Source organism: Tiliqua scincoides, chromosome 9 (genome assembly GCF_035046505.1).
Source record: "Tiliqua scincoides isolate rTilSci1 chromosome 9, rTilSci1.hap2, whole genome shotgun sequence".
In the NCBI taxonomy this organism is placed as follows: domain Eukaryota; kingdom Metazoa; phylum Chordata; class Lepidosauria; order Squamata; family Scincidae; genus Tiliqua; species Tiliqua scincoides.
Genome location: NC_089829.1, coordinates 22,870,340 through 22,931,287, shown reverse-complemented (window position 1 = coordinate 22,931,287; position 60,948 = coordinate 22,870,340). Strand labels below are relative to the sequence as shown.

The following is a 60,948-nucleotide window of genomic DNA, read 5'->3' as shown; positions in this document are numbered from 1 at the left end:
TTGGCCTCATGTGAGAGCTGGCCCTGTGTCTGTGTAATCTTTGGTGTGATGCAAGGTGTTCTCTTCAGCCTGCTATTGCTGCTAATTATAAGTGTCTGTAATAGGCATGCAAGACCATTCTCTGCTTCCTGGAATGTCTGCTTTGCATACAGGGCAATAGATGAGATACTACTTCCTCCTGCCTGTCAAAAGAGTTTTGGAGCTTATTTAAATATATATTAATCTGCATAAGCATTTCTGTATTTTCCAATACGTTATGATGCTTCTGACTATGATCAATCAGTGTCACTTGTAAACTAGTTTTATAATTTTGCACATCTTTAAAAGGTATGGGCCACATACATGGAGGGCAACCCTGTCAATGAATATGATCATTGTGGCAAGCCTGTATTTAGAAGCAGTCTCCCTCTGAATCCCAATTGTGGGGGGAGACAGTGGCAGGAGAGGGCTGCTGTCTTTATCATCTGCTTGTTAGCTTCCCAGAGGCAGCTGGTGGGTCACTGTGGGCTGGATCCAGCAGCACTCACTTTGTGTTTTGGCATCCTGTGCTCTAATGGTTCCCAAACTGTGGATTGGGACACACCGGTGGGTTATGACCCAAATTTTGGTGGGTCGCAAAGCTGATAAGGAAAATGTATTGAGCTCTATGAAAACCCAAATGGAACAGCATGTGCATGTTTACTTGTGAGTAGGCAGCTGGGTTTCAGTCCACTTTGAAGGGCAGGCTGAGGGGGAACATAATGCCACCAGAATAGTTCCAATCTGATGAAGGCAGGCCCCAAAAAACCAAGAAGGAAATCTCTTCTTCCCCCCCCCCCAGCTGAAAAGGGAAATGTATGGAGCCCTATAGAAAGTGAAACTGAGCCACAGTTGCCTTGGCTCTTATTGAAGACTAGGTGAAGGGGAATGCAAGGCCACCAGAATGGTCCTGATCTGATGGACATGGAGCTCAACAAATGCTCTAGTGCCCCCTCCCCATAGTGAAAAGGATAAAAACAGAGGGTTGAGTGACTGATAATTGAAATTTTTTAAGTCTCATAAACTCAGTGGGCCCCAATAGAACAGAGTTTTGTTTTAAATAGTGGATCCTATTGCTAAAAAGTTTGGGAACCATTGTATTTCTAGAATGCAATTGTTTTTCCTGATTAGGAAGACTAGGTGGGAGCATATTAAGAGATGGTTCTGCTTGTGATCCTTCATGGGCTTACGATCCATTCAACTTATTCTTTGGTTGGCTCTCAAGCCTTAAAAAATCATCTGCTGCTTTTCTGACGTTTAAGCTGGAGCAGGCAAGTAAAGCGCACAATCTTCACAAAACTCACTTTAAAAAAAGTGTGGGGTAGAGGTTGGGATGACAGTGGAAGGCTCCTAAAGTGTTGTGGAGTCTTTGTAGCAGGACTTGCTTGTAGTTTTGCTGTACTTCCTGGTTTTTGTGGGCTGTTCCTGTTCTTAGGCTCTGCCTTTTGGGGGGGGGGGAATGCTTTTCCAAGTGATATGGACTAAGGAAGGAGGGAGTGTACATGTGCACCTCTGTTTGCTCATGCTATCTAAGTCATGGAGGTGCTTGTGACAGTCACGCAACTGCAGTTTATGCACGCTGGCTTGGTATAGGCCTGTCACAAAGTGCTGCCTTCAGTACAAGATAGCAACGGGGATGTTTTAGACCAGGATAGAAACAGAGAATTGTGAGACAGGTGTATTCAGAAAAGGCCAGTGGATCCCTCCAAGAAACTAGTGACCTTGTGCATTTAGGCTCTGTGGGGGAAGAAGTCACCCCAAAAGCTGCTGAGGTTGCTGTAATAGCTTCTCTCCTCCCATGAGTTGGCCCCAACTCAGAGCCCCTTTCCTGAAGGGCTGTTCTTGTGCTGCTTGCAGGTGCTGGATGTAGAAAAAGGCCTTAGCGGAATTCCTTAAAGGGATTAGCTGTGCTGGGATTAAATTGCTGCACTCAGTCAGGGTCCTCTGGGGTTGGTTTTCTATCGTTTGCCTTTGATTGTAGCTCTTTTTTTTTTGTCTCTCATTGTCAAAGTGTCAGCCCCCAGTTGCTGGGAAATTGAAAGTGAAGGGGGGGGGGAAGAAAGGGCATCTGCCTGCAGAAAAGTGGGATGTAATGGCCAGGGGGACAGCTTGGGCGTCTCCAAGGCTTTAAATCTCCTTGGATGGCTGAAGGACAAGATAAATGGCACAAACATTGTCCAGACACAAAAGAAACCTGACCAGTCTCTCAAAGGATAGTTTTGAGACCCCACCCCCTTTTTATTCTCTCTCTCTCTCAGTTTGAGCCAGGGCATGGAATGGTTTAAAACTCTCTTCAGGTATATGTGCAGTATAGTTCTGAGCATGAACAGAGTGCCCCCTCCCTTCTGAGCAGTTGTAACCAACTATCCCACTGGGCACTAAGAGGAGGGAGGGATAAAGTCAGGAAACTTCCCTCCCCCACGTGATGAGCTTGGCACCTCCTGTTTCAGGAACTGCTGGGAGGATTTACTGTACTGTACTCTGGGGTTGATTTCACACCCCCCCTCCCTCTCCTTAGTTTATGGCAGTCCGTTCCTCACAGGGAAACTGGTTAGAATGCAAGTTTTTCCTTTAGCTGGGTTTAAAAAATGCAAAAATATCCTTGTTGGAGCAAACGGAAGGCCTGTCTATTCTTGCAACCCTTAACTTGAAGTGGGGAGCCCTCCAGCAGAGCCTGAAGGCAGCACCCCCTCCCCCACTCCTGCTATCTTTCCTGCAGTGCCGCCCCCCAGCAACTGGTATTCCTTGGGAAATTGCTGCTTGGCAGGCAAGTACCACATTGTGCCATGGCTCATAACAACATGACAGCCCTTCCTTCCATGAATCAGTCTAATTTTTTGCCGTCTGCGCTAGTGGCCGTTGCCACATGTTGTGGCCAGGAATTCCATGAGCTAATGAGGGCATTGTAGTGTTGCTACTCAGTGCTACAGGAAATGCACTCTGCACGTGCCCAGAGGCACTCTGGCTTCCTAATCTGTATATTTCAGGGCTGAGCCCTAGCGTTGGCACTGGGTTCGGACCCTGAGCCTGGTCTGGAAGGAAATCCCTCCTCAGCCGTGGGTGGGTGGTGGAGCTCAGCGCCGGCACGCTTGCTTCCCCCGGGTACGAGGGCCCAATCCTATGCGGTTTTCTACTCAGAAGTCCCACTGAGTTCAGTGGGGCTGACTCCCAGGAAAGCGTGCACAGGATTGCAGCCTGAGCTGCGAGAAGATGACGGCAGGTAGTAGCGGACTGGGGATGGGATGGCTGATGGTGTTCTCTCCTTGCGGGTGATCAGTGGGGTAGCTAAAGGGGGTGCAAAGCACTAAGTTTTGTAGGGAGCCTCACCGCAGCGTGCAAGAGGTCCCTCCCCCCCGTTGGAACCATTCGGGGGGGCAAAACGGAGGCCCCCCCGCCTGGAATGGCTCCGAGGGGGAGGCCCTTTGCACGCTGTGCTGAGGCTCCCTGCAAAACTTAGCGCTTTGCACCCCCTGTAGCTACGCCACTGGGGGTGATGGGCCCCGGTGAGGTGGACGGTCGTTCCGCAGGCTGCCACTGGGGCTGCGGGCTCCCTGCTGGGCAGGGCGGCGGAGGGATGACGCAGCCTGGACGCCCTCCCCTTTCTCCTCCTCCTCCTCCTCCTCCTCGCAGGCTGCCCAGCGCGGCTGTTATGGAAACCGGCGCCACTCGCCGATGATGGAGCAGCGGCCATGGCCCGGGCGGCGGTGGGGGCAGCGGGGGGCGGCGGCGGCGGCGGCTGCGCCTCCTCGCCCGAAGAACGGCCGTCGGGGGGCGCGGAGCCGGCGGAGCTGTCCCTGGAGGAGGTGCTGAAGGCGTACGAGCAGCCCATCAACGAGGAGCAGGCGTGGGCCGTCTGCTTCCAGTGCTGCCGCGGGCTGCTGCCCGAGGAAGGAGCCGTCGAGGGGCCGCCGCGATGGGGACCGGCCGGCCGCATCCGAGACACCGCCGACATCCGCCTGCACAAGGACGGCGCCGTCTCGGCCTGTGGAGAGTACGGCGTGGTCGGTGAGTGAGTCCGGGGGAGCGGCCAGCCGCAGCAGCCTCGCCCCGTCCAGCTGCAGTGGGTGGGGAGGGGAGCGGAGCGGGGAGCGGCTCCGTCCTCTGCAGCCTGCATCTCCCGTCCTTCTTCCCCCCGCCCCCCCTCCAGGGGGAGAGGTTGCCCCCAGGCCCCCCCCTGTCCAGGGGGAGAGAAGTTGTCTGCATTAAGGGGTCTTTCTGCACTCAGTCCAACAGAGCCATGGGGGGGGGGGCAGTTTGCAGGTCCGGAATGGGAAGAGGCAGAAGGAGCCCAGCCCTCTGACCTTCAGATAACGCCCCCTCCCCCAGCTACTGTTGTAAGGGGCCCTCCAAAGACATGATTTGGCTAAAGTGGGGGGCATGCATGGGGCTTTGCAAAGTGTCCTCGGCTTCCCCCCCCCCCCACAGGTAGAGCACTGGCACAGCTTGGCACCTGAGCACCCAGTGCAGGACCGAGGAGTGCATCAACTGCAGTGTGAATGCTCCAGGCCTTCTCCCTGTTCCCTCGGGTTTGTGCTATCAAAGCAGCCAGGTGGGGGACCCTGGGGAAGTGGCCGGGTAGTCAGTGACGTCTTGCTCCAGCAACAGGAGTTGGTGCAGGGAAGGGGCTGCTGCCTCCCTCTCTCCTAATCCGGAGTGCTGTTGCTGCTGCTGGGTTTGTTCTTTGGCAGAATTCCGATTATTTGGGGTTGAAGAAGACTTACCGAGCAGGACGGTCCACATTTCCCCCCAAGGAAAGCAGATAACTGGAGAGCAGCTCTGGCTAGTGCAGAAGCCATGTACTTGTGCCAGCTTAATGCACTCCTGAGAAGGCAAGGCTTGTGCAAAACCAGCATGCAGAGAGTGAATAATGGAAAGGGTTTGCTCCCAGGCAGGTGGGAGAAATCGTAAGGACATAAATCAAGCACAGTGGCACTTGAGGTCATGCTGTTTCCTTGGAGCCGGGCTCTATTCCTGCTTTGCTTGCCCATTCGAACAGAATTTAGTATGGAGAAGATCCGGCTGAGGGGAGCAAGTGAGTGCAGCAAGTGCCCATTCAACTTACGGATTGCCTAAAAGTAGCAGGGGTGTGTGGTCTTGATAAATAAGATGGTTGGGCAGGAATGATGTGGGCATGTCTGGCTGTTAATGGCAGTGGGACGGTCTCCCGGCAGTGAGGTCCAGTCTCTTGTCCCAAGATCTCTTGCCCAACAATCCCCTGCAGAGCAACCCAGTGACCTGCTTGGTTGCTGCTGTTGCCATTGTTGTGAGTGCTGTGTTGTTTGTATAGGGCCATCAGCATATGGGGTGCTTTCGATAGGCATCTAGAACAGACACAAGGGGAAGGGGAGGAGGGTAGTGCCAGGGAGGATGGAGGGGCTGCTGGCTGGCTTAAGCATTACAAGGCTGACAGCCTAGTTGTATTACTGATCTCTGAAGCAACTGCTGCGTTTGTTTTAGAAAATCTTTTTCCTCTCATTCAAGTCCAAAGTCTGAGGCTTCCCTCTCAGATCCAGTGAGCTGGGTGGGGATCTTTGGTGGTGACAAGTCCTGGATTATCTTTATTACAGGAGGGCAGAAGTCAAAGTAACTGCCAAGGACACACTTCACATCCTTTGGTATACGTATGATGCATGCAATTACACTAACTGCCACAGCAAACCTGGTGTGATCTGATCAGTATCTCATGACACCTCCTAAATGCCAGCAATTCCTTGTGCCATGAACCATGCTGGTTTTCAGAGCTTCATGTCTTTGAGAGAGGTGTCAATCTTATATAGGTGTAGACAGTACCTCCATCTGGGATAGGGAAGTGGTACAGCATGAAGCACCTGGAGATGGTGAACCCAGCCTTATGTGGCATTCAGGATGCAGCAGCAACACTGTGGTGCTCAGGAGCTCACATGATCCACCACATGGCAGGTGACAAGAGGCTGGTGCTTGGAGTCCTGTGCTGGTGCCCTGTGCTTCTCATTGTGGCTTTCATGGAAGCCAGCAAGGCTGGAATTCCTAACAAGAAGGCACACATTTTGCTGATGCACTTGTCCACATCTTAAAGGCTCAGGCTGAGAATTTTCAAAGGTCATTCCTGTGGGCTTTGAGTCCATGGTTGACCCAAGTGGGGCCTCTCTCCAGTTTAAGTCCTGCTTTCCTTCATTATTACATCAGGTAGTAAGTTATGTGGTACTTCTCCACCACCCTTCAAGTCCTTAACAAAACTCCAGGATTTGCAACTGAAATAACTTTGGGGAGGGGGGGGATGAAATGCAAGCAGAGGTGTCTTCTCCCTTCTTATCTTCTTCTGAGGAGGGGTGACACGCTGTGTTTACCTCCAACAAGCTAAGGGGTGTGTGTGTGTGTTCCTGGCAGTTTGCCACAGTACCAGACACCAGAATCTCATCCAGATTTCTACTCAAAGGTGAAATTTAGCAAAGCCATGTGGTCCCCACTCGGCTTACGGCTGATGTTCTTTGTCTCGGCTGTGCCAGGAAATGTCAAGCGTTGAGTGGAGATTGGATTCCAGTTCCAGCACTACAGTTATCAGGCACTGTCTTGTGTATTTGTGTTGCAGTTAGTTCTCACCTGATCAATCTGGCTTTGTTCACCAGAGTTCCTATGCGTGCACCTGTGTTTACTTATGCCTACCACCCAACACAGTCCATGCATCTGATGGAAGTATATTGTTCCCTAAAGCTCTTGTCATAATGCTTTATTGATGCCAGTATTACACTTTGTATCATGTCCTGCCTCTAGGGAGTTCAGGATGCCATATGTTCTCTCCCTCCCCCTGCACAGCCTTGTTCGGTTGGTTTTCAACCAAGACACCTCACTTCTAGTCCAGTGCTCCCCCCCCCACTAATCAACAATGCCCAAGATGTACCAGGACTTCTCTTTGAAATAACTAAAGCAACTTTCAGTGAAGGGGGGGGGGAAATGAAGAGACTACTTTGAATAATGAAACCCAGCCTGTCAAATTTCAACCCTGGTTTTCCTAAGCTCCACTTCCTCTTGAAATGATATGGTTCAGTACTAGTTCCAAGATGTGCAGGCACTCATTCAGATGGCAGGAGCATGACTGTCAGTTACCTGTTAATTGGCACATACTGTCTTCAAGAGTGATTTCCAGCTACCTGGGCAGCGAAATGGTCCTTTGGCCTTTGTGCATCATTCCACTGTAATGTGTCAGATGTGACTCTAATTGTATATGGTACAAATAAGGAAGTAGCTTAGGCGTCTTCCTACAGAAGAGGACTTGGGATTTTTTTGGAGTTCGAAAGTCCCTTTCCTCTGACCTAGATACTTTAGGTCAAATTAGATGTGCAGTGAATTGCCTGTTTCAAGAAGTTTGCTAAATACTGAAAGTGCCTCCTTGTTCACTAAAAGCAGACGTTTCCATTGGAGAGCAGAAAGAAATTTTGGACAGTCAAGGCAGTCAAGCAGTAGAACAGATTGCTGATGGATGTGGTAAATTCTTCCTCACTGGAGATCATCAAACAGAGGCTCAACAGACACCTGCTGGAGATGTTCTAGTCTAGGAGGATTTCCTGCTCCAGGCAGGGGGTTGGATTAGATGATCTTATAGGTCCTTTCAAACTCTATGATTCTATGAAAAGAAACTTGATTCAGCTGCCAGAACTGACAAACACTCCAGCTGCTATTTGGTCATGAAGGTGCCTTCAGAGATGAGAATTGTAGTAAAGGGAAACGGGGTCTTAGCACTGGCAGCCCATCTTTGGAATGCTTTCCCTGCAGAGGCTTGTCTGATGCTGTTACTGTTGTACTTCTAGGCAATAAATGAGAACTCTCTTCAGTCCATTGAGTGATCTTTTCCTGCTGGACTTGGCTGTTCGCAGTTGTGGTTTTCTGACTTAATCTGGATTGCGTTTGGCCACATTGACCTTGGTTTGGGGGGGGGTGTATATTTTGAGTAATCTTTCAGTGAAGGCATTTTTATAAAAGCTGCTCAGAGCACTGAGGGCGGAAAGACAATGCTTAAGAAGAAATATTGGAAAGAGACGACAAGGTTGTGCCCTGGTGTCAGATTAAGATCTGGTTCAGTGGGAGGGAGATTTGGGGAACTCCCTGCGGCAGGTATTATGATTTGCAGATGGCCCTTAAATTGGTTGACGATTGAACAAAGACCCACCCAGTAGGAAAATGCACTTGAGCCTGCTGTCTGTGAACACACAGAGGGGGCTGCCCTGTGTGGAGCCAGACCTTCTGTCCTTCCAGCTCAGTGCTGTAGACACTGACTGGTAGTTGCACTCCAGGGTTCTTGGTCAGAGAGGCATCTTTCCCAGCCTGACCTGGAAGTGCTGCCAGGGGTGGAATTGGGGAGGGCCTTCCGCATGCAAAGCAGCATCTTGGTTGCTGGGCTACAATCTGTGGTGCCACGGCTTGCCAGGCCACCCACTGAGATGGACGCTCTCCACTATTTTGACCCTTGTGGCTGGTCTCGGGCCTGAGAGGCACAGTCTCTTCCCAGCAACCTCGCCCGCCATGCCATGTGCAGTGTTCCATAGAGGCACTGTCTGTGGCTGCTTCCCTTTGCTTCTGGGCAAGGTGGCAGCAGGCTAAGCCAGGTGCTCTTTGTGTATGGCTGAGTCATAAAACCCACTGCACCCTGGGCCCTTCCTCCCACAGCCTCTTGAGGGAATGAATGGCTTTACTCCTGGCAGCTTGGGCTGGGCAGTGAATTATGATGCAGATATTCTCCTAGTCTACAGAGCTGCTGACTTCCCCCTGCCCCACTGCAAGTAGCTTATATTTAGTCAACTTCTAACATTGTGTCCATCTCAATTGCCACTCTTTTTCTGGATTTCTTAGCACGTAGTACTTCAGGAAACTGGTCCTAGCCTTCCACTGTGTTTCTGTGGCCAAAGGACTAAGTGTCCAGAAACATTAATTGGCCTGCACTCTCTTTCTCCATGATTAAAATGTGACTTTTAATTATTTTCCTGTGTTATGCTTCTGAATTGAAGGCCTGTTTATCTGTCAAGAGACACTAAATTTCTCCTATTTCACAATCCCACTCCTATGACATCTCTCTCTGGTGTCTGCAGGGTGCACTGCTGTCTGTTAATACATTTGGTAATTTATTTTTTTAAGCCAAGCCTCTCCTGCAGATCCCAAGAGAATAAAATACAGAAATAATTCTCCAGGGGAGGCAATTGTGTTTGTGTTGTTTTGACATTCTTATATATGAAAACTCAAATTAGAAATGCACAGAGGGAGAAAGACAGGCAAAAGGTTAAGAACCAGCACAGAAGTAACCCTGTGAAAAAAATTCACTTATGGAAACTTTCTTCCTAGGTGATGTGTTTGCTTGTCTCCTTGCCCAGGATGCAGCCAGATGCACTGGAGTCTTTACCAGGGAAGGTGCTGTTGAGCTGCTTGTACTGATAATATTTACTTAGAAGCACTGCAAAGAGTGCTCTGGAAACTGGTCTACCCAGTCCTATGGCGCACACATAGCCTAGCCTATGGCTGTTGCCATGTGAAGTACACTGCCTCCTTGACCTCTCCAGTCAATCATGCAAAGCGGAGGTGACTGTGTTGGTGCATCTGAATGATTCCAACCTTCAGGCATTGCTGATGTCTTCATGGGGAAGAGGCTGACAGTGAAGTCTGTTTAAAAGTCCCTAAAGGAATGCAAGGATGAACAGGAGCAATATAGCAAGGGACCTTGGCTGCTGCAAAGAAGCACTTCGTTCCTTGGGGTGCTTTCCGACATCAGTAGGATCCCAAGGGTCTTGTTTTCTGTCTTGGTATCCTCCCCACCCCCAGGGCCCAGTGCACGCATGCAACCCCAGCAGGATTTCATTCCAATTGCTGTGTGCAAAGACAGGGGTTTCCCACCAGTCTAACTGCTTGCACCTTGCTTTCCTGTTCTCCTGCTTGACACTTGCATGCTTGCCTTTTGCTGCCTGGAAATATTTTGAAATGGAAGCATACTGGAGTTGAGATCGATCTTGCTATCCATCTTGTGTATGAAGGGCCAGCTGATGTTTCTGCCTGGAGTGCATCAATTCCTTGCATTTCATGGAAGTTGTCTCTGAAGAGACTGGAGTGACATGCTGTGCTTAATACCTAAAAAGGGAGCCCCCCCCCCCACAACCATGCTTGGTAGCTATGCCCTCTGCCCTGGAAACCTGGCTTAATCATCTCCGCTGTGTGAACCCAGGGGATGGAAGAACAACCTTTGCACAGCCACAGAGTCTCCAGTCCATGTTACTTCAGCATGCAGTAGCATCTGAAGCTGTCTGTGACCACTGGTCCATCCAGCCCAGTATTTTTGGTACTAACTGAGGGTAGCACACCAGGGCCTCAGGTAGAGGTCCTTTCCAGTCCTCCTACCTGAAACCCTTTTACTTGCAGATGTCAGTTGAAACGGGGATCCACTGTGTGCAACACAGGTGCTCTGAGACTAAGTTTGGTTCTCCTCAAAGGCTGGGCTTTGGCACTAGAGTCAGAATTTGGGACTGTAAATCACACACACACATGGTCTGCTGAAACACTTTATGTGTATATACATGGCTGGACTGAGTATTTATCTTGCAATGTTTTTCTCTCTGCCTGATGGAGTTCTGTGAATCTCCTAACCTTGTGTATTTCATATGTCAACTGAATTAAAAGGTGTGGTTTTATGATCTCCTCTTTTTTCATAGTTACTGAATTTCCATGCCAGGCCCATTCCAAATTTAGTGAGCCAACTTTCTTCCCACTTTCTCTCTGGACCTGGTTGATGAGGACAGTGGAAGTAGATGAACTTGGTTTTGTTTTTTTCCTAGTTCTGCCTGACTTGTCTTGTGTTGCAGCCGAAGGAGATGATTCTTTGGGGCTTCTGAGAATCTGCTGAGTTTTCAGATTGTGCTCTGCTGATTGTGCTCTGCTGCAGTAACAAGCCCTGTCTCAAACAGCTCTGCTCTGGTGTGCACCTACTTGGTGATGCTGATATATGGAAGCGACGTTTGAGAGCCCTACTCTGCCACAGTGCATTAAGTCGCTCTCTGCTTTCTCCTAAAGGCAGGGCCTCTGGCAGGCAAAACCCTGAGTGAATTGACTGTCATCTGTGTCAGGATCTCCAGAGAAAGATGACTGGTCTGATTCTTTGGTTCACCTGAACTGGGCAATGAGGTGGCATAAGCTACAGGCAGGCCCTCAACTCCGCTTGCCCCTGACAAGTACATTCTGGAGAGATGTTCTAGTTTTTCTCCCAAGCCTGGAGCAGAACGGGGAACCTTTCAGACCTTGCACCAAGCCTCTCTAAGGCCAGAGGAACAATTCTCCCCACTTAGCTGAGTGAAGGGAGGGTGGGTGAATTGCAGCCATGAATTCTGAAAGCAGCCAGAATGTGTGGACTCCTGTTTTGCAAATTCCTTTCTCCGTGGAGAGTAAGCTGTGTGTTTATGAGGGAGTTGTTGTGAGCAAGGGGAAATCACTCCACCCTGGCCTCTGCAAAAATGGTGGTTGGCAACCTTCAGTCTCGAAAGACTATGGTATAAGCCTACAGCACCCAGTATTCCCAGGCGGTCTCCCATCCAAGTACTAACCAGGCCTGACCCTGCTTAGCTTCCAAGATCAGACGAGATTGGGCATGCGCAGGCAAAGGGTTGACAAGAAAATGTTTGTTTTTTGTAGGAACCATAAAGCATCCAGAGTCCTGGAAAGGGCCTCTTGCTCCCATAGTCAGATGTTTCCCCTGGGCAAATGCAACCCAATTCAATCAAGCAGCCTCCTCCTCCAACCTCTTGCCCTCCAGGGCCTTGTGTGCCTCTCTCTCCCCTCTGGAGAGGCTCTTCTGGAACCTGTCACTGCCCAACACACAGGCCACAGTGACGGATGGGCTGACCTCTCTGTGGGGCACCCCTTAAGTGGTTCATCGACTGGATAAATGGCAGCAAATGGAACGGGGGTCCCTTGGGGTGAGCACATCAAGCCAAGTGGCTTTGAAATGGTGGCAGTTACAGCAAGCGCAGCTGGGGTGGCCTCTTTTAACTGCTGCTTTATCCCTGCTCCAGGGCAAAGGGCCTGTCCCATTTATTCCTTTCCCTCAGCAGGCCCTGCATTCTTTATAGCACAGGCTCCAAGATGCCCCCCCCCCCGCGGTGGCAAAGGCCACCTAAGTGCCTAGCAGATTCTTCTGTTTGGCCAAGCTTGTGGGTTTAATGACCTGACCTGCCAGAACTCCTCTCTGTGGAGGATTTACTCAGAAACTTCTGTCATGGAGAACTCTCTGTTTGCCTCTCAGTTAGAGCTATCAACTGCCCAGGGTTGGCCTGAAGTCTCCAGGAATTCACATCCATCTGCAGCTGCCTCCTGAAAGCAAGCCTGGAGGATCTTTTACAGGGCCTTCAGAAATGTCCAACTTCATGTTGGAAAATAATTTCTAGGAAATGTCTGCAGCCAGAGCCGGCAACCCTGCTTTGAGTTGTCCTTGTGCCACCGAAAACTGCTTTCCTCTTTTGTGCTTCCAATCCTCGGCTCTCTCATCTCTTGGCCTGCTCTGTCCATGATGCTTATAGTGCACAGCCTGTCAGCTGCAAAGGCAGCCTGTTTGCTGCTGTTTGTATTCACAGGAGAACTGAGTTTGTTTGACTGAACAGCAAACTTGAGCCTGATCTAGACATGCAACCAACGTTGGAGCAGAACAGGTCCTCAGATGGCTGCTGGAAATGGACAGTGGCAGGTGAAGACTGTTGTCCTGTCTTGTTTGTGAATAAGCTGGATACTTCCAGTAGATTCAATACTGCCAGGTTGGATCAAAAAGTTCAGCATCTTGCTTCCTCCAGAAGCTAGTCAGAGGTACCCAGGAAAACCACAAACAGGACATAAAGGCAAGAGCTCTCTCTTGCTGTTGCTCTCCAGCAACAGGTATTCCAAGGTAGACTGTCCCCACACCTGGAGATTTCATCTAGCAATCTTCCTGAAGAACAGGCAGTGATGGCCCTCTCTTCCTTCTCTGTGAATGTCTCAACCCCCTTCTAAAGCCATCCCAGCCAGTGGCTGCTGCCGCTTCTTTGGGCAATGGAAAAACATAAATTTTATTTTGTGGAATAGAGGACTGTGCGTTTTGTGCAGACGCCTGACTGATCTGTTTGGCTTCTCAGCCTCTCTTCTGATCCAAGGTACCCATTCAGATGCATTGCTTCTGCCTCCCCTCATTTCCATACCTTTGGAAACACAATTTCCCTGTGCATACCTTTCGAAGACCTGCCTGATGCTGTGGTTTCCCTGGGATTGCCTGCCAGGGTTGGAGAAGGCTGGCTTAGAAATAACAATGGAACTAGAGAAGGAGGGGTGTGCTCGGGCAAAGGAAAACATCCTTCATGAGCCTGGTGGTGGGGAGATTTCCCTAGCGATGGATACACCAAGCTCAAAGGTGGAGCAATGAAAGGGGAAGAAGCAACCTGTCGCTCAGGCAGAAAAACCACAGCGGTGGAGAAGACCAAAGCACTCAAAGTGGGACACCTCAAGTTCTTTTTTTTTAAATGGCTGTTGGAGGTTTGCTCTAAGAGCCTGAGAGTGGGATGGAGCAGATGGACCATTAAGAAGCAATTGCTTGGATTGATTTGGTTGGTTGGCAACCTTCAGTCTCGAAAGACTATGGTATAAGCCTACAGCACCCAGGCAGTCTCCCATCCAAGTACTAACCAGGCCTGACCCTGCTTAGCTTCCAAGATCAGACAAGATTGGGCATGTGCAGGTAGACATAGAACTGGGATTGATTTAAGAGTGGGAAAAACCTGCTTGGGCTTGGCCTGAGATGTGGCTATCTGTTTACAGAAATATGGCCTATGGCTTCTCTGACCTTAATGCATGGAAGGAAGGGTGTGGCTTAGCTGGGTTTATTGAGTAATTCTTTGCACGCACATTGCTGGGGTGGATGTGCTCAAGGATGCTTGGCTCCAGCTGCTAATTGCCCCCAGTCACTTCCTTGGAAGAGCTGACCCTTGGGCACTACCCAGCCTAGTGCATTAGAACATGAAGTGCCTTTTCTGGATCTTTTGCAAATACAAAATTGAACCTGGTTCTTGAGCTACTCTGTTGGTATCTCTTGATGGTATCTGAGGTCCCCCTAAGTTTGGTGTCAGGACTTGCTGGACTGGAACTTCATATAGCTGCCCAGATGCTTTTGGGGGTTCAGCCTTGGCAGAGTTCACATGTTGCTTGTCTTGGGCCACTAGAGTCGGGTCATGTTACAATCTAAACATTGCAGTGTGAGAGCTGGGTTCACGAGGCAGGTGTCTTACAGTGCTCTTTTCTCTTGCAGAACTCCCGTTGACCTTGACACCCTTGACTGAAGCACAGGTATGTTGCTGAAGAGAGAAGATGCTCTACCTTGCCCCTAAAAAGAGTAACATGACCGGATGATTCTGACAATCTGCTAAGTTCTTTTTAGAACTAGAAAAATGAACTTTCTTCATCTAAGTTAGCGAGGGGGGGGGGTCATGCCTTCTTCTAGCTAATTGGCCAAGTACAGAAAACCTTGGCCTGCTAACAAGGCAAGAGCCCTGCTGGATCTGCCCAAAGGCATGACTGATCCAACACCCTGCTTGCCACAGTGGCCAACCAGACATCTCCATGAGGCCCACAGCAGGACATGAATGCAGGCTCTCTGGAACTGATATTCAGAGGAAGATGGCCTCTGAACACAGAGGATCTTTGTTGCCGTTTGGCTAATAGCTGTTGATAGTCCTGGCCTCTTTTATGGATATGACCAATCCCCTTTTAAAGCCACCACAGTGCAGTACAGCACAAATTAATCATGTGCTGTGTTACAGACTCTTGTCTTTTTGCCTGTCCTGAATTTTCTGCAAATCAACTTCATTAAATGACCCCATTCTAGGATTATGAAAGCAGGAAAACTTCTTGCTGTCCACTTTCTCCGAACCTGGTGTGGTCTGTAATTCATTTGTAATTCATTTGGTCGGTAAATCGTGTCTCTCAAACTATATAAACAAAGACAAGAACAAAAGGGACTTCTCTCGGTGTCTTTTGAGGATACCTCCTTCTCCTCCCCCCCCTTTCCCTAACCCCCAATGTCTGGAGATGTCGTGCAGCTCCACCCTCCGTTTGCCTCTCCTGGAAGCTGAACCCAAGGGGTATGAATTCTATCAGTCAGTAATTCACAAATGCTTAGGATGGCACTAGAGAAGGAAACCTATTAAATAACTGCCCCAGGCTGACTGTGGTCCCTGGTTATCTGGTTATCTGGTGTGCTCCCTGGGGCATTTGGTGGGCCGCTGTGAGATACAGGAAGCTGGACTAGATGGGCCTATGGCCTGATCCAGCGGGGCTGTTCTTATGTTCTTATGTGCCCCTGTACACTCCCCTAGGGGACAGATAGGAGTAGTTTTGGCTCCAGGTAGACCTGGAGACCATACCTCTGCCTCTGGAAAGGCACTACACCTGTTCTGGGATCTTATGGGGGTAATAGTTGGTTGCCCCCAGATCTCCCTCTTCTTATTCCCATGCTCCCCCCGGACCAGTTTGGCTTAACAGGATCTTTGTCTTTTCTCCGCAAAAGTGCATCTCCCTCTCTTTCACCTCTCCCCCCCCCTTCCCACAGGAGGAGGAAGCTGGGAACACACAGCAGCTTCTGTTCCTCCTATAGGGATTTGGCTGCCCATTTCTGCCAGTTCCCTGGGGTGGCTCATGTTCCCCTTGACTGTGAGATAATGGAGCCACACAGTGTGCAGGAAGAGGGAAGGGCAAAAGACCCAAATGGTTTTGGAGGGAGGTGGGGATGAATATTGGTTTAAAACAACTTATAACAATTGCCTTTTTCTCCTGTTCTCAGGGCAGGGTTGGGAACTTGGGATCATCCAGTGAAATGGGTGGGCAGGAGCTCAGGGCTGCCCAAAGAAAGTGCTGCTTTTCACCTGGGACATAGTTAATGTACGGAGTTGTGGTGATGACCACAAGCTTAGCTGGGCTTAAATCTGATTAGGGCAGTGTTTCTCAACCAGTCGTACTTGTACCACCAGTGGAACCTGAGATGGTATTTGGTGGTATGCATGGGACCCCCAGACCCCACACAACAAGCAGCGGTAAGAGGCTTGACTCAGCAGGCAGAGCTCCAGCATATGCTTTTCTTGCACTCTTAAAAAGCCCTCCCATCTGCCCTGAATCTCTTACCATTGTTTGTTGTGCTATGCCTGGCCTTCCAATCTGAAAGTAACTTCTGGTGGTACTTCCAGTAGGAGGACTGTGTAGAGTGGTACATTGGGGGACAAATGTTGAAACGGCTGAATTAGATCCATGGAAGAGAGGGGCTGTTGGCCAACATGCTGAACATGTTGAACAGAACCTCCATGTTCAGAGGTGGTATATTTGCTGGGGGGGGGCAGAGAGTAGACAGGACTGTTTGCTTCCATGCCCTACTTGTGAGCTTCTGGGTGGACATAGTGGGAAGCAGGATGAGGTCAGCCTTGATCTGACACAGCAGGACTGCTCTTGTCCCATCTGCAGAAGTTGCAGGAGGCCACTGCTGAGATACAGACATTAGTCCTTCGTGTGGTGATGTCAGCACTCTTTCTCCCTCTTTCCAGCCCTACTGGTGCTGATGGTCTGCTTACTTGCTTGCAGATGGTGCAGTCTCTGGGCTTTGCAGTCTACCGGGCACTGGACTGGGGTCTGGATGAAAATGAAGAGCGAGAGCTCAGCCCTCAGTTGGAGCATCTCATTGACCTGATGGCCAACAGTGACTCCGAGGACAGCAGCTGTGGCACAGCGGATGAGGGCTATGGTGGGCAGGAGGAAGAGGAAGAGGGAGCCCTGAGGGCTGTGCGTACCTTCAACCAGGCCATGCGGCTCTGTGCCATGCGCCTCAGCCAGCCCCAGGAAGCCCAAGCCCACTACCAGGCTGTCTGCAGGGCCCTCTTCCTGGAGACTGTGGAGCTGAAGGCTTTTCTGACCAAGATCCAGGATGCCAAGGAGGTGAGATGAGAAGGGAGCAAGTTGCTGGTGGTGAGCTCTTGCTGCAGCATCTTTCGGGGCTGCTCAATTTCCAAGGAGCAACTATGGCTTGTTTCTACTTTGCCCTTGGTGTATGCTTTATTTAATTTTACCTTTTAATCCTGCTCTTAAACATGGATTTTGAAGCAGCTTACAAAAGAACAGCAGGAGATAAAATGATTTGAAATAAAACAAATAAAATACACCAAGGGCTGCACTGAAATCCTATCAAAGCAGCAGCTCTAACATTTATTGAATGACTGGGCAATTTTTCTTCTAAATGAACTTGCCCAGTGGTGAGCCTTAACTGCATCAAGTGGTATGCATGGCAGAGAGTCTTCCACAGTCAGGGCACTGGCATTGAGAAAAGACCCTTTCCCCAGTTGCCACTTGTGACTTGTCTTATTCTCTGTTGGTGGGGCACTTTTTGTGGCCTCTGCCCCAAGGATCTTACAGTCTAAAATAGATCTAGAGGAGAGGAGTGGATGGATGTGGGCAGAGACCATTCTGTGTATGGCTGGGGAAGAACATTCCCAGGTGGTGGCTTGACAACATTCTTGCTTTGTACCTGAGGCTGCAGCAGGGTTGCCCCCCACCACACACAGATGGGTTCAGCTGGCGGAGGCAATGCCTGCTTATAATCGCCAAGCAAGCAGTGTCTGTGTTGCTCTGGGAACAGAGGCCATGAATTGGCCCACAGAGCTGCTGCTAAAGAGGTGCTTTTCTGCCTCATTGAGCTTCTTGGGTGGCCTTTGCTGCTGGTCTGTCATGATGGCACTGTCTGCTCCCAGCCAGCCCTGCAGCTGTTTGCATACCTGGAGTTCTGATGGCTATTGCAAAAAGGAGTGTTTGAGATGGAAGGGCTGATTCTACAAATACGGAAGGGAAAGTGTGGGGGGGAGGGGCAGAGTGGGCCAGGAGCCACATCCTGATGAGCCGCCTGCCCTTCCTTCTCCAAACAGTCCCTGGCTTCTCATGTGCAGCCCCGCCCTGCTGTGTCAATACAGCTCCCTGCATTGGCAGAGGCCTTCCCTCTTTCCTCCAAGCAGAGCCTGGCTGGGCTGTGGAGCCAAGTAGCAGCAGTGTCAGTCATCGGCTTTGGCCTAAGAGTGGCAAGGAGATGAGGTTCTAGTGTGCCAAGAATGGCAACTGAGCTTTGGTCTGGCTGCCCTCCTAGAGTTTCCAGCAGGCTTTTTTTCCAGTTGTGGGCAGACTGTCGATATCATCTGTCCCACTCTAAAGGTCCTCCGTGACAGACCTGCAGAGACGTGCCTGCCTCTGGGGAAGAGGGGAGGCGGTGCAGCCACCTGCCTCTCCTGGCACAGGCTGCCCTCATGGGCTGGCACTTGCCACTTGGGAAGAATCTAATTTAGCTAATTAGCTTTATGCTAATTAGGAATTCGCCAATCAAATGTTTTCTTCAGGGGATAGCACAGTTTTTTCCTCTTGGAAAAGCAAAACCCAATTTCTTCCTCCGCTGACATGTTTTCTCTGGAGGGATGGAATGTTCAGTAGACCCTAAATGCCCCTTAAGAATAAAATGCTCTCGGCTGGCTTCTGGGTCATGACAGTTATTCCTCTGGGTCTTCAAGCATAGAAGGTTCATAGCAGCCCCTTCAAGCATAGAAGGTTCATAGAAGGTTCCAAGGACTTGGTGAGGGGTCAGCAGCACACTTTCCCCACTCCCTGATGTTGCACAGAGCAGCCTGTTGACCTAAGAGCCAGACCCCTTCTGGCTGGAAGCATTCCAGAGGGGCTGCTGGGTTGCACACTCCTGGCTGAGCAGGTGGAAAGTCTGAGCTGGGCTCTTGTATTGTCTTGAAGATGCTGACAAAGCTGAAGGATGAAGACGAGGAGCTGAGGGACCGGTCGGCTGCAGATCTGGACAACCTGAGAAACACCGACTGGGTATGCAGCAGTCCTGGATTCCAATGGGAAGGTGGTTTTTCGGGGAAATGGCCTGTGGCTGTAGGCCAGACCCAACAGGCTGTCTCCAATCAGGCTTCAGGACCTAGGGCTGGCTTGAAGCTAACCAGACCAATTGCTCCAAATTGGAGCCCTCACCCGTGCTAGGGTAACCAGCTCTAGCCTTGAATGCCATTTTATATTAAAATATGCTTAGATCCATTTGGTCCATTAATTCACGTGCACTTTTTAAGCACACATTTTGATTGCTTCCCTTTCTACCATAGAGATATAAACAAAATTTACTATAGACTTTGTATCTCTGAGATTCTACAGACCTTGAAGTTGGGAGCCTGCAAAAAATGTTTACTATTGGGCCCTGCAGCTCCTAAGACCAGCCCTGTTAGGATGAGCCAGTGGAGTTCCATGTCCCTTCCCAGGCTCCTTCTTGGGGAACCTGCTTTTCTCCCCATTAAAGGCCCTTGGAGCCTCTTGCGGCAAATAAACACCCATTGAGTATAATCAAAGAAGGGTAAGAACAACAATGAAATTGCAATTCAAATAAAATTTTAACAACGAAAAATTGTGGTGTGGGGGGAACCCACCAAGATCAATGTTGAAGGGAAACCTAATGATAGCAGTGCAGAGAGGAGGGGAAGTCAACAGTGATACCAGAATGAACAGCATCTCTCTTTAAAATATGCCAATAAAGAGGGGCTGGAATGAGCTTCCTGGAGGAGGGAGTTCCACATGCTGCCTCTACCAGTAGTGGAGCAAGGAGCAAGGTCTCTGTTGAAGGTTGGGAGGGGATATTCAAGCCTGAGTATGCTGCAGGGGTGGGGGCATAGGAAACGGGACTTTCTGAAATTCTGCCTCTGAGATCAAGGCTAAGAAGCAATCCTTGATTCTGAGAGCCTGAGAAGAGAGACCAAGGGCATCTATCATGTGCATCTGTGCTGGACCACTAGAAACTGGCCCTGCCACACAGTCCCTCCGGGGTCTGCTCCTCACGGATGTGATGTTACTCTGGGTGTTGCAGGCTCGGCTGTGGGTCCAGCTCATGAGGGAGCTCCGACATGGAGTCAAACTCAAAAAGGTCCAGGAGAAGCAGTTCAACCCCTTGCCTACTGAATACCAGCTAACGCCTTTCGAGATGCTGATGCAGGACATCCGGGCTCGCAACTACAAGCTCCGTAAGGTGATGGTGAGTAAAACTTGTGGTGGCTTTGCTTACTACAGCACTAGGGCTCCCGTTTCTTCTCCCTTCCCAGTTCTGTCAGTCTTTCTTGGGGCTTTTTCCCCTCTGCGGAACCACGGCGGCTCATTCTCCTCTCCTTTGGTCTCCTTCAGGTGGATGGTGACATTCCTCCCCGAGTGAAGAAGAATGCTCATGAGCTCATCCTTGACTTCATCAGATCCCGGCCACCCTTGAGACAGGTAAGCAGAGTCTCTGGATTTCTGCTCCAGAACAGTCATCCTGGCAGGAGTCCTACATTTTCAGATCAACTGGCCATGGAGTCTGGACGACAACTGTTGGAGAAGTGGGTGTCCTCCTGTGTCCATGGAGACCAGGGTTACCTGCTTGGAGGAGCTGCAGGTCAAGGCCTTTCCCTGCCCAGGCCAAGGTGGGATGCAGAATCTGTCTTGTGCAAAGCAGGTGCTGTGCTCCCAAGCTATGGACTGCCTGCCGAATAAGGATAAAGGATAAAGGACAAGCGGCAGCAGCAAACAAACACACACACACACCTTTCTGCTCAGTTCTCCCAAGGCAGCTTCAGTCTTGGCTGCTCTCTTTCCATTGTTTTGCAAAATCAGTGCCTCTGAGCCCAATAAGACTCATTGTGACCTTTGCTCTGTGGTTTGTCTGCATGTTGAATGTCTGGCCTTCCAACCCCATTGCAGGCTTCAGAGAGGAAGCTGCGCCCCATGCCTCAGAAGCAGAGGACACCACACGAGAAGATCCTGGAGGAGATTAAGCAGGAGAGGAAGCTCCGACCGGTGGAACCACGCTTCCCAAATCAGAAAGGTAACTACAAGGAGGTGGAGGGGAGCCCTGAGAGCTGATGAGCTGCATGGTCAGAGAGGGAGGTGAGGCCTATTCAGTCTACAAAGTGGACATTGGCACAAGGAAAGGGAATTGCAAAGGTTGGGAACGGAGTGGTATTTCAGAAGGCCAAAACTGCAATGCCAATGAGTTCCCTGGCCAGGACATTCAGTTGGCACTCAGTATACCTCTCTGGGCCATCCGCAGGTGGAGAGGCTGAGGACACCACTTGGCTCTCTGCAGACAGTCTGCTCCCCAACACACCCTTGCAGCCCCCTCCTCTTTGTCTTCCCCTCTCTCAGGGTTTGGCTCCCTGCCTTGCATCGTGAATGCCTGTGCCAGTAATGTGAAGTCAACTTCCTGCATCAACCTCTCAGACTCCAGTGCTCCACCCCCACGCCCGAGGCCGAGGGTCTTGTTGAAGGCTCCCACGTTGGCAGAGATGGAGGAGATGAACATTTCAGAAGTAAGGACTTTTCCTTTCTGCTTCTTGGTGACAGGAATCCTTCACTGGCTGACACTGGGTTCAGGCTGTGGCAGTGTTCTCCACTGTTATGTTCCTGTGCAGGGCAGCCTCATTCCATTTGGACACCAGGTGCCACATAACATTCTCTGATGCCCACAGTGGCTGCTGACATCTCAGTCCTGGGCCCCATGTTGCCTTAAAGCACATGGTAGTTGGAGTTCTCTAGTGCACTGTTTCTCAAACTGTGGGTTGGGACCCACTAGGTGGGCCACAAGTCAATTTCAGGTGGGTCCCCATTCATTTAAATATTTTATTTTTAATACATTAGACTTGATGCTACCATGTTATGTGACTGCATTTGGGGAACTGTTACAAACCTCTACTTTTGACAAGCTACGATGTATATTCTTTTATCAATGATAGTCAATAGGACTTACTCCTGGGTAAGTGTGGGTAGCATTGCAGCCTAGGATTGTTAAAACTTTTCCTGCTTGATGATGTCACTTCTGGTCATGACATGACCTCTGGTGGACCCTGACAGATTCTCATTCTAAAAAGTGGGTACCTGTGCTAAATGTGTAAGAACCACTGCTCTAGTGCAAGCGGTGATGCTGTTTCTGTGCATTGAACTCAGCTTCAGGAGGCTGCCCAATGCCCAGGAATTATGCCCACAAGTTAGGCATTGTATGTGCACGTTCATTTTTTCATGCTCTCTTTTGCAGGAGGAAGACTCCCCCAGCATGGAGGCAGTGCCAGAACCTGACACACTGATGCCCCTGAAACGAGACCGGTCCTTCTCAGAGCAAGACCTGGCCCAGTTTCAGAGTGAGAGCAACAGCAGCCAACCTGATATGGAGTTCTTGGGGCCCAGCAGGTCTGAACCGAGACCCCGCTCAGGTACCCAGAGCCCAGCATGGACCAGCATGGAAAACAAGGGCAAGTGTGCCTCCCCCTTCCTCACTCTCTTCCTGAACTTTGCATGATTCCGTGGGGGTGATAATTCTGGTCTCATCCATTGCCTGCTGCTTCTCTCAGCATGTCCCTTTTGGCCCTCCTGTGGATGTATCGAAGTCCAGAGCAAATAATGATTGGGGGGGAGGGAGCAAAATGAGCATTTTCTTTCCAAAAGTCTGACAGCTTCTGCATTTTGATACTGAAGTACTGCTGAAACTGGCACTTTGGATACTCCTTTTCCACCTGGGATGCTTGCAAGGGACAACTTTCATGTTAAGTTTTTGCAGCAAAAGCAACAACAGAGTCTTGAAGATGCTGCAAGACACTCTGTGGGTTTTCTGCAAGGGATGGTGACAGTTTTAGGGGCAGAGTATGAATGACTCCTGTCTTCCTGGGCAGGAAGAAAGAATTAGCCAGATAGGCCTTTTCGAAACCTGCAGTCCCTTGCTCTGTGTCAGGGACTGCTGGAGAGCGGCTGCCTTTCTTCTCAGCATGCCAGGTCAAAACAAAGACAGGCTGGGGAAGATCCACTTATGCGGCTGTGCAAGCGACATAGAAGTGAAGCACTTTATTGGGAGTATCGATTTTACTTTAATGGTCTTCCTCCATCTGGCTCCCAGTAGGTTTCCTCCCATCTGGGCGCCTTCCAGAGGCAGACCTGCTTAGCTTCAGCATGATCACTGCCTCACTCTGAACGTGCCTCTGCTGGTCCAGAAGAGAGCTGCAGTTGTTTCCTGTTCCAAGGGGAGGTGCTGATTTTGCCCCTTTCTGTGCTCTGTTCTTCTCCCAGGTTCGGTTCCAGCGAGTTGCCACCAGGCCCCCTACAGTGCCAGTCCTTTCCCCCCCAATCAGAGTGTCCTCTGCTCTGTGAATGAGACGTCAGAGGCCAGCTCCAGCCCCACCTCGGATGTCAACCTGAAACATTTGTGGCTGGTAAGTCCCTGGCGTGAACAGCAGTGGAACGGAGCAGAGCATCCCAGCACCAGGCACTCCCGCCTGTTGTGTGGGGGCTGGAATCTTGTCTGAATCTTCATGTCCCAACCTGGAGGGAGACCATTCAGAGGGATAATTGAGAGCAGCTTCCTCATTATTAACGTTCCTACGGGGGAAGACTTTTTTATTCAGGAAAGCCTTTGAGGCACTATTAAGTCCTGTTTTTATAAATTATGTCTTTTACTGCATGCTTTTAATCTGCTGCTATGTATTTTATCTTGTTTTAATTGTTTTTAAATGTTTTGTATTTTAATGTTTATCTGTTGCCTTGCATTTTAACTTGATCGTTAGCCGCCTTGGGTGCCCTTTGGGGAGAAAGGCGGAATACAAATCTAATAAATAAATAAATAAATAATGAGGAGTGGCAGGAGAGCACTCAGTGGGCACAGGTTTTTACCCCTTGGCAGCATCCTTTCCCTCAGTAGTCTTTTTGCATCTGCAGCGGCTTATGGGGTGCACTTGAGCCTTTTGCTTGAGCATCAAAGTCCACCAGCCCAAGCCAGATGTAAAACAATGGCTTGGAAAGAATGTGTGTTCACATTTCTACCTACTGTGCTCCCGTGAACCTGTATTTACTAGTACAAATCGACATCTGACTTACTGCTGATCAGGAATTATAATGGTCTGACTTATGGAGTAAATAAAAGTCACTTGCCATTACTAACTAAACAACTGTGAGACAGAAGAAGGGGAGAAACTCACTCCTTCAGTGGCCTCCCCTGGGCCCCAATCTCCAGTTGTAGCATTCTTGCAAGTGTCCTTGAGTTCACATACCATCTTGATGGTTGAGGTGGGATCTACCTCCTTCATGTCTTCCTTTCCTTCCCACTGTGGAACTAAGTCCATCTCAGCAACCCTCAGTAAAGCTCTCCAGTCATTCAGAGCTCTGGAACTGGCACCAAGGCCCACAATGTTGTGTGGCCCATTCCATTGGGGGAATGTGGCACGTGCCTGTCTGCTGCAATGGGCAAAACTCTGTGCCTGTCATAGAGAAGCCTTTAAGGGCTCCAGTGTCCCCCTGAAATTCCATGGTTTGTTAGGGTGAAGAACTGACCTTGCCCCACCTCTCCATTATCCAGCAGGAATTCAGCCATCCAGTCGAGAGCCTGGCCCTCACCGTGGAGGAGATGATCAACGTGCGCCGGGTGCTGGTGAAAGCTGAGATGGAGAAGTTCCTGCAGAGCAAGGAGCTGTACAGCAGCCTGAAGAAGGGGAAGGTGAGTGCCCCTGGGTGAAGCTGGGCCTCCCAGGGGCTCAGCAAAAAGCCTGCCTTCTGGCCACCAGGCGTGGCTCTTGAGACTCATTGGCTCTCCTCTCACTTCATAGATCTGCTGCTGCTGCAAGACCAAGTTTGCACTCTTCTCCTGGCCTCCAACCTGCCTCTTCTGCAAGAGGTGAGCTGCCTCTCGGGTCCTGGGCTCCAGCTGGGAGTGGCATGAGCTGACCTGAGGGGTCACTGTAGAGAGAGCCAATCCAATGCAAGGCATTGCTATTCAAAAGTTCCACTGATTTTATATAAAGGTGGAATGGGCTCAGAGTGAGGGGTCAAAACCTTACTCGTTGCATTCTAGTGGCCATTTGGAAATGGACTTGTTTAGCTGGTGGTACTGTGAGGCGGGCTGATCTGGACACATTTGCAACCCATTCCCATGTGTTTCTGTGGCTATTCAGAGAATCCCAGCCTATTCCAGAGGTGCTGAAGGGGGTGCTCTATTGATTCCCCATGTGCTTTTTCATTTGCTTCTAGGTCTGTCTGCAGCTCCTGTAGTCTAAAGGTAAGAGACTTCCCCACCCATCCTGAATATGCACAGGGGCACAAGTGCAAAGAAGCATACCAGCCTTGCAACCGATCCAACCTACCCAGCAGTCTCTCCTTGATGTTGCTAGCCATGGGTCTGCAGTGGGACTTTTCTGCTGTCATAGGAAACTGCTTTATGATGATGTAGTGGTTCAGGAGTTGGACTAGAAGTCCAGGTTCAAATCCCTGTTCAACCATGAAGCTTCCTTCCTGGGTGACCTCGGCCCACTCACTAACTCTCAGTCTCACCTACATCATAGGGTTTTTGTGAGGCCTGAAGAAGGGGATTAACCATGTGCACCACCCTGAGCATCTTGGAGGAAGGGAGGGATAAAAACGTGAAAAATAAATACTGAATGAGTCCCTTAGTCCTTCTAGATCAGGAGTGTCTTCACTGACTGGCAGTAACTGTCTGGAGCTCCTGACGATGGGGTCTTCCTGTCCTGCCTGGAGATGCTGCTAAGGGTACAATGAATCTGGGATTTCTTTCTTTGAAAGCTCAGTGCTGAGCGATGGCCCTTCTGACAGTTCCAATGACTGGCTGGGCTAGCAGCCACGCCATGGCAATGAGATGCACTGTTCCTATCCTTCCCTTTAATGATGAAAACTCTTTTCTCCCTTGTTTTCTAGATCAAGATGCCTTCAAAGAAGCTTGCCCATATCCCAGTCTATGCCCTGGGCTTTGAGACACTGCCAGGCTCACTAGGGGCCAAGGCAACCCCTTTCCGGCGGAGGGAGGCTTTCCAGTAAGTAGAATCTCATGGCCCTCCCTACACTGGCGATCCTGGCCCCTGTGCCGCCCAGGGCCAGGACCTCAGGGTACCACCCCCACAGAGTGCTACCCCCTGTCTGGGGGGGGGGGGCCTTGGAGAGCCTGAGAGGCTGCATGTGACCTCCTCAGTCCTCTGAAAGCCTTCAGAGGCCTCCAGAAGGCAAAAATTGGATTTTCAGCTGAAAAACTTCTCCACTGCCACCATTTCTTTTTCTTTTTCAGGGCCTGCTTTCAAGGCCTTAGAAGGCCTTTTGAGGGCCTAGGAGGCTGCCTACAGCCTACCCAGCCCCCAGAAGGCCTTCTGAGGCTTTCAAAATGCTGAAAAAACAACACTTCCAGTTTTCACTGAAAACTGGAAGTGACTTGGGGAGGCATTTTGTGGTCCTGACACCAGGGCCAGGTTTGCAATTGGGATCTCCCCCCCCCCCCCACACACACACACAAGGAAAAGCCAAAGCATCTGGGAGTTTTCATGGTAAGGAAAGCACAGCAAAAGGGGGGCATAAGAGAGGCTTATAAAATCATGCCTGCTGTAGCAAGAGTGGCTGGAGGTAGTGCTGTCCCTCTCCCATACACCAAGTCTTTGAAGGAACTTGACTGAAGACAAGGAAGTATTAAATTGTAGAATGCAACCATGACTGGTCCTGAGCCTGTGTGGTGGCAGTGAAGAAGGCCAATTCTATGCTTGGGATCATTAGGAAAGGTACTGAGAACAAAACGGCTAATATTATAATGCCGTTGTACAAATCAATGGTAAGGCCACACCTGGAGTATTGTGTCCAGTTCTGGTCGCAGCATCTCAAAAAAGACATAGTGGAAATGGAAAAGGTGCAAAAGAGAGCGACTAAGATGATTACTGAGCTGGGGCACCTTCCTTATGAAGAAAGGCTACGGCGTTTGGGCCTCTTCAGCCTAGAAAAGAGACGCCTGAGGGGGGACATGATTGAGACATACAAAATTATGCAGGGGATGGACAGAGTGGATAGAGAGATGCTCTTTACACTCTCACATAACACCAGAACCAGGGGACATCCACTAAAATTGAGTGTTGGGAGAGTTAGGACAGACAAAAGAAAATACTTCTTTACTCAGCGTGTGGTTGGTCTGTGGAACTCCTTGCCACAGGATGTGGTGATGGTGTCTGGCCTGGACGCCTTTAAAAGGGGATTGGACAAGTTTCTGGAGGAAAAATCCATTACGGGGTACAAGCCATGATGTGTATGCGCAACCTCCTGATTTTAGAAATGGGTTATGTCAGAATGCCAGATGCAAGGGAGGGCACCAGAATGAGGTCTCTTGTTGTCTGGTGTGCTCCCTGGGGCATTTGGTGGGCTGCTGTGAGATACAGGAAGCTGGACTAGGTGGGCCTATGGCCTGATCCAGTGGGGCTGTTCTTATGTTAGAGGAGGCTAAACAAATTAATGGAAGGAGGATGGCTGCATCTCTAGCTGCAGCTCATAGTCAATATGAAACCTCTAGGGTTAGCAGGGAGTGTGCCTCTGAGTACCAATTTGATGTGGGGCAACAGCAGAAGTGAGCTACTGCCTTCATGCCCTGATCCTGCTGTTCCCAGAGGCATCTGGTTGGCTCCTGTGGGAAGCAAGGTGTTGGGCTGTATTGGGTTTTGGCCTTATCTAGAAGGGCATTGCTGCCACTCTCCCTGCTTTTGCTTTCCAGCTCTCTGCAGGGCACACGGTGGCGCAGTGTGGAGGAGGAGTTCCCGTACATCTACGCGCATGGCTCTCTGCTCAAGGACGTTTGCAGTGATTGCTCTGGCTTTGTCACAGATGTGGTCAGCTCCAGCCGCAAGAGCATGGACATCCTGAACACAACGCCCTGCAGGAGCCGCAAGACTCAGTCCCTCTACATCCCATCCACCTAGACAACTGTCCAGCTTGTGGAACATGTGGTCCACTGCGCTTGCCCATCGGTCAATGGGCCTCTGCATTTTAAGCACCCTTGAAGAGGACACAAACTCCCTGGCAGAGGACTTGCCATCAGACTCTGGCCTCTCTGGGGATCACTCCTGGCTTCCTGGCTTCTGCACATCCCTTGCCTGCATGTGTACATATATACATACCTATAGACACTCTATATTTATATTTCATGGATCAGCTGACATGTTCCATGTGCTGTGCATTTGGCTTGAGAACACCCTGTTTGGCAAGCAAGGACTCTGCTGAAGCAATCTCCTTGACAGTCACCTTCTCCCCCCCCCCCCCAGCATAAGCAAGCAGGGTGAGGGTTGGATAAGTGCAACAGTTCCTTCCTTCCACTGCTGTGCTAAGACCCTGCAACCCCCACCCCACCCCAAACTACTTCTTTGTCCCTCTGGGGACTTTACTCTTCCAGTTACACTGGCAAGAGAGGCTCTAACTATGGGTGCTTTGCTTGCTGAGAGGCTGCATCTATGCCCCTCCTGGCCTCTGAATAGCAGACCTGCCAGGTGGCTCCTTGCCTCACTCTTCCCTCTCCTTAGAGCTCCACCCCATTCTCCTCCTTGTGGTTCCTCTTTCTTTCTAGGGCGACCTGACGATCTCCCAGCTCCAGGCAGTGGGAGGATGGGCTTTGCTTTTAAGAATCTGTTCCAGGTCTTGTTTTGTTCAGGCTATGACATTTAGAGGCAGGGTTTTTCCCCCCTCCCCATGAATTAAGAACCATGTTTTGTTTGTACAGCAATTAATAAAATATCTAATTTTGTAAGCATTTAGTGAAAAACAGCAGTTCTAGTATGGTGGATCCTTTGGGGCAGGCTGTGATGGCAGGTGGTCAGGGGGATAGGGGCCTGCTTGGCAGCTAGGAAGGTTCCTGGCCAGATGCCTACCAACCAGATATCTACTCTGTCCAGCAGGACTCATTTGCCACCTCTGAACATTGCCAGATCAGGGCTCTTGTTCTTCAGACATTGACAGCGTGCTCTCTGTTGCCCCTTCTTTCGAAACTGATGCAATTGACAATGGAGGCACATAAGGGTTGTCAAGGGAGTCCTCAATGCCTTCCCTACCCTCCATGGGAAGGAGGAACACAAATGGAACACAAAACTCCGAGCTCCAGACTGTGCTGCATAGTGCCAGGCTTGGTCTAGGCTTGTGTGAGTTTTCCTGGTGCAGCTCACAGGTCAGTATGAGGTGGGTGGGCTGTCTGGTCACCCACCCCCCTCTTGTCTGCCATGAAGTTGGCTGGCATACATAGGTATACATAGCTGCATCATCATTGCCCAGCTTCTTGGCAGTTGCTTTCAGAATCTTGTTAGTGCCCCAAAAGCTGAGAATGTACTAAGTCAAACTTGGAAGCAGGCCAAATTAGCATATTTAGACCTTAAAGGGTCAGGGGAGAAATGGAGCAATTGATCTTTGATAGGGAAACAGGGTCCTGTTGCTCCAGGCAGTTGGTTCTTGCGCCCCCCCCCCCTCCAGCCTGGCCTCAGTAGACTGCGGCCTCTGTCTTCTCCCATCTCTGTCTACTTAGCCAGTTCCTATTTCTGCCAAGGGTAATAAATCCAACTTTAAAAGCTGAACAGGGCAGGGACCAGCCTGGAAAAGAGTAAATATCATTTTGGAAATTGAAGCACAGCAAGACACCCCCAAACCCATCTTCTGCCCTTATAGAGCCTTGCTTGTTCCTCTCTGAGCTACACATTTTTGTGCCACTTCAGTGTTGTTTCTTTGAGAAAATAGGCAGAGGAGAGGCTGTTCCCTTTGGGTGGGGGCTGAGAACCTGGTATCCTCTATTTTTGCTTGCCACCTCCTCCACAGTAACTCGGGCTGCAATCCTAACCACACTTTCCTGGGAGTAAGCCCCATTGAACAAAATAGGACTTACTTTGGGGTAGACCTGGTTAGGATTGTGCCCTAAGATGTATAGGAGACCCAACCAGCCACTGGACTGCTCTTCTGCACAATGCTAGCAGGGACCACAGTGAATGTCATCTGCCAGGTCTGTACTTAGCCTCAGGGTTGCTCTCTTTTCTTTCCTCACTCCCTGATGTGCCACCAGTTTTGTACAGAATGCCTGTGGGGGATCCAACATTTTGTGTGTTCTAATGCAGTGGGTGCTTGTATCAGAACAGCTTTTACCTCCAACTGCGCAGCTTTTGGGGGCTGGGCAAATAACCAGCCCCCAGCTCAGCTACTCAGTGCAGATTCACTGAAGTACACCCAGCTCAGCTACTCAGTGCCGATTCAATAGGGAACAAATAACCTGTGCCTTGGCATGTGATTGGGGGGGGGGGGAACGTAATTCTATGGAAGAGCAACTGGCTTTACATGCAGGAGAAGTCAGGGTCTATCCCTGGGAGCAACTTCTAGTGCCAGGAAACACCCCTTTTTGTGTGATCCCCTGTAGAGCCATTGCCAGGCAGCATAGGCAATACTGTCTGGATGGACATAAGATGGTTTCCTATGCTGCAGAGACAACTGGCAGTGGCAGTTTGAAATGCAGGGTTTGAAATGCAAGGGGGAGTTGTAAGATGAAAGAGGAAAATCACAGTGGGGGGGGGGGTACAAGGTTTACAGCACAATCCTATTCATCTACTTAGGTTCCATTGAGTTCCACTTTGCACTCCCAGCAAAGTGTGGATAGGATTGCAGCCTGAGAAGATGAAAGCCCAGTGTATGTGGTTGGAGCTAAGCCAGCTCTTCCTTGGGGCTGAAAGATGGGAAGGCAACCCAGAAACTGCAGGTGCCCTGTTGCTTCTTGTGCCAATCTGCTTGCTTGCAGTTTGCCTCTGCTATCTTCGCACTGCTGTCTTCAGACTTCACAACACCTTGCTGGCCTGCTCGTAATATTTCCAATAATTCATCACACTACTGTGTCAAAAAGAGCAGGGGGAGGGGAGAGCCCCCTTTTCTCTTGTATGTCCAATCTGCACTTGCACTGGCTCCAGCCAATGTTTTATAGCCAACCTGTACTGTAAAGAATTGTAAATAAAATTTAAAGTGATCACAGTCTGGTGGTGTTGCTCTCTAAATGACATCATTTGTGCTTACCTTTCCCTTGTAAATGTGTGTTTTACCATAATAATAACTAGGTATTTATTATGGCCTTTTCTGGTCATTGGATTACTCCTCTGACTTTATTCAAGGTGGTTTACATAGGCAGGCATTTCTAAATCCCTCAAGGGGATTTTTACCATCATAGAGGTTCTCTCTTTCAAGAACTGATAACATTTCAGGTGGATCTTCCTGGTTTGGTCTCACTTCTGGCCTCCAGTTCTCCCACGCAGGCTGACAAGCAGCTCCATCTCTCACATGGAGGGCAGCCAAGACACTTCTTGCTCACATCAAGAGCAGGTGGAATCACTCAGCTGGGCTTGTCAGCTGCTTCAAGGTCTCGCCATTCTCAGCTGTTCAGGGAGCTGCCTGAACTGGCAACCTTTGACCTTCTGATGTTATCTTCGGGTTAACAGAGGCTCTACCCTCTATACCAGCCCTCCTGCCCATAAAGCAGTGATATCCAAATTGGAGACCGCTGTGTGCTGGAAAAGGTTTCCTCAGTACAAATGGTGCTTACCAGTCAGGCAGGGAGTCTTGTGGTCATGGTTCCACTCTCTCCCAAACTGAGCCCCAACTTGCCACTTCCGGCGTCTGCTGCCCCAGCAGCCCTTGTGCCCAGATTTCCTGGCAGGCACCTCAAGCCAAGATGCGGGTGTGTGTGTGTGGCGCCGCAGCCATGAGGCTCCCCTGCAGACCAGAAAGCGCTGTTCATACTGGGGAGGGGTTATGTGGGGTGCCAAATCCAGCCTGTGGAAAGCCCTGCCATAAAGGAAAGGGACAGGCAGGAGTTGTTGGGGTAAGGTATGAAACTAGGCTGCTGACAGTAGACAGCTGGTGGGGTGAGGGATGAAAATTAGTTTGATGGGGCTACACTGGCTGAGCTGAGGCTGATGGAAACACACATGAAAATTGTCTATGTGTGTGCTGTGGCTAATTACTCAGGACCACTGGGAGAAAGGTGGCATGCACTCAGTTCATTTGGTTGTTAGCAGAATATTCAGAATGTTTGGCTGGGTCAGAAACCAAATTAATTGGCAGCATCAAAGGCAGGAGGTAGGGTGGGTGGGATTTTTTTAAAACTCTGTTTCTGCAAACTCTTTTTTGACATGCTTCATACAGTAAATAGTGATCCATGAAAGCTCATGCTAAAATAAGTGTTTTGTAGCACCTTAGAAACAGACTTTTTAGAATTTCAGAGTGATGGGAGGGGGGCGAACAGAGGTCTCTGCCCAACAGGGCTTACAGTGTAAGTATTCACCAGGGCTACAGGGAGACATTGACGGGAGGAGAGAAATGGAGAAAAGGGTCTTAAGTCTGTGTCTAGTTGTAGTCCAGGTGTGTGCGTGTGCCTGTGCCTGTGCAAGGGTGTGTACAGTATACACATTCAGCACAATCCTATGCAGAGGGCCTCCAAAAGGAATTTTATCGGGGGTACAAAGTTTCTTTTGGGCCCCTCCCCAAAAGAGGTGGGGAGAGGATGAGATTAGGGGAGAGTGGTGACAAAGGTGGGCAGAACAGGGGTGAGCTGGGGCAACAGCCTTAAAAGTCTTTGGAGCCCAGGTCTACAGGGCTTCCCAATGCAGAGCCCAAGTCTCCCTGTCCATGTGGTGTCAGTAGCTGGATACAGTAATATGGAAGACCAAATGCACTTCTAAGTCTCTCTAAAATCTTTTAAATATAGAACAATCATTGCAGAAAATGAGCATCATCGTATTTAGGCTCCCACTAGAATGGAAAGTGTCCTGTGTGCACCAAAACTGACTTCTGCAGCAGCTGCAGCTCCGCAGCTGTGTCCCTGAGCTCCCATACACTCCATGGCAAGAGGATCCACAAGCCAAAGAGGAGCCACAAGCTCATGTAACAGGCCAGCTGCCGCCCCCCCCCCAGATTTGACACTGTGTTAAGGAGTGTCATTTATGTATTCCTTGGCGTGGCACATATGGATTTCAGTAGCAGCAGCAGCCCCACATCCAACATCCCATGTAGGCAGTAAGTCCAGGTGAGATGGGAAAATATAAGATCCCAAGACATTTTTGGGCCCCATTTTTGACCCTGGACACGGGTGCAAAGTTACCCCTTTACCACCATGCATCCTGCCTACGCATGTCTACTCAGAAGTAAACCAGACTGAGAACCCAACACTATGCATGTCTACTAAGAAGGAAGTCCCACTGTCAATGGGGCTTCCTCCTAGGTGAGAGCGGATAGGATAGTGGCCTGAGTTGTTCAAAGGGACTTACAACCATGTAGGTGTGTATAATTGCAGCTGCACTTGGCCAGGTAAAGCCCAATCCTAGGAACATCTACTCAAAAGTAAAGCCTATTATAGTCAATGGGGCTTACTCCCAGGTAAGTGTGGATAGGAGATTGCAGTCTGAGCCCACTCCCATGCATGTCTACTCAGAAGTAAGGCCCATTATAGCCAACGGGGCTTACTCCTGAGAAAGTGTGTGAGGCTGGGGCTGTAAAGACTCAGATCCCTGAAGTCCTCCTGGGCGGGAGGAGCCTTATAGCCTCCAGCCTATAAACAGCGCAGAGCCCCTTCCAGGGCCGCGACTTATCTCGCGCCCGCCACCCCTTTCAGCAGCGCCACATTTGGACCGCACAAGAGAGAGCGCATGCGCAACAAGGGCGGCGCAGTTCTCCGCAAGGCGCATGCGCGGAGCAGAGTATGCCCCACGTAGGCGGTAGTACAGTAGAGAAAGCGGTGTTCTCTTTCTGGTCCTCCTTGTCCTCTCGACTTCCTGTCCGTCGGTGTTTCCGGCTCGGGCTGCCACAATTCCATTGATTATGTCGCGACGGGCCTTGAGGCGGTTGAGGGGGGAGTCGCGGGGGCAGGCGCTGCCTGAGGAGGAGGTAGCGCCGCTTCCGCCGTGTGAAGGGGAAGCGGGCGAGGAGGCGGAGGGCGGGCCGCTGCCGGCCGGAGGGAGCAAGAGGCGGAGGTGGCCCCGGCAGGAGCCTGCGGGGAGGGTCGCCAACCTCTTTGAGCTGGTGAGTCTCCCGGGGATGTGGGGCTGTAGTGTGTTGGTGTTTGAGGGGGGGTGTAAGGGGTGGGAGTGTGTGTGTTTGTGGGGGTGTGGGGTTTAAAGGGGATGTGGGTGTGGAGGGTGTGTGTGTTTGTGAATGTGTGGGGTGTAAGGGGGATGTGGGTGTGTGAGGTGTAAGGGGGTGTGGAGGGTGTGTGCGTGTTTGTGGATGTGTGGAGTGTAGGGGATGTGGGTGTGGGGTGTAAGGGATGTGGGTGTGGAGGGTGTGTGTTTGTGGATGTGTGGAGGGTGTTTGTGGGGGTGTGCGGTGTAAGGGGGTGTGTGGGTATGTGTGTGTTTGTGGATGTGTGGGATATGGGTGTGTGTAGCTGTAGAGGGTGTGTGATGACCCCAAGAGAGCAGCCTGCTCCTAAGAAGGACCCTCTGCTGGGTCAACTCATAGTGGCTGTGTCTGGCCCCATAAGAGCAGCCCTGCTGGATCAGGCCAAAGGCCCATCTAGTCCAGTCCTCTGTATCTCAGAATGGCCCACCAGATACCTAGGGGAGCACACAAGAAAACAAGGTACCTGCATTCTGGTGCTCTCCCTTGAATCTGGCATTCTGAGGTAGCTTGCTTCTAAAACCAGGAGGTTGCACATACCCATCACAGCTTGCAATATGTGATGGACTTTTCTTCCAGAAATTTGTCCAATCCCCTTTTAAAGGTATCCGGGCCAGATGCCATCACCACATCCTGTGGCAAGGAGTTCCACAGACTAATCACGTTTTGGATAAGGGAATATTTTCTTTTGTTTGTTCTAACTCTCCTGACACTCAATTTTAGTGGATTTCCCCTGGTTCTGGTGTTGTGTGAACACTTTCCTCAGTGGCCAAGCAGCTGTCGCAATGACAAGCCCAAGTGGAAAGTGCAGCAGCCCCTCCCCTGGTCTTATCCAGAAAGAGAGGCTCTCTCTGATTTGAAGCACTCCATGTTTGTCATATGTTCTGGACAGGTAATGCAATGAGGATGCAGCGCCTCTTTGTGTAGTTGGACCAATCTCATAACACCCTCTTAAATCTGCACAGATAACCAATGAAGAACCTGAGGATGATCCAACCCCTCAGGAAGAAAGAGATTATTCCAGGCTGCAAGAGGAGGGCCACATAGGGAACAAAGAAGGTGAACCTGGAGCTGTGGAGAGTGACAGGCAGAAAGGTGGAGAAGAGACAGGGGAACCAGGCCAGTTGGTAAGTATTCTGCTGGCAGCTGGGATATGAGTACACTTAGGTGTGTGTGAGGTTAGTGATTGACCCTGCCAATGACAGGGAGCTCTTGGACATTCAGCTTTGCTTTCCAGGCAGGAAACCAGCCAGGCTCAAACTGTTGACACAGCTGATCTTTGGGGTCAGATATGCTATGTGGTTGTACCCAATTCCCAGAATAAGCACTGTGCAAATATGTTCTGGTATTAAAGTGTGTGGGGTGGTTTAATGTTAGTCTGAAATAAAAGGAGACTTCTGAAATTCCAGAGCTGGATAATCTAATTTTTTTTTTTTAACTTGAAGGAGTAACTTTTAGGATTAGAGGTCAAGTCTGATCCTTACTGAAATCAAACCCTGTTTTTGGTTACAGGTGATAAAGATAGCCTGAATAAAATTATTTTAGCAAATCAACTGGTTATGTACAAGTCTGAAAGTTTTAGTCTTTGGTACAGGTGCTCAGAGCAACTGGAATAAAATGAAGTCATTCTTGGTATTCATCATCTGGGTGTCAAAAAATGGATGTGATGGAAGTGGAAGTTTAGTTACGGTCCATATTGTACTATCTAGAAATATAACTTTGGAATCAGATGCTAAAACTTCAGGCGAGAAGAAGGCATGGTAGGTGTTGTCATCTGCAAAGAATATCATATGCTTTTCAAGATGGTATCACTTGAAATAGGGGGATCTAAGCTGCTTCCAGCTGTATAATTTATTCTTATAAATGTAACATTAAATCAGATTGTCCTAAATAATCTTTTGGAAGCACCGCCATTGCCTTCCTATGGATTATGTCCATTAGTTTGTTCACACCTTAATGCTGCAATATTTCTTACTAGTACTATTCACTTTTTTCCCAAAGCCTATTTCAAATTCCAAACTGCGGAAGAAAAAGAAGAAAAGAAAGAGCAAGAAAAATGCAGCAGACGAGGCTATAGTAAGTTGGTGTTAGGTTTGGGAGTTGGCATCAAATTGTTTATTATACTAATCCTCAAATGTCTGACAAGTGGAAGTGACTTAAGTAAAACTGGCTGATGCTTATAGGAAAAGGCAGAGCTAGAGAAATTGTGATCACTTTGCTGCTTGACTAAGAATTATTCGGCCTTATGCTGATTAGCTCTTTAAAATGTGATGTTGCTTCCAAAGAAATACAGTTCCTACTGTAGACAATGCTAGTCATCCAGCAGGAAGAAAGGGAGAGGGAGATGTGTAGGAATAAAGCAGCAGGTAGTGGCCAGATCTAATCTGAAAGGTCTTGGGTGTGTATTGGCCAGTGCTTCTCTAAAATTGATTTTAATCTGAGAGGGGTGCAGTTTCCTTTGTTGTCTCCTGTGCACCTCCACAGTGCTCAAGAGATGGAGATGACACGGAGGACATCGAGAGCATCTTAGTGAGGATTGAGAACTCAAATGAACTATCATGCCCAAGCCAGGGCAAAACAGTCTCTGACAGTCGGCCTCTTCTCTACATAGAGCACAGGTAAGAGGCTGCAGTTTCTCTCCAGTCCACGCTAAAACATCTTGGAGATTGAAGGAAAATAGAATGCACGGTTTCAAATAAGTGCAAATATTTCTAAATTTACAAAATTTATTCTGGCTGCATCATTTTCCTTGAATTACCCATAAACCCTAGTTTCACGCCATTGGAATGTCTGCCTCAATGCCTGAAGCTGTCATTGACCTACCTGAATATCTCCAATTGTTCTCCATGAGAGTGAGAAACTTATCAGGGAGTGGGTGGATGAAAGTTGCAGTGGCTCAGTTCAGACATCATTCCAAACCATGGATTATGCTAACCATAATTAAGACCCTACGTTGTGGATTGTGTTTTCAAAAGTACAACAGGCCTCAGAGTTACTTATCTGCTTTCATTATTCATCCTCCTTGTACTCAACTCCATCAGCTCACTCTTGTCTCCATATGCAACATCCCTTGAGGAGATGCAGTGGTTGTTGCTGTCTGAATCTAGACCTCACTGCAAACCACAATTTGCTATCCTGGTTTGGCAGGTGTAAAATAAAGTCATAGCTCAACTTTACAAATCATGGTGCATGGCGGTTTAATCCAAACATTCTGAAAAGGCAAAATTTAACCCTTGGATTCTGCTGCCAGCCCTATTTTGGGTTGTATGATGGGTTTGGGTTGGCACTGTTGATTTATAGCACTTTGTACACAAGAGGGGGCAGCACCAGCATTCTTTGGAAGTGATATTCTGTGATTTTTATAGAAAGGGTGCAGTCATGTTACTATAATAAGAATTTTTATATACACTGTACTGCTTTTCAATCAAGGTTGTTCACAAAGTGGTTTACGTAGCAAAATATGTACATCTACATCTGTCCTGCAGTGGCTTTTAACTGTAGTCCTTACTAGTTCTGCTCTTAATACAGAATGTAATGCTTGATATAACGGTAAAGAACTTTTACAGAGGTGGTCACCTGTGGCACTCTAGTGCTGAAGGTGTAAGACTTCTTTTTTTGTAGTGATTTATGGTTGGTCGCTTCTTTTATTGTGCTTTGCATTTGTGACTATTATTATTTGAGGGTTTTTTCTGGTTGTTAGCCACCTTGGGTCTCTCTCTTTAAAAGAAAATGGCAGGATATCAATACCTTAATTATTTCAAATATTCCAGGAATTTGAATCCAGAAACTGAGCTGAAGAGGTATTTTGGGGCCCGGGCAGTCCTCGGTGACCAGAGGTAAGAACAAGTGTATATGTGGATGTCCAAGGGCATCCTGCAGGCTTGTCTTATAATACAAGTGTTTGCAGTTGCATATTAATTTGTCTCTTCCACCATTATACCTTCACAGCTCCTTGAAAGTCGGACATTGAGTGAAAGGCCCCTTCTTGGGGCCCTAATATTCCTCATGAGGAATATTATGAGGAATATTATGGAGCATTTAGAAGTTACAGAGTGCCAGAGACAAGGGGATAAGGGCCTGCTCAGTATTAAAACTTCAGTGTCTCCCCAGATACAGGGCAGATTTCCAGGTCGTTATTTTTCAAGTCCTGCCTGGAAGCCTGAAAGTTCTGGATATGGATTGGCACTTGAAGGTTGATCACATGTGGTTGGAACAAGGAGACAGTGGTGGCTTTGAACCATGACACTGTGGCTGTTCCACTCAGGAAGCAGCTCAGAATTTCCCAGGAAGTGCAGGGAGCTGAGGACAGGGAACCCCCACAGCCCAAAGATGCTCGTAGGCAGTAAGCACCTGGAAGCATTAATACTGGCAGCAGCAGCAGCAATCTTTTAGGTCCTAGCAGGGGGAGAAACAGAGCATGCATCAGCAGTGCTTCTAGCCCATCCTAGTAAACCTTTGCAGCCCCCCAACATTTCTTGCGATGTGTTTACAGGGATCCTATGTGTGACAGCTTTTCTTTGCATGAGTAGTATGAGAGCAGGCACATGTTTGCTTCTGATTTTAAATGTACTTTCTCTAAATTTGGGGGCATGTGGGTGTCTCCTCCCTTTTGTAATATTTGTGCTCTGCCTCTTGATGGCACTATAGCGTTTGCTGCAACAGCATAGTGGCACCTAGTGGCAGAATGCAAGAAGAGATTCACACTGTTTTGTTTGGGTGGGATCATGCCTTCCTAGTTCTGAGAGACTAGGGTCTCTGGGTGGATGCAATCCTTAAGATGGTGCAGAAATGCTAAAATGGACTTGCTGTGTTTTGTTTGCCCAAATCTCTCCAACCTTGTGATATTCATGGCCTCAATTCAGTCTCCAGCTGCATGTGGGGCTCAGCTTTGTTTCTTCTGCAGGCCACGGCAAAGGCAGCGCCAGTACACCCGCAGCACATGGCTGACGGTACCCAAGAGCACTTGGCCACGTCACAGCAAGACAGGTGAGGAGCCTTCTATATCAGTGGTTCCCAAACCTTTTAGCACCAGGACCCACTTTTTAGAATGACACTCTTATTGGGACCCACCTAGGTTTACAAGACATTAAAGAAAAGGAGAAAAGGAAATAAAAGGATTTGTATTTACTTACGTAGCAATATTTTTATTTATTTACAAAAAAAATCTTGACCCAATTCTCATAATAAAGCACCCCTAATGAACTTTAATGAATGCTCTCCTTTCTTTCCCACATTCCTCCAGGAAATTTTTTTTTAAAAAAATTCTTTATTAGTCTTAGCCGATGCCCTCTATCGCCCTATACTTACACATGCTTGCAAACCCCAAGAGCTGAGCTCTTTGCAGGGCAGTTAGCAGCTATCTTGCACACTCAAGGATCTGAGCTGTTTGCAGGGTAAGCACCAGCTATCTGATTTTTGAATTGCCTCAGGGCTTGAGAGGCAGTTAGTTATCTGATCTACACAGCCCTTTGTGACCTACCAGTGTGTCCTGACCCACAATTTGGGAGCTACTGCTCTGTGTGCTTCCTGAAGTGCCCCAGTACTCCTGTCTAAGTTGGGAACACATCCCTGGCTGTTGATTCCCCTCAGGTTGGCTGTTCTCTTGTGTGTGAAGAGAACAGTGTTTGTTTCTCTGGTTGCTTGTCCTAGTTTGCTTCCATACATGGTTTGAGAGGGCCATGGGTTTATTTTTCTGGTTGGAGAAGGAAGGATTCTTTGCTGCAGAGGGACTCAACATACTTGACTTGTGAAGTTTTTTGGACAAGTTCCCTTAACTTGTGGCTTTCTGTGTACAAGAACTGGGGGGTAAATAAAATCAGTTTGTAATCTTCACTTAGGATCAGTCTAGATGTTGCCCTGGTTGTGGGGTCCCATTCAGCTGCTCTCCAGGCTGGGTGACCATCTGTGGCAGATGTTTTCGGAGCATTTGGAAGCTTCTGCTAATGTGGCTGCGAGGCTACCAGTTGAATCCAGTTTTCAGGAGCCTGTTGCTCTGCTTCTGTTTTTTGTGTTTCTGAGTGCAACTTAAGGTGTTGGTGATGACCTTCTGAAGCTGTAAACTGAGTTTAGAGCTGGGATACTGTAGAGACTCTCTTCCCCTTGTTCAATCAAAACTGTGTGTTTCCTGTAGTCTGCTGGAGTGACCCTTCTGCACATTCACCAGCAACTGGTAGTTGCAGAAATCAGTATAAGAACAAGGAATTTTCTAGTGAACCTGATGGGAGGAAGATCTAGGGTGAACAAAAGGAGGTATGAATTCACACAGCACATCATTAGTCTGTGGAATTCATTGCCACAGGATGTGGTGATGGCTGCTAACTTGATTGGCTTTAAAAAGAATTAGACGAGTTCACAGAGGATAGGTTTACGAACGGGTTGTGATGACTGTATGTTACCACTGGGCTCAGGACAGTGTGAGGGCGAGACGTTTTGGGAGAGCAGGATGCCTGTCTTTCCAGCCTGAAGGTTTCCCATTGGGGTGTCTGGCTGGCCACTGTGGGAACCAGAAGGCTGGACTAGACTACTTTGATTTGGTTCAACAGGGCTTTTCTTATGCAACAAGGAAAACTACCTTCCCCGTGAGACTTTTATTAGTCATAACTCTTTCGGTATTCTGGCCTATTTTTGTTTTGACAAGCATCTTGCCTCCCTGTAGTTTTATTGTTTTGCTCTCCCAAGTACTTCAGGTGACTTCTCTCTGCTTGTGATTCTGGTTTCTGATGATGTTTGGTGTTTTATTTTGTATTTGTTTTCTTATAAGCCACCTTGAGGGCTCTGTTTTTGGGTAGAAAAGTGGGACATAAATTATGTAAATATTTACTGATCAAGAGCCAAACCTGCTCACCCCAGTCACATGGTTGATGTGATATCTGATTTGTCCTTTCATGGAATTGCTTTCAAGGTCTGGGCTTTGAGGAACTGAAGTCTTTTAGTGAGGTTAAGAACAAAGAAAGGCAAGGCCGGGATTGAGCAATAGTGAGCTCTGAGGATAGAGTAAGTCTGGAGTAGAAAATGCAGACTGTGGGTGAGCTGGCTAGCCCACTCCATCTACCTTATTGGCTTAGAACACAACTTTGTTTCCAAATTCTGTGTCATTCACCCAAAAATCTTGATTTGTAATTTTTTTCTTTAAGAGTTGGATTGTCAAAGCATTTATTATGAATATTTTTACATGGTGCTACTTTCCACAAAGCAGTTTACAGAGTAAATCAAATAACTCAATGGCTCCCTGTTCCAAAAGGGCTCACAGTCTAAAATGATGTAAACGCCAGCAGATGGCCACAGGCACTTGGAGTGACTGGTCCCCCATTTTCCTAAACATTCCACCTTCTTTCCTGCTGTCATCCGGTCTTTCCAGGTATCTCCATGAAGCTGCTGGAGTCCAAGCGAGGAGTGCAACATTTTGCATTTGAGCACCACCGAGAGTACCAGCAGGCGCAGTTCAAGTTCTTGGATGCTGTTGAGTCCATGGATCCCAACAACCTTGTGGTAGGTTCTCAAGGAAGCAAGACTTTGGTGTGACCTTTGCTGCCTTCTGTGACATGTGATGCTTGTAACACACAGGCAGGCAAATTCAAACACTAGTCCAGATCCTTGTCTGTACAGGACCTTGCACAGTATCTCAAGGCAATGTGTGTAGGGTGCAAGGAAGTATGTAGGAAGATGCTTGCTACTGAGTCAGACCCTTGGTGCATCTAGCTTAGTGCTGTCAATATGGACCAGCACCATCTTTCCAGGATCTCAGATTCCCGCCCCCACCCTGTGCCCCATAGAGACTCCCAGAGATTGAATCTGGGGTCTCCTGCATGCAGAGTAGAAATGGCCCTTCCCTTACATAAGAAGAGCCCCCTGGATCAGGCCAAAGGTCCATCTAGTCCAGCTTTCTGTATCTCACAGTAGCCCACCAAATGCTTCAGGGAGCACACAAAAAAAATACTCCCCTGTTTTCGTTCCGAAGAGGCAGTAAATTTGGGAATCGGGACAGAATATTTTTGAGACTGTTCTAGAAAGGCAGAAAAGCAGACTCTCACCTTGTTTTCTCTGTGGAGTGGGACCCTGATGGTGGTGCAGAGGCTGTTTCTCCTGTCACAAAGAGCTTCGATTCCACATTTGACTTGCAATCCAAGGGTAGATGAATGCTTTTGTGTTTAGACAGTTAATACCCTGCTTTTCAAGCCAGCAAGATTCCTGAAATGGCTTGCAGAAGAGATATTTCTAAATGTCCTTGTGGTACAGTTTAGCAAAGCAGGCAGCATAAGACATGCTTGAAAACTGGCGAATCTAAAAGGCCTGTGAAAGCAGCAGGGTCAGGCAGTCTCTCTGAAGAGCCTTGTCTGCCCTCGCCTTGACTCCCATTGTAGGGGGACTCGGAGACAGGCTTCTAGGAATTCCTTTGGTGGGCAGACAGGTGTGTGGTGTTGCCGTAAGGAGGCATGTCTGGAAGACCATGCCTGGCCAAGGACCCCCCTCCTGTCTTGGTTCTCCTAGTGATGGAGTCTTGGGCATGGGAGTAGAGCTCAGCTCTGTATGAGCAAAGTTGGAATGAGCAGCTGTGCTATTTTTAGGTCCCTTCTTGCTTTAAGAAAGGGCTGCCTCTTTTCTTTGGGCACTCAGCAGAACAGACTCTGCTTTCAGGCCTTTAGGGAGCGTGTCCAGGCCAGTTAAGCCAGGCAATAACTTTGACGGTGTGCCCAAAGTAGGCAAAGGACACAATTGTCCTTGGCCTAGTATTAGCATAATTGAGACATTTAGCTTGGAGAGCCCCAATCCTAACCTTCCCTGTTCTTGGCAGGAGCAGGCCCAACTCTTTGAGGCTTCTGTGTCCCAGTTATCCAAATAGGAAGCTCTTTGTCTGGGGAAGGCTTGTGCTTTGCCACCACATCTCAAGCACGGAATCTGTGGGGGCTGCGGCTCTCTTGCTTGTTGCAAAGCAGAAGTCAGCCATCGGATGCGACAGATTGGCCCATCCAGATGAGGCACTGTGGGTCAGAGCCAGACCAAAAGCCCATCAAGTCCTGCCTGCCGTTGCCCTCAAGCAACTGCTGGACACTCTCAGGGGTGGGAACACAAGGGGGCTCTTTGAATCCCAAAGTTGTACTGAGGTGTAAAGGCAGATTTGTACCCGGGGTTCTGACTTTGAGAGCCTCTGTTTGGTGTTGCTTGGTGAATTCATGGGCAGCTGACTTGGGAGCAGGCCAAAGGAGGAGTTATTCATGCTGCACACAAGTAACTTGTGGAATTCACTGCCATATGTTACGGCAGTAGCCACTGACCTGGATGGCCTTAGCATTTCTCAACGTTTGTCCCCTGCCATACCACTTTACATGGTCTACCTATTGGAATCACCACTAGAAGAAACTGGTCGTGGTGCAGTAGCCAGTTACTTCCAGATTAGGAGCCCAGATGTCAGTAAGAGGTTCAGGGTGGTCAGGAAGAGTTTTTTGAGCACATGAAAAGCGCACGCTGGAGCTTTGCCTGCTGAGCCTCCTATTGGTGCTTGTTGTGTTGCGTTGCTGGTCTCACTGCCAGGCAGTGGGGGTCTGGGGGTCCTGCGCGTACCACTAGAAACCACCTCAGGTACCACCAGTGTTACAGGTACTGGTACTGAGACAACCATCTCTACCAGTGGTTATAGTGGCTGGATAGACTGCTTTGCCATTAAAATTTGCCCCACTGCATTTGTGGCTCTCAGTTTCAGTTGCGGGGCTCTACCCTGGAGGGACTTGCACTTTCTGACTCTCTGCTTAGTCAGCTGGCTCTGAATTCATCTGTGTGGTGAGATATTTAATAGTCATTGCTGTCAAGATTGTTGGTTCAGGTGTTGTAAGCAGCAAACTCTGATGTAATGTAGATGGGCTTTTCATTATACGAGGTCATCCTTTATTAGATTTCCTTGTCCAGCTACTGGAGCTGGTGATTATGCTTGGCCTGTCCTTTGAAGGAACATTATTTGAGCTCTGTCATGCTCCATCTAGGAGAAAATGTGATCAGCAATCACCTATATGGTGGGCGAATGAGCTCATAATGTCCTTCCAGTATTGATTTTCAGTGGTGGGAAGATGGACCATTTGCAAATCTGGCTTGAGCTGGGTTCTCCTCTGCCTGCTCTTTGAAAATTGCATGCCAAGTGCTAGATTTAGCCCAGAAGACCTGGAATGTTTGTTGAATGTACTTTTTATTGCCCTTCCTGCCTCTTTTCCATCCCCAAGGCTGTTCATAACCATTTTAAGTAATATACTAAGCGAAGCAAAATAATGAGATTATTGCCAGTACTGCTTCAAAGTTCTGGCAACCTGGATGCAAGGATGGTGTGTCTTGGCCACCGACATTGGGGACCTTTGCCATACTGACTGTGGGGAGATCCCAGGTCCTCCTGACCTGGAAGTAGAGAGAGCTGTGGTGGTGGTGGTGATCTTTCCCATAAAGCACTTTGCCCATAAAGCACAACACATAAAGCACATTGACTTCCAAGGGCTCTTGAGAGCCAAGGGTTGTGGCCAGTGGCTCCCCACTTATGCTTGTCTTGTCACACATCTGCCCGCAGCTTCTGCTCCAGATGTTCCCGCACCATGTGGATTCATTGCTGCAGCTCAGTGACATCTGCCGGATGCAGGAAGACCAGGAAATGGCTGGAGATCTCATTGGTAAGAAAGTTAAGGCAGCCGAGGGGGGGGGGGGTGCAGGGCTATGGGGTTGCTGTCCCAGATTTATGGGTCTCCTCAAGGAGGGAGGCTAGAAGGATGTGCATGGTCTCAGTGTGACTTCCAGAACAGATCTGAAGTCCAGGTGAGAGATGCCAGAGGTGTCTTCAGGATTGCTTGCTATTGTCTTTAGGAATGGTTTGGGGCCTTTTGGCTGTGGTGTTCTCAGGCTGGAGCTATGAAAGCCAGTTGCAGCCCATAAGCATGCAACCAAGCAAATGCCATTCTTGACTGGGCAGTTTGACCGTTCCTTGCTGGGAGCCTGAGTCACCTGCCTCTGGCACATCATTACATGAGAGCAGAATTTGGCAGAGGCGGAGGAGGTGTTGTAGGCCAGCTCAGACCAGAGCAGGAGTTTCAGTCTGGTCTTCATACTTGCCAAACTGTAGGCTGCCTTAACCAGGCATTGCCTAAGGAAATGCTAATATCATTGACTTGTGGTTTTTTGCTGTGTGTGTGTGTGTGTGTGTGTGTGTGTAAGTAAATGTTTCATAGCTTGCTTGGAGATGTGTGTTGCATTTTTTAAGCTGGTGCATCAGCTGCCTTGGGGCAGAAAATGTGGCTTGTAAATGAAATGCTAAAATGTGCCAAGGCCACAAGAGGCAACGCAGCCATGCCCACTCTGATATCGTCTTCCGCAGAGAGAGCCCTCTACACCCTGGAGTGTGCCTTCCACCCAATGTTCAGTCTCACCAGCGGAACCTGCAGGCTGGACTACCGGAGGCCAGAGAACAGGTAGGAGCCCGCAGTTGGTGCTGAATGAGTGCCTAGTGGTTGAGGCTCTTGTGCAACTTACACAAACCAGGAAATGGATCTGTCCCGCATGTCCTGTGCATTGCAGCTTCTTGAGCATCTTGTCTGTGGCTTGCGACTGCCTCGCTGGGCCTCAGTTTATGCCACCCCCACCACTGTGCAAACTCAGTGTGGCCTGTTATCAGGAGAACCAACCATCCTCCCTCCTTCCCTCCTGCAGCATCTGAAGCTGTCTGGATGCTTGCTTCTGTTAGGGAGACAGTACATTTCCTTTCCCATCTGTTACTGCAAGAAAGCTGCAGAGTTGTCCAGTTGTCTTAGTAGCAAATCTCTCCTTTTGGTGTCCCGCACAGGGCATTCTATCTGGCTCTCTTCAAGCATATGGGGTTCCTGGAGAGGAGAGGTTGTCCTCGCACTGCCCTGGAATTCTGCAAACTTATCCTGAGGTAGCTGGTAGTTTAGGGGATGTTGGTGGTTTGGGCAGGAGGTTTGTACTACCCACCTCTAGAGTCTTGGTGGCATGACCCTAAAGAGCCGGGGACCCTCTCTTGCAACAGCCTTTTGCCTTCATTGCCACCACAGAAATGGAGGAGCACAGACATACCACTAGTCTGTTAGGAGGCAAAGGCTGAATGTGCTTCCCCGCCTAGACTTTTTGTAACAGTCTTACTTTTGTAACTTCTCCCTCCCCTGCTATTCAACCCCTGGATCCAAAGCCTTGACCCTGAGAACGACCCACTGTGTATGCTGCTGACAATTGATTTGCTGGCACTTCGAGCGCGAGAATACGCCTTCCTGACACGCATGTTTCAGGAGTGGGAGGTGAGTTGCTGGTAGGAGGCCTTGGTGGGTGACGTACCAGAAATGGACGGTACCCAGTAGTGGAGCAGGGCAGGCAGTGGGAGGGCTGTAGAGTTTTGATTTTCTGAACTGTCTGGGCAAGAAGAGCCCCGAGTGCCTCTGGTGATGCCCTGTTGGGCCTCTCACTGCTATGGAACTAGTTGTGACTCCAGAGCCTACTTTTATTATTTGGACTGCTTTGGAGGTGTGTTAACATTGGAAATATAGTGTTTATGCTGATTGGAAGAGATCGAAAAGACTAATGTCTGAGTAAAGAATGGAGAGGCGACATCTTGACAGTCTTTTCCAGCTGGGATCTTTTCGTTTTCTACCCTTCCCTCACCTTTGTGACTTTGGAGACCTATCTAAAAGATGGACTGACTGCTGAAGACTGCTGAAGAAGGGAGGGGGCTGGTCTCCTGCCTTGCTCTTGGCTATACAGAATGTTAGGGACCTGCCTTCTCCAGTAAGGATTCCCTAAGTACTTGGGAACTTTGGGAGGCCATGCTTCAGGTGTCACTCCATCAGAAGGCGATGATGCAAGGCAGAGCCTTTCCTGTGGTGGCAGCAGGTTTAATTCACTTGCAAGGGGAACTTTCATCATTCCCTCTCTTTGTTAAAGTTCAGGTGGGAGGTACAAGAGAGATGCTGAATGTTTTTAAATGTCAAGGTTCTGCCAAGTTCTCTGCTGGTTTAGTGCACCTTCCCCCCTTTCCTCCTCAGAGTCATCGGAACCTGTCACAGCTCCCAAACTTTGCCTTCTCCATCCCTCTGGCCTATTTCTTCCTGAGCCAGCAGGAAGACCTCTCAGAAGCGGAGCACAACCAAGCCCACGAAAGAGCCGCCGGCCTCATTCAGCAGTCGCTGATCATGTTCCCAAGCGGTGAGTCTGGCTGGGTGTGTGGATGCAAGACCCAGAGCAGGTGGCACACAGCGGTTGTCTGTGTGTGTCTTCTGGCCCACTGAATGGTGCTGGACTTGAACCTGGGATCAAGTGTCTCCTCGACCATGGAGCCTTGGGCAAGTCTGTCTCAGGAGACGTTGGACAGCGCTCTGACCAGCAGCTGTGCTGCATGAGTGATGGTGCCAGACTCAAGAGGATGTGCTGGTTGCCTTGATCACAGACCAGAAGCAGGGATCTGAGTTGCAGCGAGAGAGAGAGTAAAGGGATGGGGAGAGGTGGTGCTTCCCAATGGAATAAGGTGCCTGGGCAGGCTGCAAGATCCCTCTCCTTGGAGGCTGCCATGAAAGTGATGAGGCTGCCTCCATAACAAGAACCCTGTCTGATCAGACCAAAGGGGGTCCCATCTGGTGACCCTCCTGTTTCCTGCAGTGGCCTCCAAGCAGCAGAGACACGACGGGCTTCTCTCCCATCACTGCTTCTTTGCAGCTGTGAATTCAGAGCTGCTGCTGCATTTGTCACATGTGACCACCTGGACTAGAGGCCCACTGAAGAATCTCCAAGCACTTGTTCAGTGCCCTTTTCCAAGCTGCCTGCTGGGGGTGCTTCTGGTGCAAGAGCTCTTGCCTTGGAGCTGGAGTTTGGAGTTTGTAATCCAGCAGTCACTCCTCATAGCTCCCATTGGTGATTATTATGGAGCTGTGCAGAGCAGACCCTGGGGCATCAAGGAGCAGGGACTCCCTCCCTCCTCTGTCCTTCCCTTCTGAGGCCCTGTCACGCTTCAGATGGGAGCAGCACATGGATCTTTTGCTAGGAGGAGTGGAGCCAGTAACCCCCTCCTCTGCCCTTTCTGCCCCAGGCTCCCAGGGTCATGGTTGCTGAAACTGTTTGCCTTGTTGAGCAAGGATGTTTTTTGCTCCGAACAAAGGGGGGCCAGTTTGGGCAGACCCATGACAAGGAATGCCTTCTCAGTGGCTCACAATAGACCCCATTCATAAAAAAAAGGCAGAAGCAGGCCAGGGCTAGAAATAGCAACTGTGTGTTGAGTGGATTTATTTTGGAACATTTGTACCCACCTCTCTCCCTGACTCAGACACCCCAAGTGGGCCAGTTCTATAATCTGTGCCTAGCAAAGTTCAAGCAGGCAAGTAGATGGCCTCACACTCCAAATGATCCTGTCCACAATCCAAAGCTAAACAAGGTGAACAAAATGTGTAAACTTGGGGCAAACAGGTGCAGAGGGTACATTGACAGGAACAGTGGGTGCAGTGTCACTGAATTGCACCACTTCAAAAATATGTAAATCAAGACTACATAAATGGAGAGGCCCCTGTACTTTAGAACAGTCATCAAAGGAGAAAAATGCTCTCCAACAGCAGATTCAGTGCACAGAGGCATAACTAGGGTGGAGCCTGAGGCGCACCTGCCTGGGTGCTATGCCAAAGGGAGGTGCAGGACTGCCCCTCAGGCTTTGCCATAATTGGCACTGGTGGCTCTGCATCTCCGGTCCTTCTCCTTCAAAGGGGAGCCTCCACAGGAGAAGGAATAGGGGCACAAAGTCACCAGCGCCCCTTCCTTTGAGGATAACCTGCAAGTGATGTCATGATATTACATAACGTGGCGTCATGTCACTACCCCAGGTGCTGAGGCAGTGAGTTATGCCTCTCTTTGTGCATGCAGATTCTGCAAGGACTAATGCAAATGAAAGTCAGACTGTGAACATCTTGTTTCTTGCTGTTACCTTGCACGAAATGCCCACTACTTTTCCAGCCCAGGTGTGTGGGATACGGGCCGCTGCCTGTTTGGTATGGTAGAGGCTCTCTGGGGCTTCAGGTGGCGAAGCGCCCTTCAAACTGTGTTTCCAATTCTTCCAGTTCTGATGCCTTTGCTGGATCGCTGTAGTGTGCAGCCAGACTCCACAGTCACTTACCACTCGTTCTTTGGCCCGAATGCCCAGTTGAGGTAAGTGAAGTGGGTGGGGATGTTGTTTGTGGTCACCAGAACAGGTGAACCTTGGAAGAGTGGAGTGAGACATTTAGGATCTCAGCAGTCTTGTTAGGACCTTCTACATCCCAAAATGTGACAGGGTTGGGGGGGGCAGGAGTGTATTTCAGAATATGCTGGTAGTGGGAACGTTGAGGGCTGCTAGGGAGCCGGCCGAAGAAGGAGGTTGCATGAGTTCAGCCAGACCAAGAAGCAGTGGTTGCCAGGGATACTCTGGAAGCCCCACTTTCTAAGGCCGCTGGGAGTGGAGCCAACCATAGAGTCTGCACAGATTGCTTCAAATGGATCTGCGAACTGGAGTGGCTTTGACTTGCAGAATCTCCTGGTTTGAGACTGCCTGAATCTGTCGTGGCATGTCAGTGGGGCAGTTGCCACTTCTCAGCTTGCAGCTTCCCACCTGCAGCAGAAACGAGGACAACTGTCTGCTTCCCTTCCCTGTCTGCCTCTCTGCCATTGAGGACCCAACCTCTTAGCAAGCCCACCCTGAATCCAGCAAAATGCCTGAAGCAGCTGCTGTTTGTCTCTCTGCAGCTCACCTCCTGCCTTGAACCAGCTGGTCTCCCTCTATATCGGGAGGACCCACTCCCTGTGGAAGGACCCGGCTGTCATGGCCTGGTTAGAGACCAATGTGCACACAGTGTTGCGAATGGTGGACTCGAATGACCCAGCCTTGCAGGAGGCAGAAGAAAAGTGAGTCTGGAGGCCAGATGGCTGGTGGGAGAGATGGTGTGTGTGTGTGGGGGGGGGTCAGGGGCCTTCCCCACGTTGGCTCTAAATGTTTCCAGCTGCTGTCCGCCTTGCCTGTGACCTGTTTGAGAGCCTGCCAGCTTGGAGGAGTCGTATGCAGCCATGTGCTTGCTGGTGTCTTGAGAATCTCCTTGCCCGTGAGGCCCTGGAGGGAGGGGGATTCTGAAAAGGAGCACTCAATCTGTCTCCTCTTGACACTCGCCAAGTCCACTGAGAGATGATGCAACCTGGTCATCTGTAGGTGGTCCTGGCCTCTATGGCTCCACCAAGGTCACTATCTTAGAAGGCCTGGAGGGGGCAATGTGGCAAGTTCTGCTTCCTTCCCTCCATGGTGTCACCCACCAGAAGTTTTGGGACTTTCCTCTCTTTCTCTTGCCAGGCGGAAGGTGAGGTACCAGAATGCCCCCAGGAACGTCCACCGCCACATGATCCTCTCAGAGATAAAGGAAGCCACAGCAGCATTGCCTCTGGTAAGGGGTCAGGTTGGGTTGGAGGGAGGCATTTGGGGCAACACACACACACACACACGTACTTCCTGTACCTTGCCCTGACTTCACAACACCCACATCCAAGCCTGAACTTTGTTCCTTCCCTTTATGGTACTTTAGCTATAAAACATTGGCTCTTATGCCAAGCTGCCAGTGACCCATCTGGTACAGACCTATCCCATGTGGAGGCTCTTCCCAGCACTGTTACCTGGCATCTTCTCAGCTGGGCATGCAACTTGGGTTTGAACCCAGGACCATCGGCATGTGCGTATGTTGTCTGCCACTGAGCTTCAGCTTCTTTCCCTTTTGTTAGCATAGCAGACATGCTGGCTTCAAAGATGTCAATTCCCCCACTAGCCAGGTTGCAGCGAGTGCCAGAAGATGGTCTCCTGACCAGCAGAAACATTGGTTCTGGGCAGGATGGATGGGGAGAGAATGACGCACCACCAGGGCCACAGATATATTGCCACTGGTAGGAACTGGGACAGGGTGGCAGCTCCCATAATTCGCGCACAGAAGGGCTGCTTAAGGCCAGCTGCTGTCTGCCTCCAACTGCTACCGTAGGTTTGTCTTGCTGACTGTTGGCTCTTGCTTCTTAGAAACAGCTGCACTTCCTTGCAGAAGTTTGACCTGAATTCTGTCTGTCTTCCTCTCCCAGGAAGTGACTTCCCAGCCTATCATGGGGTTTGATCCCCTGCCACCTCTGGACTCCATTGTTTCCTACATGAGACCAGAAAGGTACCTCCTGCCTTTGCTCCTCACTTCTTCTGAGTGCGCCAGTGCATCAGCTACTGGCTTTGGCCTAGGGGAGAAGGGGTTCTCAACACCTGCTGTTGAGGAAAGCTCTGCTTGAACAGACCCTCCTTGCCATGTTCTGCATGTTTTTAGGAGCATGTGGTGATGATAATTAATTCGGGGCAGAGCCACACTCTCCCTTTCTGCATTGCACATCCTTCCCACAGAGGGTGGACAGGATGTAGAGGGCTCTGCAGAAGCATTTCCTCAGGCTCAGGAGAAGTCGTATCAGAGAGGTGGTAGTAATGGTGGTGGTGATGTAGTTTTATGACCAGACTTGGGTCTTCTCTGTGTGTTTCTTTCTTTCCAGGGCAAGTCAACCATCCAGTGAAAGCACTTTCTCTCTCTTCTTTCGCTCGCTGTTGCCAAACTTCAACTTGCAGGTACGGGTTGTGTGCAGAGCTGCGGCTCTTGATCAGGCAGGCATCTAGGAAGTGCAGCGGAGTGTTGATCATTGCTGATGAGCACTTCTGGACCCCTCCTATCTCTTGCAACTAAAATGATTACTGGACTGGGACACTTCCCTTATGAGGAAAGGCTACAGCCTTTGGGGCTCCTGTCTAGAAAAAAGTTGCCTGGGCTGGGACACGATTGAGACATACAAAATTATGCAGGAGATGGATAGAGTGAATACAGAGGTGTTCTTTTCCCTCTCACACAACACCAGCACCAGGGGACATCCACTAAAATTGAGTGTTGGGAGAGTTAGGACAGACAAAAGAAAATACTTCTTTACCCAGTGTGTAATTATTCTGTAGAATGCCTTGCCACAGAATGTGGTGATGGCATCTGGCCTGGATGCCTTTAAGAGGGGATTGGACAAATTTCTGGAGGAAAAGTCCATCACAGGTCACAAGCAATGATGGGTATGTGCAACCTCCTGGTTTTAGAAGTAAGCTACTTCAGAATACCAGATTCAAGGGAGGGCACCAGGTCTCTGTTGTCTTGTGTGCTCTCTGAGGCATCTGGTGGGCCATTGAGAGATAAGGAAGCTTTGGCCTGATCCAGCAGGGCTCTTCTTATGTTATGCTGGGGCAGGGCGCATCCCACAAGAGCACAATGTTGGATTTTTCTGCGCCTGAGTTCTAAAGGACCTGGAATGGCCCTGCTCAGTCTAACCACAGCAGCTGTCCACACTGCTCGATGTCAGCATCCTTGTACAGCATGAGCCTCCTGAGGAAGCTGGACTATCTGTCCCCAGACTAGGGGCTAGAGCAGTGATTTTCAACCTTTTTTTATATCACGGCACACTGATAAGGCACACCAGCAGATTCTTGACAATTGACTAGGCACACCATGCTGCCAGTGGGGGGCTCACATCCCAATTGGCCCTACTAATAAACAATCTTCCCCCAAATTCCTGTGGCAAAACCTGTGGACCCCTCGCAGCACACCAGTGTGCCATGGCACAGTGGTTGAAAATGGCTGGGCTAGAGAGTAGCATGGCTAACGCCGACATGACCTCTGCTCAGTCTGCTGCCCACGCATGTATGTGGTTCAGGGCTTTGTCCCATGCCTTTGGCAGTAGCCAAGCCAACAGCATGGGCCTTGAGCTGCTGCCTGATCAGGATCAGTGTCCCCACACTATGGCAGGGGGGATGAGGAAAGGGAACTGGGTCCAGCTCATAGGTGAGACAGCAGTTGGGGTAAGGAAAACAGCGACCAGGTAGCTCAAGGAGAATAATGTAGAAGTTGTAACCTGCCCTACATGGGAATTGACTGGCCTGGAAGGGCTTCTGTAGGCCATTCTGCCAATCAGAACCTGGGAGGTGTTGCATCCAGCAGAGAGAAGGCCTCGCAGAGGTCACCTACCTGGCTTTTGCCTGCAGAGCTCAAGGACCACCCTCTGACCCTGACAGGGCAGGTTGTCCCCTCCTCCTTGTAATGTGCTGTGTTTTTCAGGGGGAAGTCCATGCAGGTGGAGAGGAAGAGCCTGGGGCAGGACAGGATCTGAACCAGGGTGTGAACAGGCTGATGGCAGCCATGCGGGACATGCTGGCAAACATCCAATTCCAGGAGCCGCCACGGGACGACAATCCAGAGGGGGATGGCGGGGAGTGGGACTGACCCATTATCACTCCCCTTGTAATAAACAATCCTAAGCAACAAGGGTGGAGTGTCTCTGGTTCCCACCACACACTGCTTTTCTACAAGGGAGGACCCTTGGCACGCTGTGTTCCTTGTGACCCTGAAAGACACACATTTATTTTGGTTCAGGGTCCTCATGGGGTGAAAATGTCCTGCCTGGAGTCTAGGGAGGCACCAGCACCTTTTCTGCCCTCCCCTCATTTCCTGCTGGGATGGATTCATAACTTGGTGGCAGAGGATCCGGATATCATCATGGGGAAAACAGTTGGATGTCTCCACCCCAGTGCCATGGCAGTGATCTAGTTTGTTCCAGGGCTTGTTTTTAATCATGAAGGAGGTAGCTGGAGCACTGGTCTTCTGCAGTGGGGTGGGCTGGTTCCTTCTACTTGTGTGACTGGCTGGAGGTGGTAAAAGGCATGTGGGTATGACAGGCTCTTGTTCTGGCCCTGCTTTCTTTCATCTTTGCTCTGCCTTAAAGAAGAAATCACGAGCTTAAATGCCTCGTGAGCAGTAGCAGCCTTGTTTTGAGTTTGACCGATGGATGTATGGTTCTGCCATGTTGCTCATGGTTCTGCAGCTGCTACTGATGATACATAATGTGAACCCAGGATTTAGAGCAATGGTAACTGACCATAGATGTGACTGCTGCAAAGATGCACACATGCAACTCCCTATCCAGCACAACCTCCCCTGCCCAGTTCAGTTAAATGTGCAACCATATCATTTCCTGCATTTCTGATTGTTCTGCAGTCCAGCCTGCAAAACTGCCCTTTTAAAGTAGGCATAGCTGACTTGGCAAGCTGTACCAGCATGCCCAACATCATTGCTTACTGGTACTGGCTTGGCAACTTCCCAAGGTAAAATAAATGTCCTAGTCTATTGCTGCAGCTGCACGGCCCAGCGTGTGTGTTAAAATGAAAGCAGAGATGCTCATGCAGTGAAATCTCAGTGTAGCTGCATTGAAGCAGGTGAGTGCACTGCTGATGCTGATTCTGAAATGCAAGCTGTTTTTCCTGGGCTGTACAGAAACATGCCTGTCCAATGGAAAGAGGGTTTAGGCTGCATCAGGAGCCCACCTCAAGGTACCGGGCATCTCATAAGAACCTGCTAGATCAGAGCAAGGGCCCATCTGCTTATTTCCTGCAATGGTCAACCAGATTGCGCTGGGTAGGGATTATTTTTCAGTGATAATGAAATAAAAACACATTTCTCACTTTTTTTACAAAGCAAACCATAAAAAACCCCAAATCTGAAAAAAGACCATTTTCCAACACTGAATTGACTGCGTTGCTAAGGAAGTACCCCGGGGGGGGGGTTCCACACCACGCAAAGTGCACAGGGGGATGCACAGTGGGGGGGGGATCATGTGCTAAAATTGCAGCTTGTAAGAATAAATACCATCATGTTATATACCTTTTTTCCATAGTTTGCAGCAGAATTCAGTGAAAAAACTGCATGATTTATCTCAGTTCTATTAAAAGTTATGGCCAGAAAACAAAAAATGCAACTGTCTTATGTAACTAAAAAGTACATTTCCTTAATTCAGAATGGACCAACAAGACTGAGTGTTCGAAGAGCTAATGAGATGCTATTATGACACAGCATGGAACCAATAAGGTGTTAGTAAGGTGATACCCTGGGGGGGGTGATACTCCTAGTGACCAAAATTGCTAAAATTGTGGTTTGTAGGAAGAATGTCATCATGTTATAAAACGCATCAGAAATATACCATTTGATGCGTAATTTACAATAGAATGCAATGAAACAAACCATTTTGAAATATCTATTCTTTTGAAAGGTATGGACAAAAACCAGCGGGGATGGGATGATGGTACATCACAATGCCCACCATCTGGGTTTTTGCCCCACCCACTGCATGGGAGGAGGTCCATCATGGGGGGTGATGTGCTGGCCTCCCGCACTGGATGACTCAAACCCTGGTGATACCACTGGTAATAACTGTGGTTATAGTGACTGTCGCTGCATCTGCTCACCCTATACCACCTATATCACCCACCTGGTATACTTGTAAAGTTATTATAATTTATTAAAATGTGCCCTTGGATTAAAAACATATAACACTGCTTTTCTGCACTTTTCTTCCTTGGGTGAAAGTATTAAATCTGTGAAAAAAATTAAAACATTTATGAACACCTCTAGTTGTGGGAAACCCAAGAACAACATGAAGGCAGCTAACTCTCCTCTGCCCCTGCTGTCCTGCAGCTGGTATTCAGAGGCAGCTGGTATTCAGAGGCAGCCTGCCTTTGAGCAAGGGAGCAGCACAGAGCCCCCATGACTGTTAGTCCCCATGAATTGCCTAGTTCCTTTTGAAAGCTATACAGGCTATCATCCACCACCACATCTTGTGACAACAAATTCTGTGAATTACCGGTAGGTACTTTCTGAAGACATCCTGCCAACCTGGGATCATTGAGTGACTCCCCAGCTTCTGAAATTCTGGGAGAGAGAGAAATGTTGCTGTCCACTTTGAGGTTCATAACATTTATGAGTTGAACTGTCTTTGTTCTCCCACCGCCCGGCACCATTTTTCTAAACAAGCCCCAAACATTGTAGCCTCTCATCCTAAGGGAAGTGCCCAGCCTTGTTTTGGTTGCCCTTTTGCAGCTGTGTACTACCTTTTGGAGGGGGGAAGGATCAGAACTGGGCATCATGTTCCAAGTCTGGTGACATGACACATTTGCTGGGGCCATGACAAGATTTGCAGTTTTGTTTACAATTCCTTGTAACCCTCCGCTCTCTCCATTTTAAAGCCTATCAAGAGAGGCTGACACTGGAACATCTGACAGTTCACTGGGAACCTGGAACCTGTTTGGGACAGCCTCTGCTGGGATGGGAGAGAGAGTTGGAGCTCACCTCATTGTAGGGGGGGAGGGGTCAGAGTGTCCTGTTCCTCTCTGTGTTTGCTCCTTGGCAAGCTGTAAACTTCAGAAGCAGCCCCAGGGCAGACACAGAAGGGGCAGGGAGGACTCTTGGGCTGGAGTCATACTGTGTACCCAGAACACGTATCATTTCTGTGCATGCCTTTCACCTCCACAGAGCTCATGGGATGAGCTGAAGCCCAAGGCCCTGTTTCAACAGCAGTTGCTTTCTGGTTCACAGCAGCTGAGTCACACACATCCAGCATGAGGCCTGTGGGAGCCTCCTTTCAGATATGGAAAACCCAGAACTGGAGCAGGCAGAACAGAAGGCCTCCTGTTCACAAAGCTGGAACCAGAGCACCTGCCCTACTGCCTGGGGGGGGGGGGGGCTGTGTGTTGGTATTAATGCTTCTGGCAGGTCTGCTGGTCTTCTAGATCTCAGAGACAAAGCTGTGGGCCCACTGCTGCTTCTGTGTCCCAGGCTGCTTCGTTGCATCCTAGGATCTTTGACCTTGGCTGGGCATACACTAACTTACAGCACAATCCTATGCCTATTTACCCAGAACTCCCATTGTGTTCAATGAGACCCCCTAGAAAAGTGTGTATAGGATTGCAGCCTAAGGACCCAATCCTATCCAACTTTCAAGCACTGATTCAGCCGTGCCAATGGGGTGTGTGCTACATCCTGCAGTGGTGGGGCAGTCACAGAAGCCTCCTCAAGGTAAGGAAATGTTTGTTCCCTTGCCTCAGGGCTGCATCAGCCCTGGAAAGCTGGATAGCATTTGGCCCTGTGTTTCTAAAGGAGAGCTTCCTTAAGAACACTACCATGCAAGGCTGGCCCATGCATTTGTCCAGCTGAAGCAACTGCCCCAGTGGGGGTGCCCATCTTTGTCCACCTAGTTGCTTCCACTGCTCCTCTTCCTCCCTGGATTGGAAGAGGAAATGTGGAGAACTGCTGAGCTTAAACATTGGAGAGTGGGAGAATCAGAGGCTGGAACATCATCAGATGGGGGGGTGAGGTATTGGCAAGCTGCCTCACGTGTAAGAAGGTCTTGGGCAGTGACACTGACCAAGCTACACACTGCAGTTTTTTACTTGTAAAAGCAGCCATGGGGGGGGGGGGAGATAAATTTGGATCAGGGCCAGGCACAAAGGGAGAGGTATCGTCCAGCTCCCTCTCCCCTTGCCCTGGTTCCCTTACTTAAATTGCTCTCTTTCAGTTGCTATTTAGCCACAGAGGAGGGAAACCTACAGGACTCCACCAGAGACCAAAGCTGAGGTCCATATCCAAAACCGCTGGTGTGCTAGGACTGGATCCCTGTGCTCCAGTCTTGGATGTGGAGCCTTGGAGCAGATTCAGGCTGCAAGCAGCCCACATGATTTTTCACCCATGCAAGCTTAGGCTGGGTTGAGCTCTAGGTGACATTTGATATGAAGGTTGCAATTAGTAAACAGCCTTCCATGGGAAATGCATGGAGCACACAGTCAGTAGATGTGGCGATAGCCAGTTGCTTGGAAAGCTTTAAAAGGAGACTAGACAAATTCTTGGGGGAGATCCACCACTGGCAATTATTTTGTGATAGTTCCATGGAACTTCCCTGGTCAGAGGGACAGGATGCCAACAGGCATGGAGGAGCTGTGGGAGAAGGGTTGCCTCAAGCTCTGCTTATTCACTTCCTGGCCATGGCAGAAAACAGGATGGTGGACCTGATGGACACGCTTTGGTCTCTCCAGCAAGACTCTGCTGATGAGTTCATGTTCTTATTACTGAACCGAATGGATCAGATGGTGTTGCTATCCTGCAGGCAGAGGAAGAAGAACTCCAGGGGTGATGCACCAAGGTATTGTGGAGAAAAGAGGAACCATTCCAGGAGGGAAAAAGGTGGTAGCATCAAATATGGGTGAAGCCACCTTTTGGACAGCTGCAGTTTGGGCAACTGAATTTGCTCAGAGGCCTGTGGTCCACATATTGCTGCAGTTCAGTGGCAAAGGCCAACCCAAGAATAGAATAGGTTCAAGTGCAAGACCCTGTTGCTCCCTGATGCTTGGTGCATGGAGGGCCTCACACCACCAGGACATTAATGAAGGAGAAAACTCACCCAAGCTTTAAGGGCTGTTTCATAATGCTTCCTGCCGCTCAAAGTGCTCCGTGCTGGGTTGCTGTCATGTGGATCACCCTCCAGCCCTTGGCAGGAGGAGGAGCCGGGTATATTCCTTTTAAAAGTTTGGGGAAAAAAGGGTTCTTTCTTTGCCATAAACTTCTGCTAATCAATTACTTTGGGCTAGGGATGAATAAAGCAGCCACATCATCTGAAGAGAAGCCGAGGAGGACTAGGAAGTGGAAACCACACGGCAGAAGAGGGGCGAAAAGATCAGCAAGTTCTCCCCCTCTGGCTGTGGGGCTGAAATTCCAAGGAAGAACTGGAGAAGAGAAGAGCAGGGAACAAAAGCCAAGGGGGTTGACTGCTGCCAGTTAAGGAAGACCCCTTGGAGCTAGGTGGATACACTTTGCTGAGCCTGCAATCCCAGACTTGCAAGGGCAAAACATCTGGTCTCAAGTTTCCTTTTCAAGACTTGCAGAAGAACTGGTTGCAGAGGCATCTTGGAGGTTCCTTGGCCTATAGGTGAGTCCCCAGAATGTATTAACTGTGCTTGCTTTTCCAACAGCCATGTGTCGTAGAAGGCTGTCTTCTATCCTGTCTGTCTAGCCCTGGATGGTCTGCTCTGACCTGTGGTTATTCTCCAGGGTCTCAGAAAGAGAAAGGTCCCTTCCAGCCCAGCTACCCAGGATCCTTTTGACTGGAGATGCTGCCAGGGACTGAATGAGGTGTTCTGCATGCCGGATACATCCTCTGCCACTGAGCTGTGGCCCCTCTTGATAACTACTTGGAGACAGTGTTGATCACAAACCTCATTGCTTTATCCATGGTTCCTTTTTTTCCTCAGTAGCTATTCCAAAGTTGCCAAGATGCCCGTGCCACATTCCCAGAGGATACTGCCTGGCTTTCCTAACATGACCTCTGAGCTCCCAGTGAGCAATGGGACAAATGGTATATTCTGCACAATGGACCAGCCGGTGGTGATCCCCAACGAGCTCTTCCTGACCCTGGGGGTGATGAGCTTTGTGGAGAACTTGCTAGTGGTGGCAGCCATCACCAAGAACCACAACCTGCACTCCCCAATGTACTACTTCATCTGCTGCCTGGCTGTCTCGGACATGCTGGTAAGTGTCAGCAACCTGGTGGAGACACTGTTCATACTGCTGATAGAACACGGGGTCCTGGTTGTGAAGACCAACACGGTGAAACACATGGACAATGTCATGGACATGCTGATCTGCAGTTCTCTGATGTCCTCCCTCTCCTTCCTGGGTGTCATTGCCGTTGACCGCTACATCACCATCTTCTACGCCTTGCGCTACCACAGCATCATGACCCTCCAGCGGGCTGTCATCATCATTGTAATGGTCTGGCTGGCCAGCAGCATCTCCAGCACCATCTTCATCGCTTACGACAGTGATGCAGTCATCTTGTGCGTGGTGATCTTCTTCCTCTCCATGGTCATCCTCATCATGGCACTCTATATCCACATGTTCACCCTGGCACACCAGCATGCCCGGAGGATCTCCAGTATGCAGAGAAAGCAGACTGCCCCCCACTTTACCAGCATGAAAGGGGCCATCACCCTCACCATCTTGCTGGGGGTCTTCTTTGTCTGCTGGGGCCCTTTCTTCCTCCACCTGATACTCATCCTCACCTGCCCCACACATCCAGCCTGCAGCTGCTACTTCAGCTACTTCAACCTCTACCTCATTCTCGTCATTTGCAACTCTGTGGTGGACCCCATTATCTATGCCTTCCGGAGCCAGGAGCTCAGGAAAACTCTGAAAGAAATGGTGCTGTGTTTTTGGTAAAGGAGGGAGGAGAAGCCAGGCAGGCATCTGAGGAGGCCATGAGGGCAGGAGGCTTTCAATCTCCTCAGAGCTAACAGAGTGGCCATTTTGCTGCCAGAAGTACAGGCCCCAGGGGCACCGGGCCATGCAGTTGGATGAAGTCTCTCTGGAGGGAGGCACTAGGTGGTTCTGTGATCCCACAGTCACAGGTGCAAAACAGAGTGATGGGATGCTGTCCTCTGCTTCCAGATGACCTTTGACCTGGAGGTATGTTTCTGATGCTATCTGTGGTTTCCCTGCCCTTAAGTTGGGCAGCCCAGTCCTGCTCTTTCTAAGGGTAGGGAGTTCTCCCTCAGGCTTGAGGACAGAAGCAGCAGTTTCTGGCAAGGGGTGTGGAGGAGGGGGTTACAGGTCCACAATGTTATCTGTCATGCAAGAGAAGGTGTGTGCATGTGAACAAGCCCTGGTCTTTGTAGTGTAACAATAAAGGATGTTTCTGAGCATATATAGAGTATATTTTCCTTGCAAACCATGAAAGCACACCTCAGGGTCTAGGGGATGGGTGTCTAGGTCAGCAGAATGATTCACTCTTTCTAGAGACATTTAAGGCCTGAGAAAGAGAAGACATTTCCTATGTACCAAGTCTTCCCTTTTCTTCCACCTCATATTGGACTGCTCCAAAGGCACGTTTTTTGCACACCTTGTTCTTCCCCTCTGTTTTCTTTATAAATCTAATTGTGTTTAGTTATAACTACCTAATGGATGTCTTTCTGCCTAGAATTCTTGCAAAGTGTTCTCTCCAGACGTATCAGTAGGGCTTGCATCACCTGGTGCAAGAGCTCATTGTGTCACCCCCCTGATGGACCTCCTCCCA

The 60,948-nt window shown here is 49.5% G+C and overlaps 3 protein-coding genes across 3 annotated transcripts in view; all 3 read left to right on the top strand.

The window, feature by feature from the left end:
- Window positions 1–3,800: 3,800 nt before the first annotated feature.
- On the top strand, window positions 3,801–27,788 carry SPIRE2 (spire type actin nucleation factor 2). The gene is made up of 15 exons (XM_066637315.1): window positions 3,801–4,023; window positions 14,288–14,325; window positions 16,606–16,956; window positions 18,799–18,882; window positions 19,919–20,083; window positions 20,230–20,316; window positions 20,782–20,905; window positions 21,226–21,389; window positions 22,112–22,325; window positions 23,134–23,276; window positions 24,416–24,553; window positions 24,663–24,730; window positions 25,084–25,111; window positions 25,765–25,880; window positions 27,584–27,788. The coding sequence occupies exons 3-15, from the start codon at window positions 16,606–16,608 to the stop codon at window positions 27,786–27,788; spliced, it is 1,887 nt and encodes a 628-aa protein (XP_066493412.1). The 5' UTR covers window positions 3,801–4,023; window positions 14,288–14,325.
- Window positions 27,789–33,657: 5,869 nt separating this feature from the next.
- On the top strand, window positions 33,658–53,324 carry TCF25 (transcription factor 25). The gene is made up of 18 exons (XM_066637035.1): window positions 33,658–33,891; window positions 34,953–35,114; window positions 35,989–36,063; window positions 36,472–36,605; window positions 37,758–37,823; window positions 38,891–38,973; window positions 41,345–41,475; window positions 44,531–44,630; window positions 45,329–45,422; window positions 45,794–45,886; window positions 46,157–46,262; window positions 47,004–47,163; window positions 49,056–49,143; window positions 49,717–49,875; window positions 50,312–50,402; window positions 51,079–51,158; window positions 51,526–51,598; window positions 53,118–53,324. Exons 1-18 carry the CDS (start codon window positions 33,691–33,693, stop codon window positions 53,280–53,282), a joined length of 2,061 nt encoding a protein of 686 aa, XP_066493132.1. The 5' UTR covers window positions 33,658–33,690; the 3' UTR covers window positions 53,283–53,324.
- Window positions 53,325–59,150: 5,826 nt separating this feature from the next.
- Window positions 59,151–60,948, top strand: part of TUBB3 (tubulin beta 3 class III) — a 22,931-nt gene continuing 21,133 nt past the window's right edge. The window contains exon 1 of the mRNA XM_066637943.1: window positions 59,151–60,091. Within this exon, the coding sequence (XP_066494040.1) occupies window positions 59,151–60,091 (941 nt within the window). The remainder of the gene's footprint in view (window positions 60,092–60,948) is intronic.

Excerpts from the sequence above, each read along its gene's own strand:
- SPIRE2 (XM_066637315.1), top strand. The coding sequence starts at position 16,606 with ATGGTGCAGTCTCTGGGCTTTGCAGTCTACCGGGCACTGGACTGGGGT. Across the intron at positions 20,906-21,225 it reads ACGCTTCCCAAATCAGAAAG|GGTTTGGCTCCCTGCCTTGC; the intron begins GTAACTACAAGG and ends CCCCTCTCTCAG. Across the intron at positions 22,326-23,133 it reads GACCAGCATGGAAAACAAGG|GTTCGGTTCCAGCGAGTTGC; the intron begins GCAAGTGTGCCT and ends TTCTTCTCCCAG.
- TCF25 (XM_066637035.1), top strand. The coding sequence starts at position 33,691 with ATGTCGCGACGGGCCTTGAGGCGGTTGAGGGGGGAGTCGCGGGGGCAG. Across the intron at positions 38,974-41,344 it reads GCCACGTCACAGCAAGACAG|GTATCTCCATGAAGCTGCTG; the intron begins GTGAGGAGCCTT and ends CGGTCTTTCCAG. Across the intron at positions 50,403-51,078 it reads CCACAGCAGCATTGCCTCTG|GAAGTGACTTCCCAGCCTAT; the intron begins GTAAGGGGTCAG and ends TTCCTCTCCCAG.